Consider the following 72,089-nt stretch of genomic DNA (forward strand, 5'->3'; position numbering starts at 1 on the left):
ACAAAAGACTGGCTGAAGACCTGAATAGCTTTTACTTCTGCTTCCTGGGGACCATCATCACTCAGGACCTCAAGTGGGAGCTGAACATCAGCTCCCTTATCAAAAAAGCTCAGCAGAGGATGTACTTCCTGTAGCAGCTGAAGAAGTTCAGTCTGCCAACAAAGATGATGGTGAACTTCTACAGCTCCATCATCCAGTCCATCCTCTGCTCCTCCATCACCATTTGGTACGCTGCAGCTATGGCCAAGGACAAGGCCAGACTGCAGCGTATCATCCACTCTGCAGAGAAGGTCATCGGCTGCAATCTGCCCTCCCTCCAGGACCTGTACGCCTCCAGGATTTTGAGGCGTGCAGGAAAGATTGTGGCCGACCCCTCCCACCCCGGTCATAAACTGTTTCAATCTCTCCCTTCTGGTAGGAGGTTTCGGTCCATCAGGACCAGAACCTCCAGACACAAAAACAGCTTCTTTCCCTCTGCCACCATCCACATGAACACACCCCAAGTCACCCACTGACCCCCCCCCCCCACCCGATCACCACCTCCACCAGCTTGATATCTGCTGCACTGTATATATATATTTATATTTATCCTATTTATCCTTTATTCTCTATCTATCCTTTATTTATCCCTCATCCTTTATATTTATCATTATTATTATTATTATTGTTGCTGGGTTGTTCGTTGTTCTTTGTTGTTTTGTTTTTATTTCTTTTATTTCTTTTTGTTGCTTGTTTTTGTGCACCAACCACCAAGTCAAATTCCTTGTACTGTCCTCAAAACTGTACATGGCAAATAAAACATTTCTGATTCTGATTCTGATTCTGATTATTTAATGTTACACTACCTGAGAGAGCACAGGTCACCAAAAGAAATTCCTCGTGTGTATTCATTCACCCCTGGCCAATAAAGTTGATTCTGATTCTGATTCTGAACTGCTGTTCGGAGAGTATCCCATGTGGATATTACCGTATTTGACTCATATCTTGGAATATTCGGGGTTCGATTCTTGGGCTTTTTGCGCAGTGTGTCGTCATTAGCAAGACACCTTGGAAAGAAACGTCTTGAATGAAGAATTGCTGCTACCTCCATCTGGTCACAGGCCTCCTCCATGGATTGGATGAGGGGTACCTCAGCCTGGAAACGGAGGTCATATACCTTCCACCGCCATGCTGAGAAAAACTCTTCTATAGGGTTGAGGAAAGGAGAGTATGGTGGAAGACGGTGAAATGTGGATGTTGCTGAAACCAGTTCTGAACCAGAGCAGAGCGGTGGAAAGACACATTGTTCTAGACAACAATGTGTTGCATATGATCCATTTGATGCTGTTATGTTGTGCAATTGGTCCAAAAATGTATGAGTGCTGTGTTATACGGGCCCCTATGGGCATGGTGGTGGAGGACCCCATTCTGTGTAATGGCTGCACAGAGTGTTATATTACCCCCACGTTGCCCTGCGACATTGACTATAGCCCTGTGGCCAAAGATGTTTCTGCCCCTCCTTTGTGTTCTCGTCAGGTTCTCATCAGGTACATGAACTCATGCTGGATCTCCTCTGCATCCATTTGTAGAACTCTCTGAAGAACAGTATCAGGCAAAATTGTGTAGTTCAGTATAGATCTAGTACACATATTACAGTACAGTAAAAGATTATGAGACAGTATACATGATCACACTGGTAAAGTGAATACATTCCTCTACATAATCATGCAGCAGTTGTTTCACCGTTTCAGAATTGCGCTTGAAAGGCACTAAATTTGCTTCATTGAATATGAAGACTGATGAAGTCACCTGCTGCTTTTTATAGGGCTTACACACCTGATTGGTGTGTCTACAATTAAGCAAACGAAGAGTCACAAATGTAACTATGGTTCTATGAATCCCGAATGACGCCAGAGGCGGTGCTTTAAGCACTGAATATTCCCCTTCGCGCATGCGCAGTGCAAGTATGTATACCAACAATGTCACCCGTGACCCCTGGATGACCCAGAGGAAGTTTATATCTTCCGGTATCACTCCAGGGTACTTTCCTACAGAATCTTCTCGCGAGCACACAAGGGTTCTGAGTGACAAAGAGCTCTGGCGGTCATTCGGGATTCATAGAACCATAGTTACATTCGTAACTCTTTTCTATTTCATCCCTGCTGACCGCCAGAGGCGGTGCTTTAAGCACTGAATGACTTATACCAGAAAAGTCATGAAGAATCCTGCTTACCACCCTTCAGTGTGTAGGGTCAGAGGACTCTGGCCGAAGGACCACAGCCAACGGATGGGGTGTGGCTACATTCACCCTGTAGAATCTGGAGAAAGTGCCTGGCGACGCCCATGAGGCCGCAGCACAGATGTACTCCAGGGGCACTACCCTCAGGGCAGCCCATGACGTAGCAACACTCCTGGTAGAGTGGCACCGCACACCAGATGGGATGAGATGGTTACTTGCCCGATATGCATGGGCAATCACATCGACGATCCAGTTGGACAGGCGCTGCTTGGAGACAGCACCACCCCTGTTAGGGCCACCATAACAGAGAAAGAGCTGATCAGACCCCCGAAAACCTACTGTAGCTGCAATGTAGGCTTCCAGGGCGCGCACTGGGCACAACAGGTCAGACTGAACCTCTGGCTCCACGGAAGAAGGGTTGAACCGTGCCAGCCGAATGGGCTGGTTGAGGTCAGCGTGGGACAGCACTTTAGGGAGAAAAGCTGTGTTCGGCAACAGAGTGACTCCCGAGTCATCCGAATTCCACCTCAGACATGTGTCGCTGATTGACAGGGCGTGCAGCTCACTGACACGCTTTGCGGAGGAAATGGCCAGAAGAAACGCAGTTTTAAGGGTAACCCACTTCAGCGCTGCTTGTGCCAAAGGCTCAAACGGTGGAAGGCACAATGCCTCCAGCACCAGGGGAAGATCCCATGCTGGAGTCCTTGTGGCTCTCGGAGGACGCAACCTCCAAGCTCCTCTCAAAAAAAGGGACACCAGCTTGTGGCTACCAATTGTGCCATTGTCGACCATTACATGTCTGCAAGATATTGCTGCGACATAGACTCTCAGCGTTGAATGAGAAAGCCCTTTGTCCAGAAGGGACTGGAGAAAGTCCAGAATAGCTGGCACAGGGCAGTGCACAGGGTCCACCTCCCGCCTTGTACACCAGTCAGAAAACAGTTTCCATCTGTTCTCATACTGGAGAGGAGTAGACGGCGCTCTTGCATTCATTATAGTATATCTTACTGGGTCGGCACAGACGCTCAGGAGCGTCTCGGGCCCCCCAGTGGCCAAACGCACAGTTGAAGGAGTTGCAGATTGGGGTGCCAAATCCGCCCGGCCAGTTGGGACAGAAGATCCCTCCTGTTGGGAAGGCGCCACGGTGCACCGTGACAGAGGCTGTGCAGCAGCGGGAACCAGCTCCTTCCTGGTCAGAAGGGAGCTACAAGCAGGATCCTGTGGCCCTCCTGAAGGACCCTGTGGAGTACCAGCTGAATCAGAGGAAACGGAGGGAAGGCATACAGGAGGCCATCCGGCCAAGGATGAGCCAATGCGTCCTGGCCAAGAGGACTGGTTGTCTCGGCCAAGGAGAACCACAGAGGGCAGTGGGTCGACTGCTACGAAGCAAAGAGGTCCACCTCTGCCCTGCCGAATATGCTCCATATAATGTCCGTTATCGGGTGGTGGTGCCACTCCCCTGACGGAGGTTTCCGACGGGAGAGGAAGTCCGCCAAGTGGTTCTGCTCTCCCGGTATATGCATTGCTCGTATACTGATCAAATGGGGGGCTTCCCATGTGAGGAGCTCCCTTGCCACTTCCAGCAGCCGTGCAGACTTGGTACCGCCCTGATGGTGTATGTGATACACTGTAGACGTGGTGTCTGACCGCACAAGGACATGCTTGTCCCTCAGATGCGGCAAGAAGCGCTTGAGAGCTAGGTGAACCGCACGCAGCTCCAACACATTGATGTGTGCACCTTGGTCTTCCACAGGCTAACGCCCCTGGGCCGTCCTGCTCTGCCACACCGCACCCCATCCTGAAGGAGATGAGTCTGTGGTAACGGCCTCCCTGCGAGATGGAACGGAGCCTATAGGAACGCCTCTGAGCAAGTATGCCCTGTCCCTCCACGGAGCCAGGGCGCAAAGACACTGTTGTGAGACCTTGAGCCTCCTGCTCCTGTGCCGCTTGGCATCCAAGTAAAAACTGTTCAGTGAAAGGGTATGACCTTCAGAAATTTGTTCAACCCTCTGAGGTCTAGGATTGGGCGGAATCCGCCTGTTTTTTGTCACTAAAAAGTACGTTGAGTAGAACCCCCGGTGACCTGACCCAGGGTCTACAGGCTCTATGGCGCCCTTGGCCAGGAGCGCAGACAGCTCCTGGTCTAATGCGAAAACCTTTTGCCGAGTTGCTGATGGATGTCATTCTGACCCGGCCGGATGTGGGGGGCCAACGGCGGAATTGAATTTGTACCCGTAGGTTTGGGTGGCGACCACCCACAGGTCTGAAGCATGAGTAGCCCACTGTTGGAGCTGCTGATCCGCAAAATGTCCGACTGCCGGCCCCAAAGCCTCAATCTCTGCCCCCCCGGCCCCTCGGGGCCCTAGTGGGAGGGCGGAAAGGCTCTGGAACTCAAAATTGTCTGGGGGGCAGGCAAGCAGAGCCCCGAAAATCCCGGACTGGTCTCCGTGCGGGACGCTGGGCATCACGACGACCAGTGGAGTGAGTTGTCGGCAGCATGTGGCTGCGAAAAACTGCCGGGGGGCCTCTCAGCCTGCTGACCGGCTGGCTGCCTCCGTTAAGTTTGACTGGGACAGCCAAACCTGACGACGAGCTTGGACTAAGATGGACATTATTCGCCCAAGCTCTCTGGACATGAGCCCAAAAGCCTCCTTTGAGGCATCACAGAAGGTAACCACATCGGCATGCACACCGCCCTCCTCCAGTGAGGCTGAGAGGGCCAACATGAGGTGTGATAGGGAGTTTCCCATGTGACCATCATGTGCTTCAGCGTCATAAGCCCTCGTGAGAAGGTCATCGGTTATTTGACACTGGGGTTGAGGACACCTAGCATCCCTTCGAAGTGCTTCATCTGGGGACACAATAAGAGAAGCAATGGCAGGCTCGATGGGCGGAGTGCGATCCAGGCCGGCCCCCACTGCATCATGCATGGCTGCCAGGGTCCAACCATCTGCAGAGAGATGGGAGCAAGCCTTACTGTCCCTCCAACAGGACTGCAACTCCCTCAGATAATCCTCTGAATGAGGAAAAGCGAACGCTGTGGGGGAAGGCCTGCGCCTGAAGAAGGCGCTTGCAGATGCTGCCTCTGCCTGCTGTGGGACAACTGTGTGCAGCCGCTGTAGATTCAGGCGCATGACAGCGTGCATGGAGTTCTCTTCCATCTCGGCCCCTGAACTGTGATCTGAGGAGTGGGAGCCCTGCTCAGACACCTGGGATCCGACATCCAAATTCTCCCCATAATCACAGAAATGGCTAGCCGAAGCAACCAAAGAGAGTGTATCCTCCTCGGGCCGCAGCGTTGGCATTGGGGGAGAGAGTGCCGCATCAGCCACCAGGGGAATAACCAGCTGGCTGTCGGCCAGCAGGGATCTCATCTGAGCCAATTCAGCAGACAGCTGCTCGACTTTAGATGATAACCCACTATGGTCAGACTTCGTTCTATTCCTGGAGGGGGTAGCTGCCGCAGCCTCTTGGAGCGTGTCTGACGGGTCGGAGGTGGCTGGCCTGGGGGGAGGTCGACTACGGCTACTGAGCCTTCCACCCCTGCCAACCCGGCGACCCTGGCCGCCCGAGGCAAGTAGCTGCAGTTCATGCAGGGATTGCCTGACAGCACCTCCCCCAGGTGCTAAGGGCCAAGGCATGTGGGGCATAGGTCGTGGCCATCCTCTGGCTGTAAAGAAACCCCACAAGATGTGCAGATATGTGAGCCATCCATCGTAGCTTCACTGAGAAGTCACTGATTTCGACACAGGTATTCAACAAAGGGAGGGGGCGCGCACGCCGCCTGTCTGGTATCACCCTGCACTCCTCGGCTTAGCCTAAGCGCAGACGTCGTAGGTTGGGCGAGTATAGGGACCGTATACTGGGGAAGGGAGCGCGCACGCTGCCTGCACAGTAGAGGCCCAATATACTAAATAAAAAAACAACCACTGTACTGTGGTCCTCACCCAAACTGAGCTCTTTAACAGAAGATGACACTAGCTTAGCCGGTGAAGCTTATGTAAACAAATCCACGCTGGGCTCCGGGCGTGCGCACACAACTCACCAGCAAACAAATAAAGTCGGCTAACTTAAGTTTCGGGAGAAGGCTGCTCAAATGCAGCCTTCAGTGACCATCTCTTTCATTTTTATAAAGACAACCGTTGATCTGCCGAATAAGCGGCTACTTACCTTGTCAGCGTGTGTTGTCGGGACCAAACACAAACCATATGCTGGGGGGAGGCGGCGCTAACGTGGGTTAGAGAGGTTACTAATAGGTGAAGCTACCGCTACCGCTAGGGCGAATGCACGCTGCTCTGACCTACCACGATCACGGAGCTACTAGCGACGGCAGCTGTATACACAGTATTCCAGTAACTGCGCGCGAGAAGAAAAAAAGAAAAGTACCCTGGAGTGATACCGGAAGATATAAACTTCCTCTGGGTCATCCAGGGGTCACGGGTGACATTGTTGGTATACATACTCGCACTGCGCATGCGTGAAGGGGAATATTCAGTGCTTAAAGCACCATCTCTGGCGGTCAGCAGGGATGAAATAGAACGAGTGTTTGCACACCTGATGACTGTGTTGAACCAATTGGTTGAATGGTGTTGTAGGGAATCAAATCCTCCAAGCTGATCTTTGACTTAGGACACTGGTCTCACCAGCCAGTGGAGTCAGGGAGTCTGTCTCCTACTGTGAAGTGCAAACGTGCCCCACAGGGGGGATCTTCTCCCCCTTCCTGTCCGAACAAAGGAACAGGAGAATCCAAGAACAGTTTGTCTCCTGTTATCGTCTCTCTGCTACATTACGATCAAAAGGAAGCAGTCAGTCAATGTTTACATGCTAAGTTTTCAAACTCTGGGCTCCGACCCCCTGCAGATGTTGCCACCTCCCGAACCCACACCAATGGTTACACAGGACGTTGGAATAACCCTAGCTCTCCCGCTCAAATGAGAACAAAGGACATGTGCTTGACTGAAAAGTTACAAATGAAAACATTATTGGAATGATTTCTACAGAAATTGAAATTGCAAATGTTGTCTGCACTCGTTCATGTAATTCAATAACCAACAGAATGCTATTTTAAATGTTTCATCATTTAAAAAGTGCTTAAAAATACCAGAAAACATCACAAAAGTTAGTTTGAGGTATCTACTGCAACAAAATAGTTAAGAAGAGGCATAACATGATTTTTGACATTTATGTTTATGTGTAATTACAGGTAAAATTCATTAACCAGTTCCTAAAGTGTTCCTAAGATGTTTTCCAGTCGTGTTTGGTATCAAACTCTTTCATTATAGATGATATATTAAGATATGATGTTGAAAAGATGTTTTGAAATATGTGGAATTAATTATTAGGCATTCTTTTATGTTTAGGAACTTCCTTTGTTGTCTATGTCCTCTGTCTTACACACCCACACTTGAGACACACCCACAAGCTGAAAGCAGAGACATTGACCAATCACCGATATGATCACAGAATGATCAACCAAGACACCTCCTCCAAAAGGCGTCTCCAAGTTCTTTTTAAAAAAGGACGCGCGGCCAGAAAACGCGTTTCCCTCCCCCACCTTTTCACTTATTTCATTTTATTTTTAGTTGAAACAGTTAGATTTTTGGAAGGCCTGCGACCCACTGTGGAAAGCACGAGCCATTATCTAAGCCAGCTGTGAAGGCCAGAACGCCTGGATCGGCTGAAGGGGCTACACGCTGTTGAACCGCAACAGAACTCAACGGTGGCACGTCCTACTGCATTGCTTCAAACAGCACCTCCAGGTCCAACCCTGACATCATCTTCAAGGTACCTGAATGAACTTTCATCAGCAAACTTCATCCACAATAGATCACATACATACTTCCATAACTACACACTTACACACACTCACAACATGCTCCACACACAGTTCATCTCATTCATGTGTGTTCGTCTTCCCTGTCTGTCTTCCTCTCTTTGTTTTATGAGCTCTTTTTATGATTTTATTCTTTGATTTTATGATCTTATTATTGAATATGTATCCTGCATTTTATTCAATATTTAGTAGACTAGCATTCTCCTAGAATAGTGATTTCACTTTATTACATATAATCCTCACTTTTATTAGCCTAGAAATGCATTTTATCATGATTTAATTATCCCATTTCAATTGATATTTTGACTGTGTTAATTGTTGACTTTTGAATAAAAGGTTAAACATAACATTTGATTCCTCTGATTCATTAAACTGTGACTATGGTGTAGATGTCTGGTAGAATTCACTTTTCCCTGGTTTCACATTGATGAGTTTAGTCTAAAAACTTAGACATATTTCTCCTGTTAAAAGGAGTGGCACCCCGCAAAATTTGAAGTAATATTAATAATCATAATTAATATTCTTAGTTATATAACCCATTAATAATAACTCATCCTCCTACAGTGGTCATTTGACAGTCAGTGCTTTGGTATTGCAAGGAAGTGACTTTGTGATAGATTTTTGTGTGTAATGTATGTTAAGTGTGTGTCGTGTTTTGCAAATCACTGTGTGTAGAGTTTTGCAGCAAATGTGAGGTTGACAATGTGCTTATAGTTGTGCAAATATGGGCTGATGTTTTGCTTCTTCAGTGTAAGGTTTTGCTAATAGTGTACAACTTTTAATTTTAGTGTGGAAGCAATCCAACAAAACTGGAATGAGAGCAACACAGATGGAGAACGAGATGGAAGAGATCCATAAGTCAATAAATCACATTAGTTAAAGTCACTCAACAGCTGATAAAGTTAATGCAACTTGTTCACGAGGTGAAGCAACCCAAGGATATCATTCACTAAAAAGATAAAACAATGAAGGATCTAGAAACGAGGATTAACAACTTGGAGCAAAACACAAGGATGGATGATGTTATTATCAGCGGTCTGAGTGTGAAACCTCACTCCTACACCAGAGCAGTAGCACAAGAAAGAAATGTCAGCGAGGATCCAGAACCAGCTGATCTGCTAACGCTGGAAAGTCAAATCATTTATTTATTTATTTATTTATTTATTCAGTTTATTTCCGACATGGTTGCATTCACAGTTTTCTTTTTCTCTTTTTTTTTTTTTTATTGGAAATGATGAGACGAGAGAAGCAGGTTGCTTATCTGAGTCCTGTCCACTACTTTGAACACAGAAAATTTACATCAGAGCTTGTCTCTCTGGTCAAACATTCTTTGGTTCTGAACACAATTTCATTTTTTTTTTTTGTGTAGGATTTATTCTCATCTGTAGTCAGTGTTGTCTTCTTTTTTTTTTTTATTCTTCCTCTCCATCGTTGTTCGTGTCGTCCTTCTTCCCCGTAGATTTCATTCCCAAACGTTGTTTGTGTTCCTCCAGTTCAAAAGAAAAGTTCATCTTCTTTCTCACTGATGTGTTGATCTCGTATTCTTGCAAAAATGTCTTCCAAGTTTTTTCTTTATATCTAGTCAAGTTTGCAGCTTGTTTTGTCTCTACATCAAGGTTATTCCAGCTGGTAATAGCTCTGTTGACAGTGCTGTATTTTCCAATGTTAGATTTAACCCTTTCTTGTATAAACACATTATTATGCAATTCTTTGCAGGAAAGGACATTCAGCTGGACGCAAAAAACATCACAGCGTGCCACACTCTTCAGAGAAAGGACCAAACCAAGCCAGCAATTATCCTACGTTTTGCAAATAGAAAGTTCAAAACTGAACTTCTGCACCAAGGAAGGAAACTGAAGAGCTCTCTGGTTTATCTAAAGGAACATCTCACAAAAACAGAATGCTGAGATTGTGAGAGAAGTCCAGATCCTAAGCAAGAAAAAACAAGATTAAAGCAACGTGGACAAAGAACTGCAAAGTCTTCATTCAACTCAACGGAACAACAGTTGTACGTGTAAAGGAGCTTACACACCTTGATCAATACAAATAAAAATGACAGTTATTGGACTGGAGATACTGTTGAGAGGACTTATAAACTATATGGACAAAAAGGACATGACAATAGGACTGTGACTGCTGTGTAGGATACACATACTTTTCTATTTTTATATTTATAAATCACTGTGTGTGTGTGTGTGTGTGTGTGTGTGTGTGTGTGTGTGCGTGCGTGCGTGCGTGCGTGCGTGCGTGTGTGTGTGTGTGTATAAGTGGTTATTGTAACAAAATAACAAATGACTCAGTAAGGAGGAATTAATTGAAACATTTAGGATAATAATATAATATTATTGAGGACATGAATTTGATTCTGTAAATTATAATATTAATGATGTACCTTCAGAATATAAGCATACAATACTTAATATATATGATCATTTAAACTACAAAGGAAATGAGTTTTGGACTGACATAAACCCTGATAAACATTTATTTAATAACAATGTAAATGATTGTAAATATTATAGTGATGAGCAGTTTAAAGGTGTTAAAACTGATGATGTACTCACAATAATCCACTTTAATAGTAAGAGTCTGTATAAAAATTATGCAAATACAAAAGACTATTTGAGTCATTTCAACAAATGTAATATTGTTGTGTCTGAGACATGGTTAGAAGATGAGAAGGGTTTGATGTAGAAATTGATTGATTATTGATTGAGTAATTGATTATTGATTAATTGATTGATTATACTTTATTAATCCCTGAAGGGAAATTCAGTTTCACTTCCATCCTGACCAAGAAACATGAAGGACAATAACATATCACATGGGGGACAGGTACGGGAGTACTGGGGAGCAGCCAGCAAGAGCAGCGCTCCGTTTCTTAGATGAGAAATATGAAACAATGGGAAGAAGAGATAAAAAAGGCAACAACCAAACTAGGCCCTTGTAGAGAGGGGCGGAGTTTGGGAACATGTAAAAACTCTGCAGCAAACATTGCAACGAAAACACAACAAACACAACATACAGTTTAATACAACAGTACGTTAGCACAGGGAATGGATCTTTAGAATGGGTAGTTCACATGTCAGCCACAGGGTGGCGCTGCCCTTATGGCACGCCTCCTACTGCCAACTGCTGAGAAGGAGGAGGGGGTGGAGCCAGAAGAGACGGTAAAAAAGTCTTCGGGACAAGTGACTTGTAAATAATATGCAGTTTATTAATACAATCAATGTCCTGGACAAGTAACAAAAGATGAGACCTGCTGAGAGCACGCTGGACAGATCACTGCAAAACTCTGAACTCTTCGGGGAAAGCAAAGGCGTATATATCTTTGTCTTTAACATTAGCTCATCACCATATATGGAATCAGCTCAGTTCTGGGTTGATGTAAAGGAAAAACAGTCTATCAATCAAATGGAAACTTAGGACAGGAATGTGATCCTGTCACCCCCCAACAGGCACAGTGGTACCCAGACCTGTGGAAAACAACCCTTACATCTGGAATCATTCAAGGTTTCCCAAGTCTCAGAATCACAAATATTGGGGTACCTCCAAAGCCTTAGGATTTATTATTCAAGATAAACTTTGCAGACACAGAGTCTGAATGCCTGTTTTTACATCATTACCATAACACCCCCAAATGCATGGAGTTATTGCTTAAAACAGGGGCTCTTGTTTAACCTGTAGTTTTACTCATATGCTTCTTGCCTGCAGTCAATTCTTTATTCAAAAAGACTATAAACCTTTAATATCACATGTTAAATACTTTAATACACATCACGTGTTTCCTGTTTAGGGCACACTAATCTTTACCGTCTACTCTAGTTTAAAGTTGTTCATTCACAGTAACTTCTCTTCAATACGAGTCAATGGAGTGTCTGTGGGCGGAGTTTACCTGCGTCCACAGACACTCTGTGGCTGTGTAGAGTTAAATACAGCCAGAACATTTACACAACACCTCCTCCCACCATGGGAGGGGCTAACGTCACAGTGGTCCATCATAAAGTGGCTTTGACAGGTGAAGCCGTGGAACGTTAGAAGAAGAAGTAAAATGAAATGAAATAATTCTGCTTTCCCTGCCTACCTGCTGACTCAGCATAAATAAAGACAGGACCTTTTAAATCACTTTTTAGAGAAGACAAAGAAACATGAACAAACTAGATACAAACTACATTTGATGAGTTCAGATCTTGATTATGTCCATATTTTGTAAACTAGGTCTTAAATTATATTTTTTCACGTCTTAAATTATGTATATTAATTTACCACTTCATTTTTCACCACGTTTTTATTTAATTACTTGTTAAACTAAAACTGGGAAAAAGGTAACATTTGAAAAACAAAATTAAAAAACAAAATTTCACAAAGTATAATAACCCTGACACACACTCACTCACTCTATTGTATATACCAGAGTTTCTCAAGTTGGGGTACGTGATGGCACTACAGGGGGTACTTAAGAGAGAGAGATGGAAAATTAACAAATGAAAGCATTAAAAATATGGGGTTTTATATTTTTTATTTCTTCAGTTCAAAATGATAATACTAAATATTACCAGCAATTCATAAAACAACAATAAAAACACCAAATAATTAAAAAATATAGTGAATAATAAAAAGAACAAACAAACAACAAAATCTGCAAAATGACACCAAAAACACAAGAGATTAAAATACTTATTATTACCAGGAACACACAAAACAACAACAAAGACATATTACTACAAATTACACAAACATAACAGAGAAACATTCATAATGACATCAGAAACAGACTGAGATGGAATAATTAAATAATACCAACCACACACAAAAACAAAATACACAAAATGAAACCAGAAACACACACATTGACACAGAAAACACACAAAATGATAATAGAAATGATACTGATTAGAACATTATCTATACTATAATTAAAGGGAGGTCTGTGTGTGTGGATGGATGTGTGGATGTGTGGGGAGTGGTCTTGTAATCAGAGGGTTCCTGGTTCAAGCCTCACCTGGGCCATCACTGTGGGATGTTGAGCAAGTCCCTTAACCCCAGTCCCCAGGCACCGCAAAATGGCTGCCAACTGTTCACTAACCATTCCCAGGGATGGTTAGTGAATTTCTCCATTGTGAGATAAAAAAGTATATAAAATTTAAATGCAAATGAGACACTTCATACCCCGCCCCCTCTCCAGGTTCAACTCCACCCTGCTTGGCCATTTTTGTAGTTTGATTGAAGAGATACGGCTATGTAGCGGCGCAGAAAAAGTTCATTCACACGTTATTTACAAAATGTAATGAAGCGTGTGGGTTACTACATCCAACAACCCAACATTTTGACTTATCCTCTCGTAACTTCTGCATCCTGGAGCTTGGACTACAAAATAAAAGCCAGAAATAAAAATGGCGGATTGCTCGAAGTGTTGGACCTGGAGTTGATGAACTAATTTGGCAGTTCTGCTGACGTAATTGTTCAAAAAGCGTATTAGAGAATCGAAAAATCGAAACACAATGAAAAATATGACCAAAACAGAATATAAAGATATCAACAGAGCACCTGAAGAGATTAATTTGAACTTTTATGTACTTCTAAACACTCTAAATATACATCAAAATGCATTTAAGGGCTAAAAAAGTGGATTTAGCATGATATGTCCCCTTTAAATTAAATTGGATGTGTGTGTGTGTGGAGCAAATATCTCCCAGACACGGTGCAAGTTCGACCTGAAACTTAGTCAACGGGTTCCAAATACCCCAAGTGTGTGTATCTGTTATTTTGGAGTAATTTGGTCATTTCAAAATGTTTATTTTAATTTTATTTCACTTCTGGAAAGCCCCGAAATGAAACCTATTCAGCTTTTGACCTCAGGGTGTGGCGGGGGGGGGGGGGGGGGGGGGCGCTAATGCACCATCTATATCTATTTCACAGCACAGCTCACTTCCAGTGCGTGCATGAGCTCCCGTGGACTTCTCTTTTCTCTTTTGAGGAAAAATCCTTTTTTACTGTTCTTTATTTGGTGATGACGTTTCGAAACGTTTATTTTCATGTTAGTTTGACCGTTCGCTATTTAGACCAGACAGACCTCACCCAGAAGTTATTGACGGCAATGGCTGCTGTGTTGAAAGCTGCACATTTATCAGCAGCGTGTGTGTGTGTGAGAACCAACGGAGGAGATGAGAGTCCAAGGTAGAGAGTCACACACACACACACACACACACCTTGATCAAGTGCGCTTCACTATCGATCACCGTCTACGTGTGTAACGGACCACCATTTAGTCCGGTTACAGTCTGTGTCACGACACCCGTCCATTGGGTGGTAGTGACTGTAGTGTTGAGTCAGATCAGTAAACGGTGCTACATAGTGAAGCCTGATAATTACTGCAGCTTCACTCACGACACACCTGCCACTACACCTAACTACTGAAAATAGATACGTTTAGTGAAAGTTAGACAGACACACACACAATAAACAACAACAAAAACATGAAAATGACTCAAAACTAAACTAAATACTTATAATCCCACATGAATGCATACTTCCAACGGGCACTGTACATTACAGAAAAATACACCAAACGAAAAAAATATAAAAATGAGTTTAAAAAAACAACACATTTATCATGCACGTCTCATAGAATTAAACCAGAGAAATTGCACACGCAATTTTACTTTGCACCTGCAAATCTACCCCTTTATTATGCTACAGAGTATGTTGTTATTATTATACCCATAATTGACAACTCTTCTTAAGCTCCCACGATATGGATACATACTTCCGACGGGCACTGTATTCGACTTCAAATAAACATACATTTACAGAAAAATATAACAAGAATATGAAAATGGCTCAAAATACACAAAACTAAAAATTTATACAAAAAAAATACACAAAATTACTCCTGAAAAACACTACAATAGCAACAAAAACAATAATTATACAAAATTACACGACTCCAAAAAAATATACATTACAGAAAAAATTACAATAAAAAAACAGCAAACATTTATGCACAAAAAGACAACAGAAAGATACACAAATACACATGACTCCAAAAAACATACGTTACAGAAAAATATACTATTCAAAAAAATATAAAAGTGATGATGAAGTCATGCACATGACCCATAGAATTAAACCAGGAAAATTGCACTTACATTTTGCACCCGCAAATATACCTCTTACGCTCTCACATGAATACATACTTCCGACGGGCACTGCACTAGTCTGATAAAACAAGGATCATTCTCCTGGTCCCACATCAGGAGGGAGATGATCATAAATGATAAAAACTATAGAAATAAATCTATTCATGAGACACTAAATACTGTTTATTTACACTTATTTACAAAATGAGATTCTTTAACACTAGCATGACCAGAGTGGTGTCATTTGACACCTATACCTATAAAGTCCAAGCTGGTGTCAGATGGCGGGTGTGAACAACTCAGCTTGTGACCATTGTTATGTTACTGAGGCCCCTCAGCTAGGGTGGGGGGGGTGGCTGGGTTGGTTCAGGACACAAAGACCTTTTGTAATCTCCTTTGTGTTTCCCATACAGCAGCTACATAGAGGTTGCAACTTATATTTCAACTTTTGCAACAGAAAGTAGTAAGTAGTAATAGTGAGACGGCAACAGTTTGTTTGCTGCATTCTTGGTGAAATTTATTTAATAGAGATTTTGTGAACAATTCTGGCACTGCCACACCTCCTTTATGCATTTGCCACATGCAAACTTGTCACAATACATACAACGCTTGGTGGCACGGTTTTTCCTGCAGCAACACTTCACCTGGCACAATGCCCTTTTCCCCACATCAGGTGTGGGTGGTTGTTGCTGAAGGTTTTGCTCATTCACCTCCTTGGCTGCCATATGAGACTGGGCAAGCTCATTTGCAAGCTCCAGCAAGAAGTCCACCCTTCTCTCCTTGACCCCAGTGCATGCCTGATAAAGCACATGTGCGTTCAGCGCTGCAATGTCAATCATGTTGTAAAACACAGCGACTGGCCAACGCCGTGTTCCTGAACGCACAGTGTACTTTCGAACCATGTGGTCCATGACGTCCACACCGCATTTCATGCTGTTGTAGTCGGTGACTGTGTTCGGCTTTTTTTTCCGAGTAGCCTCAGTCTCCACCACGCTGTACACGCTACTGAGGAGGCAGACAGTCTTCTTTCATTTGGGCACATAAACAGTCAGTGTGGCACCAGAGGTTGAAAACACTTCTGTGCTGAATTCCTCACGGGCCAAATTCTTTTTAGCTGAATCTGGAAGCTCCCGGCGAATCTTATTGACTGTGCCAAGGAGGGTGGTCTTCTGGCTGTGCAGTCGACGTGCTAGTGACAATGAAGTGAAAAAATTGTCGGTTGTAACAGTTCTTCCTTTGTCCATAAACGGTTCCATAAGCTTCATCACCACATTTTCAGACAATCTCTCCCCAGGTGGACGACTGGGGTCTTTGCCAAGATATGGGATGATTTTGCACACATACTTGGATTTAAGGTCACATGCCACCCAGAACTTGATACCAAACTTGTCCGGCTTTGTACTTCCGCATTGGGTCAAAGGTTAAGAGGGATAATGTCAGCATAACTGATGGTGTAAACAGAGATTTAGATTGTTTTTCCCTGTTGAAGCATTGATTCTTTGTGCATCTTGTGCACTTTCTTCAAATTTGTAAAATAATAGCTTAATAAAATAATCATGGACCTGGTTAGTGAATGGTGGACCTCGTGAATTTACCTTTTTAAAGTGAGAACTCAAACAGTCCTTTTCACACTCGGAAATCTCGCTTTACCATAAATAGCAACAATACATTTGATTTATAAGCACAAAAACAATAAAGGTAAATAGTGAAAATACAGGAGTAGGAAACAGGAGCGTGGTTGCTTTATTACTGTTTTTCTTTTTCTAATTTTATTTATTGTGGTTTATTAATTGATCACAACACACATGGCTCATATTAATTTGGCCATTCTTATCCAATAATTCCATATAATGTTATTTGGATTAACAAACATCTACCTGGGAGAAACTGGTTTCTCAACACTGGCCATCATTTACACCAACCCCCAAAGTTTGTCACTGCCCAGCTGCACATTCCGATCGAATGGCTGCATTTACATAAGAGAGGTGGCCCCACTGAGTTGCAAATGAGTGTCATTTGGCAATCTCTGGACAGGGCAGCAGGAGTAAGAAAACCTTGGGCATGCTAGTGTTAAAAGGTGTGTTATCACAAACGTGTTTTTGTATTAAAATAAAAGCATCACTTAGTCCAGAACATTCCAGAGAAATATAAACTGAACAGTGTAAAATATTTATAATATCTGTAAATATCATGAAATAAACAGAACAACTGATGAAGATGATGAATTTAGTCTGAAATAGTTTTTCTACATAACAGTTGATAAGTTGGGTCAGACGATGCTATCTGTAGCAGCGCTTCTAGCCCCGCCCACATCCTCTACCACAGAGTGGTCGACTGTCACTACAATCATTTATCACTGACTTTGTTCATTTGTCACTCATGGATTTATTATTGGTTCTGAACCCTGTCTGAGTGTCAGTGTGGATTGGAGACACTGTCTGCTCCACTAGGACCATTGTCCCTGCTAGCTGCTACATGTTAGCATTGAGGTGCTAGCTGCTACATGTTAGCATTGAGGTGTTAGCTGCTACATGTTAACATTGAGGTGCTAGCTGTTACATGTTAGCATTGATGTGCTAGCTGCTACATGTTATCATTGAGGTGCTAGCTGCTACTTGTTAGCATTGAGGTGTTAGCTGCTACACGTTAGCATTAAAGTGCTAGCTGCTACATGTTAGCATTGAGGTGCTAGCTGCTACATGTTAACCTTGAAGGGCTAGCTGCTACATATTTAGCATGGCGGTGCTAGGTGCTACATGTTTAGCATTGAGATGCTAGCTGATACATGTTTAGCATTGTGATGCTAGATGTTACATGTTTAGCATTGAGGTGTTCGCTGCTACATGTTGGCATTGAGGTGCTAGCTACTACATGTTAACATTGAGGTGCTAGCTGCTACATATTTAACATGGAGGTGTTAGCTGCTACATGTTTAACATTGAGGTGCTAGCTGATACATGTTTAGCATTGCGATGCTAGATGCTGTATATTTAGCATTGAGGTGTTAGCCGCTACATGGTTAGCATTGCGGTGCTAGCTGTTATTAACATTGAGGTGCTAGCTGCTACATGTTTAACATTGCAGTGCTAGCTACATGTTATGCATTGTGGTGTTAGCTGTTACATGGTTAGCATTGTGGTGTTAGCTGCTACATGTTTAGCAGTGAGGTGCCAGCTGCTACATGTTAAACATTTTGGTGCTCGCTGCTCCGTTTTAAGCTTTGTGGTGCTAGATGCTACATGTTTAGCATTTTGGTGCTAGCTGCTCTATTTTAAGCATTGTGGTGCTAGCTGTTACACGTTAAGCATTGTGGTGCTAGCTGCTCCATTTTAAGCATTGTGGTGCTAGCTGCTACATGTTTAACATTGAGGTGCTAGCTCCTATGTTTAGCATTGTGGTGCTAGCTGCTATATGTTTAGCATTGTGGTGCTAGCTGCTACTCAACTCTCACAAGTCCAACACTTTCCCCGTCCCTGCTGGCGTGCCTCAGGGCTCTGTCCTGGGGCCCCTCCTCTTCATCATCTACATTCTCCCACTTGGTCACATCCTCCATAAACATAATATTCATTTCCACTGCTATGCGGATGACACCCAGCTCTACCTCTCTACCAAACCATCTTCTTCTCTTCCTCCTTCCTCCCTTACCCTCTGTTTACAAGACATTAATTCTTGGTTCTCTTCCAACTTCCTTAAACTCAATAGTTCCAAAACAGAAGTCCTCCTTGTAGGCACCTCATCCACTCTCTCAAAATCCAACAGTTTCCATATTTCCTCTAACAACTCTTCTCTCCTTCCTTCCCCTCAGGTTGAGTCTGGGTGTCATCCTCGACAGTACACTTTCCTTCCACTCACACATTAACAGCATCACCCGGTCCGCCTTTTTCCACCTACGGAACATTTCTCGTCTCAGCCCCCTCTCACCCCCCACACCACCACCATCCTTGTCCACAGCCTCGTCACCTCCCGCATTGATTACTGCAATTCACTTCTCTTCGGCCTCCCCAACAAATCCCTCCAGAGACTGTAGCTCCTCCAGAACTCTGCAGCACGAATCATCACCCCTGTCCTACAACAACTTCACTGGCTTCCCATAAAACAAAGGATCAACTTCAAAATACTCCTCATCACCTTCAAAGCACTTCATAACCTGGCCCTCCGTACATATCTGACCTCCTCCACATCGCCACCCCTGCCCGCACACTCCACTCTTCCTCCACTCTCCAGCTCTCTGTACCGCCAGCCAAACTCATCACCATGGGGCACAGAGGATTCAGCTACTGTGCCCCCCAGCTCTGGAACTCTCTCCCCCCTGACCTCCGTACCATAGACTCCCTCCCACTCTTCAAATAAAAACTCAAAACTCACCTCTTCAGACAATCCTACTCCATCTAGACACACATTCACCACATCAATACTGTACTCTGTTTTATTCTGCTGCACTTGTTTTTATTCTGCTGTTTTTATTGTGTTTATTTTAATGACTGCCCTGTACAGTGTCCTTGGGTGTTTTGAAAGGTGCTTTTAAATAAAATGTATTATTATTATTATTACATGTTTAGGAAATAATAAACACTGACGGGTTGAGTCATGTATCAAAATCAATTTAAATTGACAAACATTGCTTCTTGTGTCATATATTGTGAGGCCATTATTAATTTAGATTAATTAATTAGTCTTTAATTAATTAGATTTTTTTTTAATCGAGTCCCACCACTACTTTTAACGTATTAGTTATTTTTGGTTTTGTCTTTTCTATATATTTTATGTCTTAACACTAGCATGCCCAAGGTTTTCTTACTCCTGTTGCCCTGCCCAGAGGCCGCCAAATGACACTCATTTGCAACTCAGTGGGCCACCTCTCTTATGTAAATAAAGCCTTTCGATCGGAATGTGCAGCTGGGCAGTGACAAACTTTGGGGGTTGGTGTAAATGATGGCCAGTGTTGAGAAACCAGTTTCTCCCAGGTAGATGTTTGTTAATCCAAATAACATTATATGGAATTATTGGATAAGAATGGCCAAATTAATATGAGCCATGTGTGTTGTGATCAATTAATAAACCACAATAAATAAAATTAGAAAAAGAAAAACAGGATTAACAGTATTCACTATTTACCTTTATTGTTTTTGAAAAGTGCTTATAAATAAAATGTATTGTTGCTATTTATGGTAAAGCGAGATTTCCGAGTGTGAAAAGGACTGTTTGAGTTCTCACTTTAAAAAGGTAAATTCACGAGGTCCACCATTCACTAACCAGGTCCATGATTATTTTATTAAGCTATTATTTTACAAATTTGAAGAAAGTGCACAAGATGCACAAAGAATCAATGCTTCAACAGGGAAAAACAAACATCTAAATCTCTGTTTACACCATCAGTTATGCTGACATTATCCCTCTTAACCTTTGACCCAATGCGGAAGTACAAAGCCGGACAAGTTTGGTATCAAGTTATTAAATTAAATCGGGCTTTCGCCTTTAATTGGCCATGTAATGTACATTATTGGAATTTGTCTTCTGCACTTAACCCATCCCTGAGGAGCAGTCGGCAGCCATTTTGCGGCGCCTGGGGAGCAGTTCGGGGTTAAGGGACTTGCTCAACATCCCACAGTGACGGCCCCGGTGAGGCTTGAACCGGCAACCCTCCGATTACAAGCCCAGCGTCCTTAACCACTAGGCCACCACTCCCCTTAGTTCTGGGTGGCATGTGACCTTAAATCCAAGTATGTGTGCAAAATCATCCCATATCTTGGCAAAGACCCAGGTGGACGACTGGGGTCTTGTCTGAAAATGTGGTGATGAAGCTTATGGAACCGTTTATGGACAAAGGAAGAACTGTTACAACCGACAATTTTTTCACTTCATTGTCACTAGCACGTCGACTGCACAGCCGGAAGACCACCCTCCTTGGCACAGTCAATAAGAATCGCCGGGAGCTTCCAGATTCAGCTAAAAAGAATTTGGCCCGTGAGGAATTCAGCACACAAGTCTTTTCAACCTCCGGTGCCACACTGACTGTTTATGTGCCCAAACAAAAGAAGACTGTCTGCCTCCTCAGTAGCGTGCACAGCGTGGTGGAGACTGAGGCTACTCGGAAAAAAAAGCCGAACACAGTCACCGACTACAACAGCATGAAATGCGGTGTGGACGTCATGGACCAGATGGTTCGAAAGTACACTGTGCGTTCAGGAACACGGCGTTGGCCAGTCGCTGTGTTTTACAACATGATTGACATTGCAGCGCTGAACGCACATGTGCTTTATCAGGCATGCACTGGGGTCAAGGAGAGAAGGGTGGACTTCTTGCTGGAGCTTGCAAATGAGCTTGCCCAGTCTCATATGGCAGCCAAGGAGGTGAATTAGCAAAACCTTCAGCAACAACCACCCACACCTGATGTGGGGAAAAGGGCATTGTGCCAGGTGAAGTGTTGCTGCAGGAAAAACCGTGCCACCAAGCGTTGTATGTATTGTGACAAGTTTGCATGTGGCAAATGGATAAAGGAGGTGTGGCAGTGCCAGAAATGTTCACAAAATCTCTAATAAATAAATTTCACCAAGAATGCAAACAAACTGTGTTGACGTCTCACGATTACTACTTACTACTTTCTGCTGCAAAAGTTGAAATAAAAGTTGCAACCTCTATGTAGCTGCTGTATGGGAAACACAAAGGAGAATACAAAAGGTCTTTGTGTCCTGAACCAACCCAGCCACCCCCCCACCCTAGCTGAGGGGGGAGTAGTGGCCTCAGTAACATAACAATGGTCACAAGCTGAGTTGTTCACACCAGCCATCTGACACCAGCTTGGACTTTATAGGTATAGGTGTCAAATGACACCACTCTGGTCATGCTAGTGTTAAATATGGCTACAAGTCTGAAATAAAGTCTATTTATCTATAGGATCTGATTCAGAAATCATTTATTTTATTTTGATAAGGCAGTGCCTTGTTGTGTGGTCATATTTTACAGTTTAAAGGTGACTCAGCAAAACTGATCATAAAATCTATTTTTGTCCATCTTTTGCTTATTTTTACATCACTTTGATATTTCTGGTTGTATCCCACACCTTTACTTCTCCAACTAAATTAGTAATGAGAATACAAAGTTAGATATAAGTTGATTGATGTGTACACATCCGTTTCCACTCATTACCTGTGTGTCCTTCACACCTGTCTGAATGTGAATGTGTGTAAATGATCTTCTGCTCTTTATTTGATCTACTTTATAACTTTTAAACTTCATGAAGCTAGCGCTAGCATGGTAGCGTGAGAAAGGTTGCAGATATTTAGCAGAGGATCAATACCACATGCGGCAGGTCATAGAGTTTCACCTCATCTTTACTGTTTTTAACCAGATTAGCATCAAAGATATTGTTATTGTTTATAACTGCAGACGGGTTGGATACGTGTAAGTAGTGAAATGGATGGATTGACCTTTAGTTTATAGCAGATAAATGGAGAACCTGTACGACCTTAGGAACAAAACAAAGTCCTCTTATTGAAACAGAGCAGATTTCTCTACGTTTGTTGTTTATCTGTTGTTTATTAAAGTTCATGATCAGACACTGGCCTGAAGGGAAACTAAGGCTTTGAGTTTTTTATTGATAATATAAGTGTGTTTACTGGTTAAGAATGGTTATATGTTAAATCTGTTTAAACCTTTGTAGATTCATCTATCAGTGGTGTTTCAGGATTCATATTAAACAATATAAAACTGCAAAATAAAACTCAAAAGTTCACAAAATCAAATCCAGTAAAAAAAGTTTCAAGAACGCAAAGGGGTAAAATGACATTTGTCCATCTTGGTTGCCGTAGCAACATACACGCTGCAGTGTTAACAGATGGACGCTCTGTCAACTCATAAGTAGGTTGTGTGTAACAATGAAACGGTGATCAAACACCACGGTCAGTGTTTGTAAACGTACCAACGTGTCCGTGGAACGTCCATATTCAACACGTGACACTAAAGCTTGTTCTAAGCAGAGGTTGAGACGGAGCATGGAGTGAAAACAGTGATGTGTTCACTCTCAGGTGCTGCTCAAAGCTACACAACAGTTAGAGCCACACCATTGAGACCATGATTGGGAAATGAAAAGCTATGTCAAACACAACACCAGCCATATTTGAATCACACACAGGCCCAAACATTGGTGCAGTACTGAAGGAGGAGCTAATGAATGGAAAGACCCTCAGACTAAACATTTACACACTTTATGTTACACAAATAATAAACACTGTTACATTTGTTTTCATTCTTTATTAGTGAAGCTAAACACTCCTAATAGTCAAATTATTTTTCATCAAACATTTGTTACATATTTGTTATTCTTTATTGGACTTTTTTGTTCATCTTTAGTGTCGTATCATACCATGACTTGACTATTACAGCCTTAGTCAGCACTATATATTCCTAACATCATAATTACTTCTCGTGCTCACACATTGGTCCTGATTTAACGTTTCTCTTTGTTTTCAGGACCGTCCAGGGTCAGTCCTGAAATATCGCTCTAAACTTACTACAGGACCATCCTTTGATGTCAATGCAGAGTCTATTGAAAGAGTCTTTTTTTATTGGAGCATTAGAACAGTAACAGACACAGCTAGTGTTTGATTTGGGAATAGTAGCTGTTACTGTGGATATGTTGATGGTTTTTCTCTGAGTTAAGTCGTCATGGATGGATAAAGAGTTTGAAACATAAAGTAAAGGTGAGATCATGATGACTGTAATGAGATAGATGAAAGATTCAACAGTTAAAATAAATAAGATTAAATCAGCAGTAAAATCATGATAAATCTCCCTCTCAGTCATACGCAGTAGAGAAAAAGAGCCTTTAACTTGGATTTAAAGATGTTTTAAAAATCTGACTTTAGCTTTGCTGCAGTTTGTTCCACTTTGTTTTAAAATAGGGCTCGAGACTGTGACCAATCTGGTCACATATGTGTGTGTGTGTGTATGGTTACGTTATTTTATACAGAGTGACTGAGCGCTTCATCACATCCCAGAGTCTCTCTCTCTGCGCTGCAGGTGAGCAGATGGTGTACGCTAACACATCTTTGCTGCAGGTAATGCAACAGTGAATGTACAGAGTATAAACATCAATGTGCTCCTTTGGAGTGTGTGTGATCTATGAACACAGCCAGACATAACACTCACCAGAATCATCATGGAGGGACCAGAACTGATGGACTATGATACCAGGACAGATATTCAGCTGTGGTTCTCCCAGAGCAGGGGTCTGCAATCTGTGGTTCTGGGGCCTAATGTGGTCCTTTGACTCTTATACAATGTCTCCCTATAGCTTTAAAAAAAAACTATTGAAATAAAGTTGTTTTTTTACAGAAGCTATTTATGATTAATGACAAATAAAATCAAGATATAACAATGTGTTAACCTAAAATAAATCACGTTGTACAATGACTCAGCACATTCCTACTTCACCTCCTACAACATCTACAGACCATCAACTTTCCTGCACCTGTGACTAACCTTAAGTTTTAAATCCCTGGTAAAATACAGACATGCAAACACCAAAGGTGTGAAAAAGTTGACAAAAAAAAGTCCATCGTACGGGATCCTCTCACAGATTTTAACACGAATTAATTAATCTTAAACTCTGAAGAGTACACTAAGACAAAATACACTATTTTCTTTCTACAAAAAACAAAAACAATAAAGAAAACCATAATTAAACAGAAATAAATGTCAAAATAAGTGTAATTTAAAACCATGTGTAAGCTCTAATTGAAAGGTAGCTATAGATTTTACTGACATGGATTGTTCTTACTGCTCCTTTTTAATTATTAATAATCATATGTCATATAGAGATGGATGAATGAGAACAGCATTATTGTCACCATATTTCTCCTCAGGGATCAATGGTTTACTGAATCTGATCAGGTTTAATAAGTTTAGATCAACTTAATTTAAATGATCCTGATGATATTATTCCAGATGTTTAGACAAATATAAACACAAAATGCATCAGTTACTTCACCACTAGGGGGCAGAATATTAGAAGCTATCAACAACTTGTTCCCACAGATCTTCTGTAGCTCTGATGAGATGTTGTTCATATTAAACACTGAGCAGGTGAAGCTGACGGAGGCTGCTAAGCCCCTCCCTCCCTGTTTGTAGCTTCACTAGAAATGGGTGGAGCTTCACAGACACTAAAATTAAGCAGGAACAGCTCAGCTCTGTATTTAGGAGTGTGTGATGAGTTGCTTAGTTTGTTTTTGGTAGTTTAGTCAGTAATGTGGGTGACCTATTCAACTGTTATTAATGAATGACCCCTTCATGATGACAGCGTTTCATTCACATTATGTCACCTTCAGTGGATTCAATTATTATTGGTCTATTAAATGATTATTTAACGTGGTAGATATACTGTAGGGCCCTACATACCTGATAAGTGTCTGTGTTCTCCTGTTCTAGTGGAACCGATCTAGTCCAATCATGTGACCTGTTCCAAATAGGTCTGTACGGAGCGCGAGCACTGAGGGCTATACGCTCACATATTAGTCCGCCTTGGAATAATATGTAGAAATGACATCAGTTTGTGTATGCTAGATATGTGTGAAACAAATCAAACAATATTGTAGATATTATAAATTATTTCAGTTGTAGATATCACAACTGCTCTAAAAACAAATCATTTTTAGTAAACTCCACAATATTAGCAGAGCTCAGTTTCCCCACGATGACATCACATGATGGGAGTCATTTTAAACTCAAATTGTTGCAGAAACTCGATTTTGGAAAGTTATGCAATTTTTCCTAAATTATTCCACAACATTTCAGAAAATTAAATCAAAGTCTCTCATAAACTAAGGCTGGTTTTCCTATAATCTGCAGCCCTTTGGAACACAAACTGGTCTATATTTGAACCATCAACTAAAACTAGTTTAACAGCTCTGATATAGAATCTGTCATTAGTAGGGATGTAACGATTAATCATAAGGCAGTTAAAAATCGATTCATAGGTATCACGATTGATATCGATCTTCTGAAAATTGAATCGCAGTACTTTTTTTAAACCAGCAAGGGGCGCTATCCAGAAGTGTAGGCGGCGGGCGGAGTCTGCTAATACTTTCTTTCTGGCTGCCTTCTACTCTTAAATATGTTAATAAATGATTCATTACCCCTTCAGCACCGAAAGAATATCTGCAATATTACATGAATATCTGTAAAAGTCACGTTATTCTATTAGCTCTGTTTGCTAGCATAGCATCTCTTCTTCACTGCTCGATTAGCTGCATGCCAACAGACCACTGGGTTACCAGCGCCCTCTGCTGGTCCAAACAAATATCTGCCGTAAATACAGGGCAATGGCTTTTTTTTTTTTAAAGTCCAATCGTTAAGGCACAAAATACATTTTCAGTTGCACGTTTAAAAAGAAAAAGAACTATTATGCAGTTTTGCATTGTTTATTATAGAACCAGAATTTAAATTAATAAGCTTCTTCTTCATTTGTATTATCCCTTTATTTATTTAATTCAAGATTTATTTTTAGTTAAATTGCATTATTTTGAATAGTTTATCAAGGGATTCTTTTGACAATGAAAAATAAAAGGGAAATAGTATAGTATTTTCCCCCCAAAAAAATAAAGGAATATTTTTCAATCATCATTTGTCTACAGTCTCATTTTGTAAAATAAATCGTGAGAAAATCGTATCGTGAACCCAGTATCGTGAATCGAATCGTATCGGGAGTTGAGTGAATCGTTACATCCCTAGTCATTAGTGTATAATAATAATAATGTGAATCATTCTTCATATACATCATGTATGAATACAGAAGCTATAGAATGTATATCCTGTATAGAAAGTGAACAAAGGGAAACTTCTTCCTGCTTCCTTTCCAACTGATCATTGTATTGATCTTTTCTTTCAGACCACACCTTCAAAGATCAACAACTTCCTGAACTGTTGGTGTCCATTTTCCAGCTGACAGCAGGTTTATGTTGGAATCCTGTGCAGCCTGATCTCTGGGTTCTTCAGTCCAACACTGGAACCAGAAGGTGTCGTTACCATCCGTGTGTCGCTGGGATCTGAAGATGATTCCTGCTCCATGTCTCCATCCACACAGAGATGTGAGTGGAGAACAGATGAAGTGCTGAAGGTCTTCCCACACTCCTCACATCTGAAAACATTCTTCTCATGAACTCGTTGGTGGTGATTAAGGTTAAATTTCCTCTTGTAAGATTTTCCACATGTGTCACATTTATGAGGTCTTTCTGATGAGTGGCTGATTTGGTGATGTTTTAACTGTTGATATGTTGTAAAAACTTTGTCACACAGGTCACAGGGACACACTTCATGTACAGTGTGAGATCTCAGGTGGATGATGAGGGTATGTTTCTGTTTATATATTTTCCCACAGTGGTCACAGTGATACAACTCTGATCTGGAGTGAGTCTTCATGTGAGTCGTTAGAGTTGATCTTTGTGTAAAAGTCTTTCCACACTGTTCACATCTGTGAGCTTTGGTTCCACGATGAATGAGGACATGTTGACTGAGGATTCCAGATCGACTAAAAGTCTTTCCACATTCATCACACGTGTGAGGTTTCTCTCCACTGTGAATAAGCTGATGGTGTTTCAGGTGTGGCTTTAAAGCAAAAGCTTTTCCACACTCGTCACATTCAAACTTCTTAACTCCAGTATGAATGATTTTGTGACTTTTTAAGGAAGGACTATTAGTAAAAGCCTTCCCACATTGGTCACAGCTGAATGGCTTTGATCCAGAATGGATTCTTTGATGTACAGTGAGGTGTGATTTACTGGTAAAAGCCTTTCCACACTGGTCACAGCTGAATGGCTTTGATCCAGAATGGATTCTTTGATGTATAGTGAGGTGTGATTTCCTAGTAAAAGCCTTTCCACACTGGTCACATGTATGTTTAGCTTTAACTGTGGCTGAAGTTTTTCTCTTAGATTTGTTTCTTTGTTGTGGCTGAGCTTTGTTGTCCTGAGAACGTTGAGGTGTCACTTTGTTCTGGCTTCCAGAGTCCTGTAGAACAGTTAGAGATTAAACACAGAGAAGGAACCAAACAAACATTTGTTTCTAAATGTGTTCCTAGAAAGAACAGTGGCTGTTAAAGATGGATCAGACATAGCATTAGGCTTCAGTAGGAGATCAACTTCAACAGAACATCCACATGGACGTCAGGAACCAAAGTTTACCAGAAGAACATTGACCAAAGCATCACTGCCTCCACAGCTCAGTAGCAGGGATGGACATTAGCACTTGTCTCTGATCAAATGAAGGGATTTGAAGCTTATTTACATCTTATTAAATGATGAGGAGAAAATATGAGGAGAATCTCAGATTGGTTTGTTGAAAAGGATCAAACAGACAAGTTGTGCTTTAAATGGTAACCTGTCTAACTGATGACCTTCTGATTGTGTTGCAAGTTGCTACTTGTAACTGTAGCTGTTCCTTTGATGTCCAAATAAACACCACAGTAGGAAGTCTTTTCACAATAAGAGTCAGACTAGTGTTCTGTATGAGATAAGCTCAGTTAAAGGCAGTAACAGAGGCTAATGCTGCTAAAAAGTCAGATCAATGATGTCACACAGTGAGAACACGTTGATCTGGGGCCTTAGTTATAAACACTGCGTACTTATAAAATAAAGCATACGCCACATATAAGCAACGTTTGGGACTTATTAAAAAAATACCTGGCGAGATAAAGTGCGCACTAGAGCTGAACAATTAATTGCATTTGCGATATTATCGCAATATCATAAAACGCAATTTTTAAATCGCAAAGGTTGTAAAAAAAATTTCTTGTCCTGTTTTGTTAAGTTCAGAGAGTTTAAGACATGCTGTCCACATGAAACATGAAGTTAGATATGCTGAGAGGTAAAGTCACAGATTTTTTTGCTTTATTGTTGTAATCTGTGCTTTAAAATGTATATTTTATATTTATTTAAATAGATCTGAAATAGTTTATTATGAAACAGATTGATTGATTGACAGATTGATTGGCCCTTGAAAATATAATCGCATATTAAATCGCAATAAAAATCAGAATCAGATCATTTTCCAAAATCGTTCAGCCCTAGTGTGCACCTCCACATCAGCTCTGACTCTGCCGTACGCACAAAATCATGAGAAACAGGAAACTCCGCCCCCAACAGGAGGATGAAATTAAAGACAACTCTGTGAAATAGATACTGTATGTGTGAAATAATCCAACATTGCACATTTCACAACACATTTCATATATTAAGGATATATTTACAAAAAGAAAGGAAGAAAAAATTATACTGACGTCCCAGAGAGTGAGTGACATACACACCTACAAATACAGTTTTACATTATAATATTAATATTAATCAAAATCACATGATCATTGTGCAACACTGCTGATCAATTGGCTGCAACACCTGTAGCTGTTATTAAAAGGAGCGCACTTAATGCGTAAAGACGCACATTGGCTTATCAGGCACTGCTGGAGGACAAGGTGCACGTGAAACTCTGGAGGGAGAGGATCTACAGAGACCAGCGAGACCTATAGGCAGGACCCCCCATGAAGACGAGGTGCTGTGGTGGGAGGGAGGACGAGGTGCTGCGGTGCCCCCGGTCTCACTCACCCCAGCACCACCAACCAGTAAACACTGTGGGACTAGGCCTGGGCCGATAATCAATAAATCAATTAACCGGAAGGTAAATGAAAATGGACTCACTAAGTTTGCCAGCCTCGGTATATTGCCTTATGCATGGGTATTTGGTGACGCGCCTGTCGGCTGCAGAGGCTAGCGTTAGCAATGAATATTAAACAGCAGATAACTCAGTCAGTTCTAATAATTTCTCAGTGAACCAGCAGCGTAATTACTCTAAAATAGTATTTCACCTCCAGACAAGATTTAGATTAGATTTAGGTAAATTAAACCATTATAGTCTGGTAGATGTGGCAACTGTGGACCTACTACGTAGCTTGGGATTGCTACGTCGGCTACACCCTACGGCCTGTGGAGCAGCAGAGCCATATACCAGTGGTGTCTGCCAGTGGAGGAGACGTAAGCAGCAGCAAAGATGCTGAGCGGGGCTAGCAACCAAGCTAAGTCTAAGTATTTTAGAGCCTGACCTTTTATGGGCACCGTATGGGCGGAGCCTGACCTTTTATAGGCACCATATGGGTGGAGCCTAAACGTATTATAGGCATCGTATGGGCGGAGCCTGACCTTTTATAGCCACCGTAATATAGGCACCATATGGGCAGAGCCTGACCTTTTATAGGCACCATATGGGCGGAGCCTAAACGTATTATAGGCACCGTATGGGCGGAGCCTGACCTTTTATAGACACCTATGTGTGTAAAAGCTGACATTTCCTATCAGGGCTCATCATGTGACAGCTGACCTGTTGTTGTACTTCCTGTCTGTGTCATTGAGCAGTTGAAGGTCACATGTTCCACCAGAAGTCCAGCTGATGTTCAGCTTTAAAGGTGTCCTTCACTGGTTCAACACTGGTTTTGCTGAAAGACTTTAATTCACTAATTTCTCACCTTTTCTGAGGAGTCCATGTTTGCTGTCATGGCTGAGTGGTTCCACAATCCTCCTTCAGATGCCTCCATTCACCTACAACATCAGCATGGAATCATCTCCACCTGAAGGATGGAAGAGACAGAATGAACATGAAGGATCTAGAAATATTCATCCATCCTTTGCACTGTTATCACTTTGAAATGGACTAAAAGGATCAGTTTGTTCAGAGATCACATGATGTGGAGGAAAATGCTTGGATTTTGTGGCTGAAGAATTTAAATTCCCATGGATTTCTAAATGAAGGTCTTTAGTGGAAACAGTTTGACTTTGAGTTAAATAAATATTAACATAAAACTAACACTATTCATCCATCCTAACATGTAAAACACAATATGTTTTATTATATTTTACGTGTTCACAGACAAAGCTGGTCCCATTAGACTAATGTAAATATTATGATTATTACACCAGAATATGCCATTAGTAATGCTCTCAGTAATTAATGATTAAATCATCTGATCTACTTTAATTATAGGAAATAGTTATTTATCAACCATAACTTTATGTAACTCATTATCAGATATAAAATACAATACATTCAGCAGCAATAAAAACACTATTGTAATTATTTTTGCTTTTTTAAAAAAAAATTTTAGAAAATAGTTGCATTATGAATGGAAATAAATAAATTATATACAGTAACACTAATGCAGTGACCAATATGCACAAACATGTTCCATAAAATATCAGCCCATGACCTCGATGAGTCAGCAGATATTGTAGCTTTTTTTAATGTGTAAATACAGAGCTCCAGACTGAGACCAAATTGGTCAAATATGTGAGTATATTTCAGAGTCTCTCTCTCCTATGCTGCAGGTAAAGCATCGGTGAATGTGCCGACTATAAACACCAACGTGCTCCTTTGGAGTGTGTGTGATCCATGAACAGAGCCAGACATAACAAGCCGTTCACTGAGTACACGTTCACGTGCTGAGCTCAGCAATAGAGCATACACACTCATCAGAATCATCATGGAGGGACCAGAACTGATGGACTATGATACCAGGACAGATGTTCAGCTGTGGTTCTCCGAGAGCAGGGGTCTGCAACCTGTGGTTCTGGGGCCTAATGTGATCCTTTGACTCTTTTGCAATGGCTCCAATTACCTTTAAAAAAAACTATTGAAATAAATGTATTTTTTACAGAGATTATTAATGATTAATGACAAATAAAATGAAGATATAACAATTTATTAACCTAAAATAAATCAGGTTGTACAATGACTCAGCACATTCCTACAACATCTACAGACCATCAACTTTCCTCCACCTGTGACTAACCTTAAGTTTTAAATCCCTGGTAAGAAACTAAACCAACAAAAACACTATTTCTGGAAGAAAATACAGATTTTAATTGTGTGAGAACAGATTCATTTAACCACCAATGTACAGGTTAAATATGTATGTTTTATGTGTGGTAAGAAATGAGTAATTAGCATGTGTTGATCACTTGATCATGTGTTATTATATTCATGTTACTTTTTGTAGACTTTCATATACATTAACTATAAAAATCTACTTTATAAACATTGTGTTCATGTAAACTGAGATGTGTAAGAATTTGAAGATGAAGATACTGTTTTATTTACTTTAAACTATTTTTAAGTTTCTATTTACATGATCAATATTAATCAAATCAAATCAAACATTATTCTATATAATTCTAACTGTATATAATGTAATACACTGTATTGTCTTCATAGAGAAGGTATTTATGGCTCCAGGAGGACTTTAATCCAGGTGAGATGAGGTTCAATGGTTCCTTGTAGAGTAAAGGTTACAGACCCCTGACCAGGGGAAGAGGGTTAGGAGACCCCACTATCAGAGCTGGACCCTCTCAATTTAATTCATGGTGAAACAATGCAGATGATAAGTTGGTTATGTTACTGTTAACTTAATTCAAGTACAGCATTTCTGTAAAATAAAAAAAACAGAAGACATGTAACCTGTTGTTATGATTTAATGTCATTTAAAAAAAAATAATGTTACGTCTTCTTTTAAAATGATATAAAATAAATTACCTACTATTTCAGCCACTGATTGTTGCAGAAAAACTTAATATTGTCACTAAAACCTGAAAACATTTAGCAAATATATGAAGTAATTGTCAATCTTTACTTCATACAGTACGCCAGTTAAGTCAACTATTCATCAGCATGTGTGGCTATGCTGTGCCCCCCACCCCCGTTAAGAAAAAAGGTCAGTGTAGAGCCCTGACATGCAATACAAACTAAAGCCCACAATTGAGGAGTTAACCAAAAAAAATCTCATTAAAATTAAAACTGCAAACGGAACACAAAACAATGAAAAAAACGTTAACTATTAAATATATCGCTTTCGTCTAAATCTCTTTTAGTGAGTGATCTTATAACTGACCATCAATTAGGTCCGAGGTCCCCAGTCCTGGTCCTCAAGGGCCACAATCCAGCATGTTTTAGATGTTTCCAACACACCTGATTAAAATGACCAGGTTCGTTATCAGGCTTCTGCAGAGCTTGATGATGAGTTCATCATTTGAATCAGGTGTGTTGGAAGAGGGAAACATCTAAAACATGCTGGATAGTGGCCCATGAGGACCAGGATTGGCCACCCCTGAATTAGGTGTATTATGCTTCAGAGAGACTTAGCTCAAAAATACACATTCACAGTCAGCTAGCTACTAAGCAATGAAAAATGTAATATTTTTTCTATTTAAAGAGTGCACGGCGTATTAGCCAGAACATTGTTTTGTTTTGTTGTTTTCCTAAAAAAGATGTTTTGTTTTCTTTTGTTTTTTATCCTCAGTGTATTGTATGGTGTTACTTTATTCCTGACTATGGGGGACAAAAGTAACAAAGTGCAACATCTAGTCAACGTCAAATTCCAGATTACACAGAAGATAATTTAAATTAGGTTTATTTAAACTAAGCTGATCAGAACTTAATTAATAACCCTGATCAGATTCAGTAAATCATTGATCCCTGAGAGGAAATCAGGTGACATTAATGCTGTTCTCATACATCTTTATATGACATATAAATAATTAAAAAAGAGAAATCAAAATAATCCATGACACTACAATTTATATCTACCTTTTAATTGTGTGCATTTTATTAGACATTTTTGTTTAATTATGAATTTTTTTCTTTTATTATTATTTATTTTGTTTCATCACAAAAAAAACTGAATTTAAAAAATCAAAGTGGAAAAAACGGATTTTGAAAAAAATAAAAAGGATTTAATAAGGCCCTTTATACGCACTCACACAGATGCGACCAGATAAAAACTTTCACTCGCACACACTGAAAATATACTTGCATATGCGAGCGTGCACAGAGACACACAGAGACACACACACAGACACGGAACAAGCTTTATCAGGGCATTACTAATGCACGATTTATTACTAAAAGTTTTTTTTTTTTCGTCAACCAATGCGCATCGAACCGTGGAGAGAGATCTGTGCTGATCACGGATCAATGATGATCCATTGCACCACTACAGCTGATGTGTGTAAAGGCAAGGCAAATTTATTTGTATAGCGCATTTCATACACAAGGCAACTCAATGTGCTTTACATGATAAAACATTCAATTGTTTAAAATCAATAAGAACATTTAAAATCAGTAAAATTTTGGCATGTACAAAAAAAAAGTCTGTGAATGCAACCATGTCGGAAATAAACTGAATAAATAAATAAAAAAATAAATAAAAATCATTAGTAAAATCAATTCAAATCATCAACAAACACATGACATCATCAACATGACCATAAATCTCTCTCAATCATACACAGTAGAGAAAAAAGTTCCTTTAACTTTGATTTAAAAATGTTCACATGTGATGCTGACTTCAGCTCTGCTACAGTTTGTTCCACTTCTTTGCAGCATAACAACTAAACACAGCATCACCATGGTTACTGTGAGCTCTGGGCTCCACTATCTGACCTGTGTCCATAGATCTCAGAGACCTGCTGGGTTCATACCTGACTAACATCTCACTGATGTATTCTGGACCAAACCCATTCACACATTTATAACCAGCAGCAGAACTTTACAGTCTCCTCTGAGGCTGACTGGGAGCCAGTGTAATGTGTTCTGACCTCTTTGTTCTGGTTCAGACCTGAGCTGCAGCGTTCTGAACCAGCTGTAGATGTTTGATGAAGACCATTACAATAGTCCAGTCTGCTGGAGATAAAAGCATGGACCAGTTTCTCCTGATCTTTCTGAGTCATTAAACCTTTCACTCTGGAGATGTTCTTTAGGTGGTAGAAGATGTTTTTGTGATAGATTTGATCTGATGCTGAATGTCAGATCTGAGTCAATCAGAACACCAAGGTTTTTGACTTGGTCTTTATCTTCTAAAGATCCAGACTCAGATACTTGCTGACAGCAGTCCTCTTTTCCTTGTTACCAAAGACAATCACCTCCATCTTGTCATGGTTTAGTCGAATGTGCTGCATTATTTTTTCATTTAGTCCAACCCATGTTTACAATCTGTGCAACAAAATTGTATGATCTACAGAACTTTTTACACTTTGTTCCTCTGAATGATGTTTATCACTGTAGATAAACCATTAGAAAGTGATTTATTTCATCATACCTCCACTTTAATGCACTTTAGTTTTTTTTGGAATGCATATTTTGTTTTATTTGAAGGGATAATATAAATAAAAAACTTTGTTGTGTTGTTTTTGAAAAGCAAAGGCTACTGGAATATTTAAAAAATGTCATAATATTCAATAAACATTTACTTTGTAAAAAACACATCTAAAAAATTATTCTAGGGTATTCATGCACTATTAAAAAAATAGTGAAAATCTTAACAACCGCATTAAATATTTGGTATTATGCCAAGCGTTTATATTATATTTGGCTTCGGCCACAAATTTTCATTTTGGTGCATCCCTAGTTTTTATGTTGAAGAAATAAATGTTGTAAAAATACAAACCGTATTAAGTAAATAAATTGGTAAATATTTAGATTTTATTATTTACCATTTATTACCATAAAAACACACATTGTAGAGTCTTAAACATTGTAGGTTAATGATAACTATAGCTTCAAATACTGTCAATTATTACATACACTAGTGCATGTAATAGGCTGGTGTCCTGGTGCAGCCAGAACAACCTGGAGCTCAATGCTTTAAAGATAGTGGAGATGATAGCAGACTTCAGGAAGAACCCAGCCCCCCTCACCCCCCTCACCCTGGGAGACTGTACAGTGAGCTCTGTAGAGTACTTCTGCTTCCTGGGGACCATCATCACTCAGGACCTCAAGTGGGAGCTGAACATCAGCTCCCTTATCAAAAAAGCTCAGCAGAGGATGTACTTTCTGCGGCAGCTGAAGAAGTTCAGTCTGCCAACAAAGATGATGGTGAACTTCTACAGCTCCATCATCCAGTCCATCCTCTGCTCCTCCATCACCATCTGGTACCTGCAGCTACGGCCAAGGACAAGGCCAGACTGCAGCGTATCATCCACTCTGCAGAGAAGGTCATCGGCTGCAATCTGCCCTCCCTCCAGGACCTGTACGCCTCCAGGATTTTGAGGCGTGCAGGAAAGATTGTGGCCGACCCCTCCCACCCCGGTCATAAACTGTTTCAATCTCTCCCTTCTGGTAGGAGGTTTAGGTCCATCAGGACCAGAACCTCCAGACACAAAAACAGCTTCTTTCCCTCTGCCACCATCCACATGAACACACCCCAAGTCACCCACTGAACCCCCCCACCCGATCACCACCTCCACCAGCTTGATACCTGCTGCACTGTATATATATATTTATATTTATCCTATTTATCCTTTATTCTCTATCTATCCTTTATTTATCCCTCATCCTTTATATTTATCATTATTATTATTATTATTGTTGCTGGGTTGTTCTTTGTTGTGTTGTTTTTATTTCTTTTATTTCTTTTTGTTGCTTGTTTTGTGCACCAACCACCAAGTCAAATTCCTTGTACTGTCCTCAAAACTGTACATGGCAAATAAAACATTTCTGATTCTGATTCTGATTCTGATTTGTTTTTCTTTAATCATTATGGTCTGGAATGATGTCATCATAGGGCTGGAAAAAAATCCTTTTAATCAAATGTGTAAATAAAAACAATTTTTATTTTGCAAATTTGAGTTAAAGAATAATAAAATATATCATTAATCTACAATGTTTCAGACTCTACAATCCCTGGTATCGATGGTCTAGTCCACAACAACAAACAACTTTATCCACAGATCTTCTGTAGCTCTGATGAGATGTTGACAGGAAGGTGGAGAGCGGTGCACCTAATGAGCGCTCCCCGGAACATTTCCCCATAAAAATGCCTCACGGTGAAGGCGTTTCATGTTGATTCTGTATATTTCTGTTTTCATTGGTCGAATCCGTGATTCTGTACGTGATTCTGTTAAAGCTGATTTTATACACATACCATCACAAATACCACGTGACAACAAAGCCTTGCAACCCCTGCTGCCACCCCAATTTGTACACAGCACTATGTCGTCACTGACCAGTAATGCCCCACTGCCACTTCCTGAATGTGGAGCCAACTATGAAGGTAGATATGTTGTAAAATGTGAGAGCTTGTAGAATGTGATGTGAGCTTGTGTATAAAAAAACCCACACAAGTGAAATAAATTTAATAGAGGTGGGAGAAAAAATCGTTTCTTAGATGCATCGAGATTCGGAGGTGGACGATTCTGAATCGATTCTTTAATTTCCAGTAATCAAAAATCTATATTTTAGAGGCCGTTTAAAAGTCTGAACAAAAAGGCCAAGGATCTGTGGCGTGAAGCGCGTTTCCAGAGGAATACTTTAAAGAGAGCACCACAACAGGAAGCATGGATGTGAAGGAGTTAAGACCAGCCCCGTGCAGCTTAAAATCTGATTTTTCTTCAATGTCCATGGTGGAAATGAACTGGACAAGAGCAACGCTGCATGTAAGCTCTGTTACACTAAAATGAAGTACTTTGGGAACACAACACACATGAGAAGCCCTATAGCACGCTTTCACCCGGAGGAGGAGTCAAAGTCAGCTGCTGCTGTGGCTCACCAGAGAACAATCGAACAAGTCACAACAAAGCTTCCACCCTCTTCAGAAAAGGTAAAGTGGATTAACAAGTCCATTGCAACATTTATTGCTAAGGATTTACGTTCTTACTCGGTCGTGGAAAACCAGGGCTTTCGTTCGTTCGCATACTTTGGAGCCTCGATATACCATCTCTTCTCTACGGTACGTTACTGATACGACCATCCCGAAGCTTTACAACCAACCAAAACAGAAGTCATAGCATCGCTGCAGAAAGTGGGTAGGACATGTGATGCGTGGACATCTTATAACCACGCACTTTATCTCTAACGACTGGAAGCTAATGTCATACGTTATTTTTAGTTATGTTACAAGGAAGGCTGCTACTACCTTTGCTTCAAAAACTTGTACATTTTCAGTTCATACTTCTTCCATTAGTGTAATAAAGGTTAATGAATGGTAATGTATCTCTTTTTTTCTAACTACAAATGATATATATTTTTATACAGTGCGTGGACACAGTGAATACAACAGATATTTTGTGAATAAAAAATGCATCAAAATACATTAATAATCGATTTAGAATCGAATCAAAGCCCCTTGAATCGTAAGCGAATCGTGAGGTGTCTAAAGATTCCCACCCCTAAAATTTAATGTCACAAATTATGGAAAAAATTTAGAGACTGATATTTACACATAAAATTACAGCTGCAAACTTGTAATCCAACATTTATTCACATGTTTTTTTAATTACTTGCATAAATGATGGTTTACAACCACAACTCTCCAGTTATAACTTCTCCAATCTACTGATACACAAACACAAACTACTTTTCTCGTGTGAATCTGAGCTGCTTGAGTTTTGCAACACATTCTGCGAGACGTTGCAAAACTGATTCAGGCTCGTAGAAATGGCCACTCCCCTTCCCGCTCCCCCAGGTGTGTGATTGACCAATCAGAAGAGAGGATTTGGAGACAGAGGGCTGTGTCTTTTTGCACAGCAGCCAGTGATATAACTGAAACAGTCATTTTTCGTCACTGTAAAGGAAGGATGCTGAGTTTACCTCCACAGATTGTTTAAAAACGGTTAAGAGTCATTTATGAACAAAAATAGTCATGGAGAGTGATTCTTCAAGTTTATATTTAGGTTAAAGCTATGTGGAGTAGGAATGTTTTATTGTTTATGATTTATCATCAAAAATATTCTCACCGGTAAGAATATGTCTTCCCACAATATAAACAATAAATTCCCATGGCAGAAATAAGCGAGGGCCACAGACCATTTGTCCCTCAATTTAGGAAATATTAGGGATGTAACGATTAATCGTAAGGCAGTTAAAAATCGATTCACAGGTATCACGGTTGATATCGATTTTCTGACAATTGAATCGCAGTACTTTTTTATCCACAAGTGTAGGCGGTGGGCGGAGTCTGCTAATACTTTCTTTCTGGCTGCCTTCTACTCTTAAATATGTTAATAAATGATTCATTCCACCTTTAGCACCGAAAGAATATCTGTAATATTACTTGAATATCTGTAAAAGTCACGCTTTTCTATTAGCTCTGTCTGCTAGCATAGCTTCTCTTCTTCACTGCAAGATATCTGCATGCCAACCGACCACTGGGTTACCAGCGCCCTCTGCTGGTCCAAACAAATATGACGTAAATCAGTGCAATGACGGTTTTTTTTTTTTTTTAAAGTCCAATTGGTAAGGCACAAAATACATTTTCAGTTGCACTTTTAAAAGAAAAAGAACTATTATGCAGTTCTGCATTGTTTATTATAGAACAAGAATTTAAATTAATAGGCTTCATTTTCATTTGTATTACTCCTTTATTTATTTAATTCAAGATTTATTTTTAGTTAAATTGCATTGTTTTGAATAGTTTATCAAGGAATTCTTTTGACAATGAAAAATAAAAGGAAAATAATACAGTATTTTCTAGTTTTTTTCCCAAAAAAAAATTTGTCTACAGACCCATTTTGTAAATGAAAAAATCGTGAGAGAATCGTATCGTGAAACCAGTATCGTGAATCGAATCGTATCGGGAGTTGAGTGAATCGTTACATCCCTAGGAAAGAATGGCCATAAAACCTTGTTCCACAGAATAAAACTGCTCCTGTTTGTTGTCAACTTATTATTCTCTGGAGCAGAACTCTGTTTACAGGAGCTACGCAGCAAAGCCTCCACGGCCGCGGTGTGCACCACTCCTCCGGCCCCCAGCTCTCACACACACAGACGCGTGATCGTCACGGCTACCTGAAACTGCCGTGCTGTGATACATCATGAACCACTACTTGGTTAAAACCAGATAAACATCAACAAAGTGAACCAATCCTAGTTCCTCCATCAGATCCACCCTAAGTTCTACAAACACAGGGACAGAGATGAACCTGTAGCAACGATTATGAACTGGAAACTCAACTAAAGATAACTATGCTAAGCTAACCTACCGACACATAGACTGGGCTAAAAGCTAATGCTAACCACTCCATATACTGTAAGTAGGGCCCTATAAAATCTGTTTAATTTTTTTCAAAAATTCCTTTTTATTTTTTTCAAAATCCGTTTTATCCACTTTAATTTATAAATTCCGTTTTTTTAGAAATATTTTTCATTTTTTAAAGAAAATATTAGTTTTTAACTCCTGTGAGGAAACAAAATAAATAATAATAAATAAAAAAAACTCACAATTAAACAAAAACGTATGTCAAAAATAAAATACACACAATTATAAGGTAGATATAAGTTATAGTGTCATGTATTATTCTGACTTCCCCTTTTTAATTATTTATATTTCATATAAAGATGAACAGCATTAATGTCACCTGATTTACTCTCAGGGATCAATGGTTTACTGAATCTGATCAGGTTTATTGATTAAGTTCTGATCAGATTAACGTTGACATAAATGTTATCATAATATTAATGTCACTATTAATTTGTCCCTATTTGTGAAACGTAATATTTTTTAATATTTCACGTGTTCACAGACAAAGCTGGTCCCATTAGACTAATGTAACTATTGAGATTATTACAAATAAATATACTGAATGATTACATCATCAGCTTGATCTGGTTTAATTATAGGAAATCAGAGTTATTTATCAATCATAACTTTATGTAACTCGAGATAAATGAAACAAGATTCAGCAGCAGTAAAAACACTGATGAGTTATTTGTGCTTTTTTTTAGAAAATAATTTCATTTTAAGTGAGGAAATAAATGAATTACATAGAATACACTAATAGAGTGATCCACATGCACTAGGGATGTAACGATTAATCGTAAGGCAGTTAAAAATTGATTCATAGGTATCACGGTTGATATCGATTTTCTGAAAATTGAATCGCAGTACTTTTTTTAACCAGCAGAGGGCAAGTGTACAAGTGTAGGCGGCAGGTGGAGTCTGCTAATACTTTCTTTCTGGCCGCCTTCTACTCTTAAATATGTTAATAAATGATTCTTTACCCCTTTAGCACCGAAAGAATATCTGTAATATTACTTGAATATCTGTAAAAGTCACGTTTTTCTATTAGCTCTGTCTGCTAGCATAGCTTCTCTTCTTCACTGCAAGAATTTCTGCATGCCAACCGACCACTGCGTTACCAGCGCCCTCTGCTGGTCCAAACAAATATGATGTAAATCAGTGTAATCATGTTTTTTTTTTTTAAAGTCCAATTGTTAAGGCACAAAATACATTTTCAGTTGCACTTTTAAAAAGAAAAAGAACTATTATGCAGTTTTGCATTTTTTTATTATAGAACCAGAATTTACATTAATAGGCTTCATTTTCATTTCTATTATTCCTTTATTTATTTTATTCAAGATTTATTTTTAGTTAAATTGCATTGTTTTGAATAGTTTATCAAGGGATTCTTTTGACAATGAAATATAAAAGGAAAATAATACAGTATTTTTCCCAAAAGAAAGTTTGTCTACAGTCCCATTTTGTAAAATAAATCGTGAGAGAATCGTATCGGGAGTTGAGTGAATTGTTACATCCCTAACATGCACTGATATATTCCATAAAATATCATCTCATGAGCTCGATGAGTCAGCAGATATTGTATTTGTGTTTGTAAGGAACCTGTTTACACTTTAAGTTGGGAATTGTTTTATTTATTGATAGTTTTTTTATTTATCGTGATGTTTATCATCATCGTGAAAAATACCAGAAATGATTGTGATAATTTTTTTAGTCCATAACGCCCATCCCTATTTGAAAGGCTACAAAAAGTAACTTGAATTTGATAACACGTGACATGTGATCAACACATGATAATTACTAATTTCTTGCCACACAAAGCATTTCAATAGTTTTTTTTAAAGCCATTGCATAAGAGTCAAAGGGCCACATAAGGCTCCAGAACCACAGGTTGCAGACCTCTGCTCTGGGAGAACCACAGCTGAACATCTGTCCTGGTATCATAGTCCATCAGTTCTGGTCCCTCCATGCTGGTTCTGATGAGCGTGTACGCTCTATCGCTGAGCGCGCTCAGTGAACGACTCATTATGTCTGGCTCTGTTCATAGCGGACCACGTGCTCTCCAAAGGAGCACATTGGTGTTTATACTCTACACATTCACCGTTGCATTAGGGATGTAAATATGTGGGTGTCTCACGATTCCATTCAAAAATTGATACAATGCGGGCGCTGACAGGCGAGGTAAGTTACGCGAGGTAAGCCACGCGAGATGTTCTGAGAGTCACGTGACAATCTGTGAAAATTCAACATGGCGGCTCGCCGCCGAGACTAGTTTACCGATCCTGCTTACATGCACATATTAACGATTTTTACTGTTAAATCAACACCACCGACGAGAGCCGACCACGCGCCCCCCAACCAGCCAGAGTGGAGGACCTCGAGGATTTCATCGATAGATATTACGCTGAGTACGTGATGGAGACCGGACAGAAAGCCAGTACATCAGGTAAGTTGGCCAAGCGCCGAAAAAACGATTCGGCTACCGATACGTCAGACCTCGAGGTAGAATCCCACACGGAACTCCTACAAACCATAATTAAGAGGCTGGATGTGCTCGACTTACTGCACCGAGACGTTCAGGAAATGAAAGTCAGCCTGGAATTTGCCTATCAACAAATCCAGGACTTACAAAAAGACAACCATGATATCCATTCGGCTTTATCCGCGGTGAGCTCCGAGGTAAAAGAGCTGAAGAACGAAAACAAGTTTCTTAAAGAGTCAGTCCTGGATATCCAATCTCGCAGTATGAGAGACAACGTAATATTCTCAGGTATTCCAGAAACCCCCAACGATGACCCAGATGCTCTGCTGAAAGACTTCATGTCGTCTGCGCTTAAAATCCCGGCAGAAACCGTGAAAAACATCACATTTCACCGTGTCCATCGCCTCGGACCACGTAGAGGTAACCAGCCACGTCCCATCATTGCCAAATTTGAGCACTTTCAACAGAAAATCCAGGTAAAAAGTAAAGGTCGGGAACTTAAAGGTACGCAATTCGGCATGAACGATCAATTCCCTCGGGAAATAAACGAACGTCGAAAAACCCTGTATCCTATCTTTAAGGAAAACCGACAGAAAGGCAAAAATTCCAAACTGGTCGTAGACAAGCTTTACATAGATGGCCAACTGTTTAGGGACTTAAACATCACCCCCTGGCTCTACTGAGAAAGACAAATCCAAAAATAATAATGAAATAATAATAAATAAATAAATAAAAAATGTAAAAAAAAGAAAAAAAAAAATAGGTGATATGTGAGTTAACATTCAAAGGATAATTCTCCACTTAAGGTGAAGTTAGGGTAGCATTATTTTAAAGTTAAAATAAATATATGTGCTGTACGTGTGTGTATGTATATGTTTGTGTGTGTGTGTATATATATCTATAAATATAATTAAAAAAAAAAAAAGTATGTGTATGTATATATGTCTGTGTGTGTGTGTATGTATGTATATGTATGTAATATATATAAAAATAGAGGAAAAAAATAAAAAATAAAATAATGATAATTCCAAAAAAAAAAAAATAATAACAATTAAAATAAATAAATACATAAAAATAATAACACCAAAATAAAAAAAAAAATAAAAATAAAAAATAAAATGAAAAAAAACACGGATAGGTGTATATATGGACACGTGTGTGTATGTATGTATGTTTGTATGTATGCTACATATTAGCTTAGATTTTGGTAAACACTTTTCGGCACGTACTCTCTCACAGGACACTCTTTACCGTCATGTCAACTCTTTCTTCTCCCACCCCTCACTCTTTTTTTTTCTTTCACATTCACTCAACACCCACAACACCCCCCACCTCCTATAATTACCCCTTGCTCCTTTTACTCTTTTGATACCTGTTGTTGTTGTTGTTATTGTTGTTGTTGTATGTTTGTGCTTTTCACTAACCTTTTTGATCCAGTCATTTACCACGTGGTGTTATCGCATGATAAGTGTGTCTCCTCTTCTTTTTTTCTTGCATCCAAGCCTTTTATAACACAGTTGTGCACAAATGCTCACAGATTCTCAGATATGCTTACACCTGTATGGACTAACATTCACCTCATTCTATGTATCAGTTTACAGTAACTTCTTGGAATGTGCGTGGCATTCGCTCGCAGGCTAAAAAGATTAAGATATTTGACTATGTATCAAGATTAAATGCAGACATTGTTTTCTTTCAAGAAACTCACTTACTTAAATCAGAAGAAAAATCCCTGACAGATTCAAATTTTAATAAGATATATAACTCATGTTTCAATTCCAGACAAAGAGGAGTCTCGGTTCTTCTCAACAAAAGGTTACCCGTTAACATAATCAGCTCCGTCATAGACCCAGAGGGTAGATATATTATTATCAAAGTAGTAATCTATAATAAATGTTTCACAATTCTAAATCTCTATGCCCCCAATAATGATGACCCTGATTTCTTCCATAGAATTTTCTCAGAGCTTTCAGACCTTTCTGCTGACTCATCTTTAATCATCGGAGGTGACTTCAATCTGGCGCTCAACACATCATTGGACAGATCTAGTAAGTGCTCAAATACAAAACCATCTCGATCTGCTAAAGTATTAATGGATTACATGGAAGATCGTGGAATAGGAGATGTATGGAGACTGAATAACCCAACTAAAAAAGAATATACCTTCTTCTCCCCCGTGCATAAATCCTTCTCCAGAATTTATTTTTTTCTTTCAAATAATTCCATCGTACATAAGATGTCCTCTAAAATACATCCTATAATTATTAGCGATCATGCCCCAATATCCCTCACCCTGCAGTGTGACTCTATTCAGAAAGTATCCTCTCTATGGCGCTTTAACACCTCATTACTTAATGACAGTGAATTTGGAAAAATAATAAGAAAAGAATGGGAGGACTTTCTATTGACAAACGACTCCCCGGAAATATCACCGTCCTTACTCTGGGAAACTGGCAAGGCTGTCATTAGAGGGAAGATTATATCATACTCTTCATTTAAGAAAAAACAGGAACAGATAGCAGAAAAAACACTTGAAGAAAAAATTAAGAAACTTACGGAAGAATACGCAGCTAACCCTTCTGAACTTTTATGGGAAAAACTTCAAAATACAAAACTTAATCTGGATATCATCTTATCTAAAAAAAAAACGACTTCATTTTGCAACAATTACGATACCAAAACTTTGACTACAATAATAAATCAGGCAAATACTTAGCAAATCAGCTTAAACACAATAAAGAAAATTCCTTTATAGCAGCAATTTCTGATAACGCAGGTCAAACTTTAAACTTACCTCAGGACATTAATAACATTTTTCGTGATTATTATCAAAACTTATACTCATCAAATTTAAACCCTGACACTGAAGATATTAAAACCTTTCTCAATAAACTAAACCTACCACAGCTCACTATAGATCAGAAAACCACCTTAGACTCACCATTAACCTTACAAGAATTACAAAATGCTTTAGACAGCATGTCAACAGGCAAAGCACCAGGTCCAGATGGGTTCCCTGCTGAATTCCTAAAACATTTCTGGTCAATGCTGGCTCCACTATTTTTCAGAGTAGTAACAGAGATCAAAAATAAAGGTTATGTAGGAGGTCACATGAATACAGCAAACATTAAATTGTTACTTAAACCAGACAAAAACCCCATGTTACCCTCAAGTTACCGTCCCATCTCACTTATTAACACAGACTTAAAAATTATTTCCAAAGCACTCACATCCAGGTTAGAGAAAGTCGTACAGTCAATTATATACCAAGACCAGACAGGATTTATTAAAAATAGACACTCCACAGACAATGTGAGAAGACTGTTTAATGTGATCAACATGGCACAGAACTCTAAAAAGAAAACAATAATCTTGTCACTCGATGCAGAAAAAGCATTTGATAGAGTCAACTGGTCGTTCCTCCTAACTGTCCTTGGCAAATTTGGCTTCGGAGAATCATTCATACAATGGATCTCCACCCTATACTCTAAACCTAAGGCCTCAGTAACCACAAACAAAATAACATCCCAAAGCTTCACACTGCAGAGGGGAACCAGACAAGGCTGCCCACTCTCACCTTTGCTTTTTGCAATATTCGTTGAACCTCTCGCAGCAGCTGTTCATCAGAACTCTGTTATTAAAGGAATCCACTCATCCATCTCAGAACACAAAATTAATCTTTACGCAGATGACATCTTACTCTATTTGGAAGAACCACAATCCTCTTTGGAGGAAGTATTTAATCTAATAAACAGCTTCTCTAAATTATCAGACTATTCCATTAACTGGACAAAATCATCAATCCTCCCTTTGACAAAAAACTCATGGAATCCTGCAAACCAAAATCCACAACACCCCTCCACCACAAATACAATTAAATATCTAGGCTTAAATATATCACCAAACTTAAATGAATTAATTAAACTAAATCATGATCCGATGTTGGACAAAGTCACAGAAGATCTGCGGAGATGGAACAATCTCCCCATCTCACTACTTGGCAGGATAGCCTCAGTTAAAATGAAAATCTTACCAAAAATAAACTACCTGTTCTCAACGATACCACTGAAACCACCAAAACAACGGTTTCAAAGATTAGATTCTGCAACTACAAAATTCTATACTAGAAATAAAAAAAACCTAAAATAAGCCTTTCAACCCTTCAAAAAAACAAAGACGAGGGTGGTTTAGAAGCCCCTAATTTCATGCATTATTACTTAGCAAACCAAATACTATATTTAACAGAATGGCTAAAACCAAAAGAATACTACAACACCTGGCTAGAAATAGAACAGTTAGACTGCAAACACATTAAACTCTCTGATCTCCCTTTTATCACTGCGACCCTCAAACATCACAACTGCTTTAAAAACCCACTAATTGCCTCCACACTGACTGCATGGTGGAAAGCCCTGGACATTACAAATGTTCAATTAAAAACTAGCATGCTGTCTCCAATCTGGCACAACCCCGACTTTAAAAATAAAAAAACACCACTCTATCTGAAGACATGGGAAGAGAGTGGAATCACTCATCTCCAAGACCTTTTTGAAAATGACAAGATCAGGTCATATAACAATCTAACCAAAGCATTCGATATAAATAAAAGTAACTTTCTACAGTACTTACAAGTAACAGAGACAATAAAGAAAACTACTCCACTAGACTTAACTACTTTACAACCTCCAGAACTGGCCATATATATGAAAAAAATCTCAACAAAATCAAAAAAACTCTCAAAAATATACAGAGCTCTCTCGAACACTAACTGTAATTACTTACCAATCGCGAAGTGGGAGGCCGAACTCTCAATCACCCCGAGCACTGATTTCTGGGCAGAAATTTATTGTAATACTTTTAAGATGACAAAAAACACAAACCTTCAGCTAATTCAATACAAGGTCCTCCACAGATCCCACATTACCCAACAGAAAATGCATAAAATGGGCTTCTCAGCAACAGACATCTGCTCTCAGTGCACCCAGAATACAGCAGATTCCTATCTACATACCTTATGGCTTTGCTCCCCAGTGCAACACTTTTGGATTCTAATCACTGAAAAACTGTCCTCCATTTTGGACTGCAGGATTCCTTTATCTCCAAATCTTTGTTTGATTGGAGACCTGACAATGCTTCAACCTCCAGCAAACCAATCACAATCAATCCTTGCGGCACTAGCCATAGCAAAAAAACAATATTACTAAATTGGAAAGACAAAAAATCCTTAAACATAAACCAATGGCAAAATCTCCACACAGAATTTATTTCCATGGAAAAGATGTCTGCTCTCAGAAAACAAAAAAAAATAACGTGCTTTGAGGAGCGTTGGACTCCTTTTTTAATTGCATTAAATCTAAATTTTTAAAAGCCTGATGATCTAGCCTGCAAGCGACTGCCAGCACCACTCTTTACTAACGCACTAGCCCAGCTGTAGGCCTGGGCCGCCTTGGGCCTCTGGGGTGGTCTTGGCCAGGATGGCTGGGGTAGGTTGCCAGGGTGCCTTGTTGCCTCAGCACGGGTGTGCATTCCTTCTGGGTGTTCACGAGGTCCCGGGGCTGTTTGATTTGGCGCTGTTGCCCCTTGCATGCGCATCTGGTTGGTCTCTGGGGCTGGGGCCCTGCGTGCTCCCCTGCCGCTCCTTCCCCTTGCTCCCTGTCCCCCTGTCTCGTCCTCCCCCCTCCTCCTCCTTTGCTCTTGCGCCCGCCATCCTGTTGGGTTGGGTTTGGGGGGCTCTCGTTGGCCTGGGGCACTGGTGGGGGGGCTATGGCTCCCGCCTGGGGGCCGGGCGGTGCTGTGCCGGGTTGGTTGGCTGGGGGGTGGTCTCGTTGGGGGGCCTGGGGGTGGTGGGGTCCTTGGCTCCGGTCCAGGGGGATCCGGGGTGGGAGTGGCTTTGGGGGTGGCTGCTGCCCGGGGGTCGGCGATTGCCTCCTGGGTCGCTGGGTGGCGGGGTGTGGCTGTGGGTTGCTCCGTCGGCCCTTGCGGGTCCTCGGCTTGGCTCCCTGGGGCGCACCTCTGCCATGGATGTCGCTTGCGCGACGAGCCAGACGGGGCACCCTCCGGGGCTTTTTGTATGACCGCAATGGCCGGGGTGTGGCCGTTACGGCTAGAGGGGTGGGGTGGGGGGTGCTATGGGGCCTCCCCGGGGGTCGTATTGGGTGGGTGTGCGGGGGCGCAGCGCGTGGTTCTTGGCCTGGTGGATCCGTGTCGGGATTGGCTGGTCTGCTGGCTGGGTGCACCGGGCGCCGTGGGTGCGATTCCGGGGCGGGGGTGCCCCGGGGGTGGATCCTTGGTCTACGTGTCCGGGGGAGTGCTCTCCTGCCATCTGCCCGGGGACCGGCCGCAGCTCGTGGCGGCGCTGCGCAGCTTTGGGCGGGGCGGGGCTGGTGGCCTCGGGCCCGCTGTCGTCCGGGGGTGTCTCGTGCCGGTGCGTGGGTCGTCGGGGATCGCCTCCGTGGGGGGGGGGGGGGCTCTATTGGCGCCGTTGGTGTGGGGGGGCGGTTCCGGGCTGGGGGTGCTTCGGTACTCTGGCTTGCCGGTCCGTGGCTGGCGGGATGGCCCTGCTTGGCGGTGGATGGCGTCCTCTCTCGTCGGGGGGGCCGGGGCTGCCTCCCGGTGGAGAGTGTTGTATCGTGGCGCCGGGTGGGCACGGGCCTCCCCCCTGCTCGGCCGCTTCCCTTGGCGGCGGGGTGGCGTTGCTCCGGGCCGGCGGGCGGCGGGGGTCGCCCCCTGGGGCACCGGGGGATGGGGCTGGTGCCTGGCTGTGCCCGGGGGTGGGGGGTGTCGCCGTGCTCCGCGGGGCCGGCGCGGTCTGGGGGGTGCCGTGGGGGGGGGGGGCTCCGGCTGTGCTGCTCCGGGGCCTGCAGTGCCACTTGCCCGTCTGCGCCATCTACCCTCTCGCGTGGCCCGCCATGCGGACGGGCCCGGCTCACACCGGACAGGCCTCCTACATGTTCACTTCACCCCACTCCCAGCTGGTCTGGCTCACTCACAAAATGCACCACACACCCATACCCAACCCTTGGGGGGCTGGATGGTGGGGCTGGGAGTGGAGGGGGCCGCCACCTGTGTTACCATGTAGTGGCGTGGGGGCGGCACTCCCACCTCTAGTTGCCCTACTAATCCCTCCAATTTTAATCACATCTCAACATGACACCCCCCGGAGGGTGTATCATCATTTACACCCTCCAGCCTATTACACCACATACACATAAATCCACAGAGGCTGGATGGGGAGCACCGCTCCCCTCCATCCCCCTTCTTTTAATTACACCCCATACATTCACCAAACACACACATTCACACAGGGGATCGGGAAGTGCCTCTCCATTGGGGAATGGAGAGGCACCATAACAGGGTGGTGGGTTGGTACACATATTTGGGCCTCTCCGGTGGGGGCCTGGCCCCTCTGTTGGTGGCTGGGCCACTGCATAGAGTAAAAGTACATCAGGATGGTGCGGTCGGGCGTGGCGGTGGGTCTCGGGGGGGCTTTGCCGGGGTCTCTCCTTGCGGGGTCTTTCCGGGCGGTGTCGGCCTGGTGGGGCGCGGGGGTGCCTCTCCCCCTTGGGTGTGGCTTGGTGCTTGTTTCGTCTCCTGGTGGCCTTGGGGGCGGGCCCGGCGGTGTGCGGGCCCGGGGCGGCCTGCCTCGCCGGTTTGGGGGGTGGGTGTGCTGGGGGGGTGCTGGTGTCCTCACCGGGGTTGGGGCAGGGTTGTTTGGCGCCTCGGGATGATGCTGTTTACTGGGGGGGCGGCGCTAGCTGTTCCGGTGGTTGAGGCTGCATTCGGCCGCCTGGTGGGTATGTCCTGCCATCTGCGGACTGGTGGGTGGGTCCGGGGCATCTTTGGCTGGGGGCTGCTGTCCCGCGCTGGATGTGTGCCGTTGGGGTGCCTCCGTCCCCGCGGTGGGGGTCGCCGGTTGCTCGCGGGCCGGTGGGGGGCGCTGCCCCGTGGCTTGCGCTGTCCGGGGGCAGCGGGCCCTGGGCTGCTGGCCTTGTGCCGTCTGGGGCTGTGCGGTCCTGCTGGGCTGTGGCCGGGTCCTGGGCCGGGGTGGGGGGCGCGTCCCCTGGGGGCTTGGCCCGGGGGCTTGCCCTTGGGGGGTCCTGGTCCCGGGGGGTGCTCCTGGGGCCCGGGGTGCTTGGCTGGCTGGCCGGGCCGGTCCTGGCGGGGGTCTTCCGGGGCGGGTGGCGCGTGCCGCGCCCTTGCACACCTTCTGGTGCGGCCCCTGCTTGGGCAATCCCCCGTGAGGCAGGGTGTCAGGGCCAGAATAGGGGGCCACATCCCGGCGGGGCGGTCTGGCTTGGCCTCTGGAGGGGGCCCTGGCTTTAAAGAACTGAAGCTCGTGGCGCAGGCGGCATCAGCAAAGGGCGATCTGGGGCGCCCGGGGGGGCTAGGTTGGGGCGCCTGGGGACCGGTGGGGGGACTCCCAGCGGCCCCCTGGTGCCTTATGCGGCTTGGGGTGTGGTCGTCCGCCCTGGGCGGGCTGCTCCTGGTGCTGCGTCCATTCCGGGTCCTCCTGGCCTGGGGTCGGGTCCCTGCTGGCTCTGGGCTCGCCGGCGGGTGCCCGCCGGCTGCCCGTTCGGCGTGGCTCTGGTCGTCTGCTGGGCGTGGGCTTCGGCTCCTCCGCTGGGGTCTCGGGCAGGGAGTTCTCTGGGCCCTCCCCTCGGGGGGCTGGGCGCGGGGGTGTGGGTGGTGGTGGGGGGGTGGGGGGCTGGGGGTTGGATCGGTGGCGTGGTGCGCTGGGTCCTTGGCTCCTTGGGGCCTTCTCCGGTGTGTATGGGGGGGCAATGGCTGCCTCTCGGCTTGGGATCTTGGGGGCGTTCGGGGGGCTGCTTGGCCGTGGGGTGGTCGCCGGGGGCCCCTAGATTTCCCGCTCTTTCTGCTGGCCTGACTGCTTCTTCGGGCCCGGGGGCGGCTCATGGGTTTTGCAGTAGCGGTTCTTGGAATTACATTTGTCATGGACACACTGGCCTCGGGCTGTGGGATAACACTCATACTGGGCTCAACCATAGACACGTTGTTCCCAAATACCTGTTTTATGGAATTTCCACTCACTTCCTCCTCTGTTCACAGCCACCACCATTATTCCTAAGCCGCACACTGGTCACCAGACTGGCTTGACAACACAACAATAAGCACAATATACACAACCACAATTTCACATCGCATCACTTGAAACTTATTGACTATTCCCCACCCATTCGTTTTCCTATCTTGTATCCCTCCTCCCTGTTAACTTCCCCCCCCCCCCCCGCCCCCCTCACCCTGGTTTAACACTGCCCTCTCTTTTTTACATCCTCCCTTTAATAAAGTATTTACCCTTCCCTAGGGAGGGCTGGTGATGGTCACAATTATGCAATGAAATAAATTAATTTCTTTAATTGCAATAATAAAATATGCATTGCTGTTAAAAGATTGCACTTCTTGTAGTGTTAACCTTCAACAGCATGTGCAGACAAGGTAAAAAAAAAAAAAAAAAAAAAAAAAATTGATACAATGCATAGTGTGTTAAGACACATGACATCAAAACAATACAGTTTGTATAAGATCATTTTAAATAAACTGATTCCAATGATGTAATCACATACAGTATATATACATATACGATATGATATAAAAGTACCTAAAACTAGCAAAATATTAAGTACAATATTAAAAAAAAATATTTTATTGCCATTTCTGAATTTAAAGTTAATAATTCTGTTGTGATTCTCCAAATACACTCAATCGCTTAATACATTTGACATAATTGTAGGTGCGTTTCCTAATTAATACAACATGTACTAGCACAGACATAGCCAACTGGCAGCTCGGGGGCCAAATGCGGCCCCCGGTCTAATGTAATGCGGCCCCTAAAGTAGGTGTACAAAATGACACAAAACAAGAGCAAGATAACATAAAAAAATTGTAGCGAAAAACAGAAAATGCTCCAAAAACTAGGGATGCACCAAAATGAACATTTGAGGCCGAATCCGAATAAAATAAAAAACGCTTGGCCGAATACCGAATGCGGTTAAGTGCATAAATAGCCTAGAATACATTTTTAGACTTTTTTTTTTTTTTTTAAAGTAAATGTTAATTGAATATTCTGACTTTTTTTTTTTTTAAATATTCCAGTAGCCATTGCTTTTCATAAAAAGCACAACAAAGTTTTTCATTTATATTAGGCCTTCAAATAAAACAAAACATGCATTCCAAAAAAAGCTAAAGTGCATTAAAGGGGAGGTATGATGAAAAAAATCACTTTATAATGGTTTAGCTACAGTGATAAACATCACTTTAGCCTGATTCAGAGGCCGACGGAGAGCGGTAAGTGGAGAGGAGAGAGTCTGGCTGTGGTTGTGTATGGAATGGAGGAGCTGCTGCTCTGGATCTGCAGCAACATTTTTCAGACTCAAAATTAGTGATTGACCGATTCATCAGCCGATTTTTGCATGTTTTACGCATTGGCTGATGCGCGCTGCCGCGTTCGCCAATCTACTGTATTAACAGAGCAGCTGCTCGTGTTGCTGGAGCAGAGGCTGCAGAGAGCAGAGCCCCTCCCCCCACTAGCAGAGCGTGAAGCAAGCTCTTCAATCCCAGGCAGTGTTTAAACTTTCAAAGCATCTTTTAACTGTTTAACTTAGCATTGTTCTGTGGGTCCACGTGTCGTGTTGCAGCTGTAGTTAACGAGCAGCTGCTGGAGGTTTGGTGTGTGTGTGTGTGTTTCTTTCTCTCTCTGCTTCTCCTTCAGCGCTGAGAAGTTTTTAACTTTTAGAAGCAGTTTACTACTTGTTTGAATATGTATTCTTGTTAATGTAATTTAGAAAAGGAACTAGAACAGTTTGTTGCTTAATGCACATCTGACATCACGTTACTTTCCTCTGTTAATTTATGTTCTGAGGTTATGTTGGAATGGACTATTATTCATGGTTTCTTTTTGTGTTTAATACTATAATTATATATATTTATACTCAATAATCCTGTTAATAAAATATATCTTCAGTAGGGATGTAACGATTCACTCAACTCCCGATACGATTCGATTCACGATACTGAGTTCACGATACAATTCTCTCACGATTTATTTTACAAAGTGGGACTGTAGACAAATGATGACTGAAAAATATTCTTTTATTTTTTTTGAGAAAAAAACCTAGAAAATACTGTACTATTTTTCTTTTATTTTTCATTGTCAAATGAATCCCTTGATAAACTATTCAAAACAATGCAATTTAACTAAAAATAAATCTTGAATGAAATAAATAAAGGAATAATACAAATGAAGAAGAAGCTTAATAATTTAAATTCTGGTTCTATAATAAACAATGCAAAACTGCATAACAGTTCTTTTTCTTTTTAAAAGTGCAGCTGAAAATGTATTTTGTGTCTGAATAATTAGACTTTAAAAAAAAAAAAAAAGTCATTGCCCCTATTTAAGTCAGATATTTGTTTGGACCAGCAGAGGGCGCTGGTAACCTAGTGGTTGGCTTGCAGATATTATGTGCAGTGAAGAAGAAATGCTATGCTAGCAGACAGAGCTAATAGAAAAACGTGACTTTTACAGATATTCACGTAGTATTACAGATATTCTTTCTGTGCTAAAGGGGTAATGAATCATTTATGAACATAAGAAAGTAGTAGCAGATTCCGCCCTCCACCTCAGCATTTAGACAAGAGAAGGATGATATATATATATATATCCCTCTGCTGTTTAAAAAAAGTACTGTGATTCAATTTTCAGAAAATCAATATCAACCGTGATACCTATGAATCGATTTTTAACTGCCTTACGATTAATCGTTACATCCCTAATCTTCAGTCAGACCAACTTTTGTCAAAGCTATTTTCAGGATAAGGACACACAGTTCTTTCATAATATTTCATTAAATGTCTCACACTATTTTTACTTGTTCTTGTTCTACATCACCTGTTTTTATTATTTGTTAAATATGTTTTACTTGGTGCCGTTCTACCTCATCTTTATTAAATTCAATAAATGTTCCTTTTTTTTAAAATGAGAGTTGTAGAATTTGTTGTCATGATTGTGTAATTTTTATGATGTAAATTGAGGGAGCCGTATCTGTCATCAGCTAAGGCTGATGGAAAAAAAAAATCAATATCAGCCCTAAAAAAAACCCTTATCGGTTGATCCCACTCTACTATTTGGCCTTGTTTTTAACTCACTAAACCAAAGGCCAAATGTTGCTTTTTTTTGCAATATTCGGCCGAATATTCGGTGCATCTATACAACAGTTTTCATTATGCCCCTTAAAATATGTTTTTATACTTAGTTATAACAGTGTGGCATCATTAACATGTTAAAATAATATTAATAACATGCCAGTGACACTTTTTCCCATCTGGTTACAGTTTAAATCCATATTATTATTATTATTAATAAAGTATTACACCGTAGTAATTTAATAGATACTTTTTTATCACATTTCAAAGTCTATTATTTGTTAAATGTTACAGAATGGTGTTTATACTGTTTATTTAATGCCTTAGAAATAAAATGGTCAAATCATATTTCAGTAGTTTTTATGGAGTTAATAAACATGTAATGATTGTGTGAGATATGAATATAATATCACGTCATATCAATCACAGGCTTGTGAATCGAATAAAAATCGTATCGTGACAGACTTTGTGATATCAGCAAACATCGTATCGTCATCCAAACATATCGACATCGTATCGTGATGTAGCTGGTGATGTACTGCTCTACTAGCTAGCGGGCTAAAGGCTAACCACGTGGCGGTAGTTTCTAGCTCATATTTAATAGTGAATAATGTGATGATCTGCTCCAGCTGCGTATGATAAACTACAGGAACTTTAGCAATGACTGTATCTTCATCATCACAGAGTCTAAACAATAACAGGATGAACACAGACAGGACGCTAACGTTAGCATGAGAGAAAAGTGCTCTGAAAGCTCCACATCAGCCTCAATGCGCTCTAAAACCGGTGTGAAACCATCAGAGGCTTTCAGTAAAACCATGAAAGGAGTGTTTTTACCTTCAGTCCTGACGGAAGGTGAACTTTGACCGTTAAACCAGGCTCAGACTCAGAATGAAGCTCCGTGTTCTTCTTCTTCTCCAGTTACAGAGAAAGAAAAGAAAGAGGGCGGTGCCTTCTCGTCTAGAGGGAGGAGCTTAGACAAATCCACACGAGAGCATACGTGAAACGTCACTCTGACGTCATTATCTTACTACAGAATACCCGTTTTTTATTGCTTTATTGAGAAACAAGTATTTTAACATTCATATACAAACATCACACCAGTGTAGATCTTTAAAAAATAATAATAAAGAAAATCAGGCATTAATAATTAAAATCTAATCTACATATCTAAGCAGCTAAAATAATAATAATAATAATAATAATAATAATAATAATAATAATAATAATAATAATAATAATAATAAACTGGTTTTATAGCACTTCTGTTTTGTAATGTTTTCTCTGAATTCAATACATTTTTAAGATCAATTTTAAAAGCTTTAAAATTGGAAGATTTTTCTAAAAATCTACATTTATGTATAACATTTTTAGCAAATATCATCAAATTGTCACATAAAAATTCCACAAAGTTGTTCTTCAAAATAAAATGAAAAATTAACAAAACTATAATTAAACCCAGGTTTCACATTTTCTTTCCCAAAACCTCTTCACCACAGTACAGTAAAAATAGACATGTTCTTGTGTGTGCGTGCGTGCGTGTGTGTGTGTTAATATTTCCACTCATCCACAGCTTCCTGTTGAGCGTGTGTGTGTGTGTGTGTGTGTGTGTGTGTGTGTGTGTGTGTGTGTGTGTGTGTGTGTGTGTGTGTGTGTGTGTGTGTGTGTGTGTGTGTGTGTGTGTGTGTGTTAATATTTACACTCCTCCACAGCTTCCTGCTGAGCTTCACTCCTAACATCATGCAGTGAATACAGATGTGTGTGTGTGTTCCTTATAACAGAAGGTGTGACAGATGTTTATCAGCTGGAGAAAAACATCATGACTCAGCATGATCAGGTCTGCTGTATTAATACTGGTCCTAAATGTCATCATGTAAAACACACGGTGGACATTAGATCAAACATTATTGTCTACTTCTAATTGTTTGGTGAATTATATTGTGATATATTTGTTAATTCTCTATGTTTCTTTGTGAGAGTGTGTTTACTGTAGTTTACAGATGATGTCGTACTGACAATGTATGATTTTATGATAAAAACCAACAACTAAGTTGCTCCTAGCTTTATCTCAGTATCACAATCTGGAAACGGTGGATTTTCCTTTGTGTCATCCTCTGGATGATGGTCAGAGTCATGGTGGAGACCCATGTTAGAAGCTGTGACTCAGCATGTGGAGATGAATCAATATGAATCTGTATCTAGATATAAACGTACACCATGTGAGTTTATCCATCCACCCATCCATCCATCCATCCATCCATCCTTCATCCATCCATCCTTTCATCCATCCATCCATCCATCCATCCATCCATCATCCATTCATCCATTCATCCATCCATCCATTCATCCATTCATCCATTCATCCATTCATTCATTCATCCATTCTTTCATCCATCCATCCATCCATCCATCCATCCATCCATCCATCCATCTTCTGACCCACTTGTTCCTGTTTTCAGGGTTGTGGGGTGAAATCCACAAAGTGCTCTACCTTACACTCAGTTTCAGATGTCATTATTTATTAAGTGGGCGTGGCCCAACCTTGTAATAATGTGAGTTCTAGTGAGTCCATATCAGATATCAGCAGTAGAACACGCCCCTCAGTGGTTAGCATGTTAATTATCAGCTAATGCTCTTCAGTATGAAGACATGACTTAAACCTGAGACAGTGTGTGAATGAGTGTCAGTGATGTTAGAGGATAAACTTATCCAAACCATACATGACAACTCTACTTACTGTAGTCTATGGTAGAGAAATAAAACTAGTGATGGCAGAGGATAACATTTATTACAGTATTTAGTCCCATTAACAAGAACAGTTACTTTTAAACCTTTAGTTTAAAACTTACAAATATTTGGACAATAAACAGGCAGAAGCAACACTATTATCAATAATCAATAATCAACTATACAAAAAACAAACAATGAATAAATCAGAATGACTGTTTAGCTCAATAATAACATGTTCAGTCATCACATTTGAAATGAACAGTGATGTAGAATGAGAGAAGTGTGGGAAATCCTCCTGTTAGTGAACACAACATAAAGCTTTTACTACTTCATCAAACAAACATGGAATTATTAGCAGGAATTAAACCATCACATTAAAAACACCTGATATAAAACACACACACCTTCAGTTAGCTGAGTTATCTTTACATATATCAGCTATTCTCTGCCCTGGCATCATTACCTAAACAACAGAGAACGCTGCTTCCTTCCATCCTGTGTTCTAATGTCTGTTCCCTGGAGAACAAACTGGACCTGAAGATGGATTTAAATGTCAGACAGGAGATGAGGGCGTCAGTGTTTACATAAACATCAATAACAACTGGTGTAACAATGGTGAGCTCGTCTCATGTCACTGCTCTCCTGATGTAGAACTACTGACTATAAAATACAGACATTATCCCTGATCTGTTAGAACGTTTGACAGTCTATAAAACTCCACGTTTTTCACGTTCTGACTGATTATTACAGCCAACAATTCACACACACACACACACACACACACACACACACACACCTTTTCCTCTCAAAAATCAGGATTTGCTCGTTTGTGTGCTGTTTGTAAACCTGCTGCTTATCTCCAAAATGGAGACTTCTGGGTTGATGACATGGTGGATGATGTGTCATGAAAACCCTCTATAGAAAAAGTTTAAACTTAATTCTGCTCTGAAGTCTGTCTGTCCTCTCCACTGCTGGTTATCCTACTACACTAAGCTAATGCTAATGTGACACGGGCTAGCACCTGCATCCTCAATATTCTAGTAAATCTAATCATGAGAGTTCTGGATTATTGGCACAATATTTAAATCTTACCAGGTATAACTGGAAGTTCTTCTCAAAGAGCAGAAACATTTGCTGTCATCAACCCTAACTTTTATTTCTCCTGTAACCATAGTAACTGAACCTTAATCTCCTGGTTCAGAGCAAATCAAAGAGGGTCAACTATTGTGGACATGAGTCATCTTAGTCCAACCAAAGCCAAATGTTTTCACTGTTTACACTTTAATAAAACTGGATCTTTTCATTCATGTTTAATGGTTAGGGCCAACCTGACATGGAAAGGTCAACATGCACTGCTTTTACAGGACACGACTAATGGTCTCACAGGTTGGACCTGATCCTGGACCTGATCCTGGATCTGATCCTGGATCTGATCCTGGACCTGATCCTGAATTACAGCAGAGACTGAAACTAAAGCCTGTCGTCCAACTCTTCATTCACAGCCAAGTTCACTTTTTCACTGTTAAAACTTGTTCCACATATTTAAAACATGAGATATAATAAGATATATTCACTTCTTACCTGATGTTTACCAAAGCAGGAAGTAAACATTCTGATATTCTGGTTCCTGTTTGGTGTCAAAATGAATATTTTATCTTTTCCTTGCCATCTTTAATTTAAACAATGACTCAAAACATCATGTATTAGTCAGATAAAGTTGTTGGACCATAAACTAAGACTCCACACCTACAGAAAGACAAGGGTAGACACGACACACTCAGAATAAACTCTGAGATGCTTCAGTGGAATGACTTTCTACAGATAAATGGTTCTTTGATGTTCTTCCTCTGCAGGTGTCCACCCCTGTTTAGGTCGTTAGCAGAAAAAGACATTTACCACATGGAACATGCTGCTCTATGTCTTCTTCTGTCCCACTGTGTAAATCATCTGCATTTGAGTATCACTGTGATGACTGACAAACTGAAACGTGACCATGTTTTATTATGTCTCTGGTCTGGTGCTTTACAAGCATTGCTCACAATTCCTTCATGAAGCAAATGGTTCTATATTCATGGAGCAAACTTTAGTTTAAATTACATCTTGTCTATAAAAGCTCTGAGTGCTGGAACCTCTAGAACAACCATTGCTGAACCCCCAACGGTGATTCTAAAGTTATCATGTTGGTGCGTTCAGTATGAGCACCAATCAGTTTGGTGCCAAATACTTTAGTTTTATAGTCTGATCACATAAAAAGTGTTATTTTATCTATGTATGTATGAATTATCCATGCACTACATATATACTGCTATCCAAGCACACACACACACACACACACTTAGGTTCAGGTCATTGTTGATTAGGTTTAGCACTGGATTAGTCACTTAAAAACCATTGATTGTTGATTAGTTCTGCATACTTTATAATTGAACCAACTTTCATTGATGACATCATTAGGTTCTTTAAATGTAACAGCACTAGCTGTTACTAGCTCTGGGCTGTTCTTTAATCAAGTTTACACTAAATGAGTTACTTAAGAACTACTGATCAGTAACATCTAAAGAACAATTGCATCAGTTTTTTTTTATGTACTTGTTAACAATGTTCCTACATAGTTTGATCGCTGTGCTCAACAAGTGATTTAAACTACAAAGTTTAAACTTTTAAACTAGAAAGTAGCGCCACCTTTAGGTTGTTCTTCAGTGGATTTTACACCAAGTGGAACGTTTAACCCTTGTACACGCCTTTAAATTTACAAACACTTCTATTCCTTGTGTACACAAATGGTCTGTCTCATAAACGTGTAATAACTATATACTCCATGAATTATTATTTTTTACTTCCACCTCATCAGATTGTTTCAATAACTTCACACTCATCCATAGATATAAAATGTATTATACTTTTCAATCCCTTTTTATGTTTCTATGGACTTTTTATGATGAGAACCTCCAGCAGGAAAAAAACACTAAATATGCAGTATTTTTTTAAATGAGGGCCAAAGTTTTCTTCTTGCTTCTCTCGACGAGGACAGTCATATTATCTGTTTCTCCCTCCCTTCCGTTCTTATCTCTCCCAGCTGCTGCTTTGTCTGGTCTTGTGAGCCTAACAACAGTCTCTCTCTGCAACTCATCCAAAACCGAAATAATGGAATTAATTAGTTGGTCTCTCAGTGCTATCGATCAGATTTTTCCGACGAAAAGAACCGGGGGTGGAGAACCCGCATATCCAAGCAGGACGTTTGCGGCTGGATACACACTTGACCCTTGGAACAAGTGGCGAGTTGTGTGTCTGCCCATCCTTTCCGTGGAAGACGTGGAGAACATCTACATGATTGGAATAATGATAGTAGGCATGCTGCTGATCGGAGCTGGTGGTTTCCTGATCTATCGATAAGTCCGTACTACGCTGGCGACTGTTTTGAAAAAGCTGCCAGTGATTTCTGAAGGATGTAGCAGGGCTCTGAACACTCAGACTCATGTGTTGATCGATATCAAAAGCAAGCTTTTGGATCGTCTACGCGTTATGGATAACAATTGGGAGAAATTGGAGACCCGGCTTGGAAGTGGAAACTAGGCCATTCATTGGATTACAGCAGAGAGACCCAGGACAGAAGGCTATTGAAAATTAACATAGCCTGTATCAAATCACATTGTTTATTTCCCTTTCGGCTCCCCAGCTAGCCAAGGCTAAAGCCAAGGTTGTCTCATCTCTTATCACCAGGAAGTTTCTGCAGACAGCGGCTCTTACCCCCACTCCCTCCCCCCGCTCCTTCCCTACATTCCTCCTGGAACTGTTGATGCTGAACTTTTCCACACGTCATCTGGTTATCAGTAACGCAGCTACAGGTCTTCAACTTCAAATGCCTCGTTGGCCATCTTTCCCCCCCTCCCATCCACAGCTGCACGGAGGCATGGTTGCAGCGCCCATTGGCAGCACGCCCATGTCCCCAAACGGCTGGAATCCTGCTGTTCTTCCCACCTGACCCCCTCCCCCAGCCAACCTCCCACCCAACCCTTCCCACATGCCTTGTCTCGAGTTGTTTTGACTGTCATGCTTACGTTTATGTTTGCTGAGGCGTTTTTTTTTCCTGGTTTCACACTGTTTTCTCTGTTTAGGGAAATCAGTTTCAAACTGGCAGTTTTTTTTCCCCTCACCCCTCCTCTCCTCCTGTTATTGATCCCTTTTTACCCTAAATATGTGGGCGCCACAAAAGGCTGCTCCGCTGTGTTGATGTGTCTTCTTTCCTTGTATTGTTCTAAACTGTACCTGGTCAATAAAGCTCTTCTGATTCTGATTCTGATTCTGATTCTGATTCTGATTCTGAAGTGAAATAATTGTGATGAAAACATTACAGCCTTGATTGTGTCATTAATTGATGACAGAATAGAATTTATAATTTTTGGCACAAAGACAGTTTTAAAGAAAACAAAATCCACATGTACACCGTGTATAATTTGAAAGATCAGAAATCCAGACGTTCACTGAAATGTCCCTAAAACGTAATGTTATGTTCTTTGGTTGGTTGGGGGTCATTACACCTAAAACATCATTTCCCTTTACTTTGAAGGTAGAGGCTTTGATCTGTTAGGTTTTATTGAAAAAGCATTATGATATGTCATGATTACAGTATATGAAAGATATGTGGTTACAATGGGAGTCAATGGGGCAAATTTGATCACAAGGTTACTAAGTGCTCTATTGTCCCATGCGGCGCTGTTTATGGCAGTATGCTATTCTCCCACTGTACTTAAGTCAGTCTCTGCGCGCCTTCATCCTAGTTACACACTGTGGTGGAGCAGCCCTGAAATGTGGGCATTCCCATTCAAATCTGGCTGTACGTAACTCTTTTCCCTCTTACGTACTGGATTAAGTGCAGCGCCCCCATAAGGTGAAACATTATATTCCACAAAAAAATGGACTTAGTTTCATTTGAAGCCACAACATACGATTGCAACAACACATCATCAGTAGGGTAAAGCTAACCTGTCTCATGACGGTCTAATCCCAGCTCACATCAATGAATTAAAACTGTGATAAACACAGACTTCTGTCCACGTTGGTCACAGTGATTCAACTATTTTCATACTATGTCCAACGTAAAGTCACAGTTTGATCCACTACAGAGTGAAACATGCTGTCATATGCAGATGAGGATGGAACACAAACTGTTCACACACATATTTTAATGAGACTCAGCTCAGGTCACTCTAAACTATTAATATTTAAAACTGTGTATTATAGAAGTTAATAATTCTGTTTCACTGTAAACATCCCTCTGTATTAAAGCAGGACGCTCTGTGGACACGTTATTACATCATATCTACATCATCTAACTCTGTCACGCTTTACAGTGATGATGATGATGATGATGATGATGATGATGATGATGATGATGATGATGATGATGAAGGAGAGAGAGTTTAACTGTGACTCGGACAGAACTTCAATGATATTTACAAGCGTTGATGTTGATGTTCCATGATTTCTAGACAGCTCAAAAAAATGACATCGCCGCCTCCTTTCCTTCAGCCCGCCTTCATTCACAAACTACGCGGTTTTGCTTTACTTAAGCTGGACCGAAGAATACGTGTAGGAGAGAAGTGCGTAACTGCAGGTGCTTAAGTGATGCTTTGTGGTCACTCCATCTCTTCATCGCTATGGTGACGCGATCACCAGGGAACAATGCAGTGTGTGTGTGTGTGTGTTTGAACCAGTGACAGGGTAGAGAGAAAGAGAGAAAGAGTTGATCACTTATTTTCCTTTTTGCTCTGTTTTTACAGTTTAAATGATTAACTTATGGAGATATTAAAGGATGAGTTCACTCAGAATGTGTTATGATCAGTAGTTACTGTGGTTGTCAAGAAGTAAACAGCTTTAATTTTACCCTGATAAATTGAGGAAGTCGTTCAGCTTCCGCTGCAGTCGTCTGCACTGAAGTGGGAGGGAACAGGGAGGGGCTACAGCTTCCGCTCTACAGACAGTGAAGGACGAAGAATTTGTCGCTTTATGTCGATTAAAAAGTTCAGATTTTTCAACTTTGAGCGACGAGGTTGAGTACGACCTCGTCGCTCAAATTACACGTCACGTCGTTTTAGGAGAGATAACTTGAGATTGTGTCATTTACATTGATTTGAATAACTTCACTTGCTTCAGTCGCGTTCGGTGTGAAAACACCTTTAATCAGAGAGTACAACTGAAATGGTTATTGTTTGTTTTTATGAATATTTAATAGTGCAGTATTATTACAGTAGTTGAACATGACTGGTCAGCATAGCTAACATTAATCTGGAGATTTGGAACACTTAATGTTCTCTTACTGAACCTCGTATTGTTTTTTTCTTCAGTTAAAAATGTGTTGAATTAAAATAATTTCCACTATCAGGCTTGAAGTGAATAAAAAGCTTATCTAGCATTTTCCACTGATGGCCCAATAATATAGTTGTGCATTCATCACAGTCAGTGATTGAGCTCAGTGAGAACATTTCCTTTACAGTCATATTGACTGAGTCATAAAGTCACAATAAATGCATAGATTTTAATAATGAGTTATGCATCAGCTGATAGAGGAATATGTTCTCCATAGCTCAGAGGAACCAGACCTGTTTATGTTAAATACCAGTACTACTATCCTATAATACCAGTACTACAATCCTATAATACTAGTACTACTATCCTATAAAACCAGTACTACTATCCTATAATACCAGTACTACTATCCTATAAAACCAGTACTACTATCCTATAAAACCAGTACTACTATCCTATAATACTAGTACTACTATCCTATAAAACCAGTACTACTATCCTATAAAACCAGTACTACTATCCTATAAAACCAGTACTACTATCTTATAATACTAGTACTACTATCCTATAAAACCAGTACTACTATCCTATAAAACCAGTACTACTATCCTATAAAACCAGTACTACTATCTTATAATACTAGTACTACTATCCTATAAAACCAGTACTACTATCCTATGAAACCAGTACTACTATCTTATAATACTAGTACTACTATCCCATAATACCAGTACTACTATCCTATAATACCAGTACTACTATCCTATAAAACCAGTACTACTATCCTATAAAACCAGTACTACTATCTTATAATACCAGTACTACTATCCTATAAAACCAGTACTACTATCCTATAAAACCAGTACTACTATCTTATAATACTAGTACTACTATCCTATAAAACCAGTACTACTATCTTATAATACTAGTACTACTATCCTATAAAACCAGTACTACTATCCTATGAAACCAGTACTACTATCTTATAATACTAGTACTACTATCCCATAATACCAGTACTACTATCCTATGAAACCAGTACTACTATCCTATAAAACCAGTACTACTATCTTATAATACTAGTACTACTATCCTATAAAACCAGTACTACTATCTTATAATACTAGTACTACTATCCCATAAAACCAGTACTACTATCCTATAAAACCAGTACTACTATCCTATAAAACCAGTACTACTATTTTATAATACTAGTACTACTATCCTATAAAACCAGTACTACTATCCTATAATACCAGTACTACTATCTCATAATACCAGTACTACTATCCTCTAATACCAGTACTACTATCCTATAATACCAGTACTACTATCTCATAATACCAGTACTACTATCCTATAATACCAGTACTACTATCCTATAATACCAGTACTACAATCCTATAATACCAGTATTACTATCCTATAATACCAGTACTACTATCTTATAATACTAGTACTACTATCCTATAAAACCAGTACTACTATCTTATAATACTAGTACTACTATCTCATAATACCAGTACTACTATCCTATGAAACCAGTACTACTATCTTATAATACTAGTACTACTATCCCATAATACCAGTACTACTATCCTATGAAACCAGTACTACTATCCTATAAAACCAGTACTACTATCTTATAATACTAGTACTACTATCCCATAATACCAGTACTACTATCCTATAAAACCAGTACTACTATCCTATAAAACCAGTACTACTATTTTATAATACTAGTACTAGTATCCTATAAAACCAGTACTACTATCCTATAATACCAGTACTACAATCCTATAATACCAGTACTACTATCCTATAATACCAGTACTACTATCTTATAATACTAGTACTACTATCCTATAATACCAGTACTACTATCCTATAAAACCAGTACTACTATCCTATAATACCAGTACTACTATCTCATAATACCAGTACTACTATCCTCTAATACCAGTACTACTATCCTATAATACCAGTACTACTATCTCATAATACCAGTACTACTATCCTATAATACCAGTACTACAATCCTATAATACCAGTACTACTATCCTATAATACCAGTACTACTATCTTATAATACTAGTACTACTATCCTATAAAACCAGTACTACTATCTTATAATACTAGTACTACTATCTCATAATACCAGTACTACTATCCTATAAAACCACTACTACTATCTTATAATACTAGTACTACTATCCTATAAAACCAGTACTACTATCTTATAATACTAGTACCACTATCCTATAAAACCAGTACTACTATCTTATAATACTAGTACTACTATCCCATAATACCAGTACTACTATCCTATAAAACCAGTACTACTATCCTATAATACCAGTACTACTATCTCATAATACCAGTACTACTATCCTCTAATACCAGTACTACTATCCTATAATACCAGTACTACTATCTCATAATACCAGTACTACTATCCTATAATACCAGTACTACTATCCTATAAAACCAGTACTACTATCCTATAATACCAGTACTACTATCCTATAATACCAGTACTACTATCTTATAATACTAGTACTACTATCCTATAAAACCAGTACTACTATCCTATAATACCAGTACTACTATCTTTTAATACTAGTACTACTATCCTATAAAACCAGTACTACTATCTTATAATACTAGTACTACTATCCTATAAAACCAGTTCTACTATCTTATAATACTAGTACTACTATCCTATAAAACCAGTACTACTATCTTATAATACTAGTACTACTATCCTATAAAACCAGTACTACTATCTTATAATATTAGTACTACTATCCCATAATACCAGTACTACTATCCTATAAAACCAGTACTACTATCCTATAATACCAGTACTACTATCTCATAATACCAGTACTACTATCCTCTAATACCAGTACTACTATCCTCTAATACCAGTACTACTATCTCATAATACCAGTACTACTATCCTATAATACCAGTACTACTATCCTCTAATACCAGTACTACTATCCTATAATACCATTACTACTATCCTATAATACCAGTACTACTATCCTCTAATACCAGTACTACTATCCTATAATACCAGTACTACAATCCTATAATACCAGTACTACTATCCTATAATACCAGTACTACTATCTCATAATACCAGTACTACTATCCTATAATACCAGTACTACTATTCTCTAATACCAGTACTACTATCCTATAATACCAGTACTACAATCCTATAATACCAGTACTACTATCCTATAATACCAGTACTACTATCCTCTAATACCAGTACTACTATCCTATAATACCAGTACTACTATCTCATAATACCAGTACTACTATCCTATAATACCAGTACTACTATCCTATAATACCAGTACTACAATCCTATAATACCAGTACTACTATCCTATAATACCAGTACTACTATCCTCTAATACCAGTACTACTATCCTATAATACCAGTACTACTATCCTCTAATACCAGTACTACTATCCTATAATACCAGTACTACAATCCTATAATACCAGTACTACTATCCTATAATACCAGTACTACTATCCTCTAATACCAGTACTACTATCCTATAATACCAGTACTACTATCCTATAATACCAGTACTACTATCTTATAATACTAGTACTACTATCCTATAATACCAGTACTACTATCCTATAAAACCAGTACTACTATCCTATAATACCAGTACTACTATCTCATAATACCAGTACTACTATCCTCTAATACCAGTACTACTATCCTATAATACCAGTACTACTATCTCATAATACCAGTACTACTATCCTATAATACCAGTACTACAATCCTATAATACCAGTACTACTATCCTATAATACCAGTACTACTATCTCATAATACCAGTACTACTATCCTATAATACCAGTACTACTATCCTATAATACCAGTACTACTATCTCATAATACCAGTACTACTATCTCATAATACCAGTACTACTATCTCATAATACCAGTACTACTATCTCATAATACCAGTACTACTATCTCATAATACCAGTACTACTATCTCATAATACCAGTACTACTATCTTATAATACCAGTACTACTATCTCATAATACCAGTACTACTATCTCATAATACCAGTACTACTATCTTATAATACCAGTACTACTATCTCATAATACCAGTACTACTATCTCATAATACCAGTACTACTATCTCATAATACCAGTACTACTATCTTATAATACCAGTACTACCATGAGCAGCTTTCCGGCAGCTGAGCTGACAGCAGCTAAAGAGCAGAGCTGAGCTCACAGAGGAATTTATTTACTAAACATGAACTTTTTCTTCTGAGAAATGATACGATACCTCAACATCAAACTCTATCATTTACCATCTGACTCTGGCTCTGAGGTAACCATCTACTGCTTTTTTATTTGCTGGCTCAACTGGAAAGCTAAGTAGCAAGCTAGCTAGCTACAAGTAGCAAGCTAACTAGCAGAAGAATGGCTCTTTCCACAACAGAATACAGCAGTCTTCTCCAAAAGATTACTGAACTGGAGACTACAGTGTGAGGAATACAAGTAAACATTGAGGTTAATGGACACTGTGGATATGATAATGATACGACTGTGCCTCTGTTTCAAAACCGCGGAGTGGATAAAGCTAACTCGCTACCAGCCCGTGCTAACAAAGCTATCAGGCCTAGAGAGGATCCTGTTCCCGTTGATAAGCCAACAGGTGTGAGTCCTCCCTGGAATGCTCTGGGAGCTAAGCCTAAGAAAAAGTCATATCCACTTCAAAGGCTAACGGGCCGAGCAAAGCGCCCTGATATCAATAATGAGACGGACTGGCCTGCACTCCCTTCTCAGACTGTAGCCTCAACATCAACTCCCTTGTCTGCCCAGGCACAAAAGTGGACATCTGCTAAAGGCAGGAGTATCACCAAGTCACAAACCCAGTTTCATGTAGAACTGGGTAATCGATTCACCCCACTGCTGAATGACCAAGGATTTGCTCTAATGAGGTCAACACACAACCTTCTGGAACTGTGAAGACTGAAAGTGCTTCAGGAAAACAAAAGCGACATGGTAGGCCAAAGCAACAACCTCACACACTGATAGTGGGAGATGTTTCTGTTAAAGATGCTCAGAAGATGTTTAGCAGCAACGTGAAAGTGATCTGTTTACCTAATGACACAGTATCAGACCTGGCTGACAAAATCTTGCATATTGTTGCAGATTACCCACATTTGAAAAATGTTGTGATTCATTTTGGGTTAAATGATTTAGCCAAGGAGGAGTCTGAGGTGTTAAAGCTGGATTTCACCCATCTGCTAAAAACTGTGAGCTGTTTACAGCCTAAAGTGTTCATCAGTGGCCAGATACCTCCAGTCCACAAAGGAGATCTGAAATTCTCAAGGATTTACTCTTTGAATAAATTTCTGTCTTCAGCTTGTGCTGCCCTTTCACTAAATTTTATAGAAAATGTTCCTATTTTTTGGGAACGTGGTCATCTTTTTAGAGCAGATGGACTGTGTCTAAACAAGGCTGGAGTAAAACTCTTCACATCCAACTTATTTTACTTCACCAGTCACACTGCTATCAGTTCTGATAAAGACAGAGGACAACATGTACCATCGGAGAACAAAACAACAAGGAAAGAACATGGAGTCCATGAGCTTCCAGCAAGAAATAAAAATCGCCAAAATGAAGAGGTCAACCCAACCCCCGCATCTCAGGACCCTCCTGCTTCACCCCAAAATTCACCTACTTCCACCTCATCCAGCTTCTCTCCTACCCCTGCCTTCTTGGATTTAACTGCCCAGATGAACGAGCTGGTTCTGGCTGGCACAAGACTGACACCCCACCCTTTACCCCACCATGGTCAATCTGCACCACCCATCCCTCCTCGACGATACCAGGCTCAGGATCACTCTTCTCCTCAGGCCAGCTGTGTTCATCTTAGAGCGACACAGGCCTGATGTGTGCTGGGTCCAGACTGCAATAGCTCTATTTTCAGGAACAACCAGAAAAAGTCAGGGCCCTATGGAGTTAATGCAGCTTCTTTAATTCCTGTGGTGACAGGTAACACAGGTAAAACTGTTAAATTAAAGAAAAACAAAAAGCTTAATAGAGATAAAAATGTGACTCCTATAACATGTCATCCAAAAAGTCCACCAGTGTCTCCAGTAAAGTCTTTAAAATTAGCTCTTCTTAATGTTAGATCTCTTGTTAACAAGTCACTAATAATTAATGATTTTATTTTGACACATTACTTGGACTTTTTATTTCTTAATGAAACATGGTTGAATGATGGTATCAGTAATACTATTCTCAATGAAAGTTCACCACAAGACTTTATTTATTTCAATAAGTGTCGTACTTGCAGGAAAGGTGGTGGAGTTGCTGCCATTTTTAAATCAATATTTCAGTGCAAAGAAATAATATTTGGGGATTTTATCTCCTTTGAATATATGTCATTCTTACTGAAGGGTGATTCAAGAGTTCTGTTTTTAGTCGTTTATAGACCCCCAAAATATTCTGGAGAATTCATGGATGAGTTTGCTGAACTGCTGTCAGTTGTATGCACTGAATACAACTTTTTAATAATAACAGGTGACTTAAATATTCATGTAGACAATAACATGGACAATACTGCCAAAGAACTGTATGCTTTAATGGATACTTTTGGTCTTACACAACATGTGACTGGTCCGACACACACTCAAGGTCACACTTTGGATCTGGTTATCTCTAAAGGTGTTGATATCTCTGCTGTTGATGTAAGAGACTTAGCTCTATCTGATCATTTCTGTGTCTTTTTTGACCTAGAGACTGTAACATCTGTTCCCCCTAGTTATGTGTGTTTAAAGAAAAGGTACATAAATGAGAACACAAGTGCACAGTTTATGGAAGCCATAGCAATGACACCAACATTGAGTGCTGAGACAGTTGATGATCTTCTGGATGAGTATAATAGAAACGTCTGTAATGTCATAGATGTGGTGGCTCCAATCAAAACTAAGAGAAAACCAAACACACAGAAAACACCTTGGAGGAGGACTGAGATAATGCAGAATTTGAAATCTGACTGTAGAAGAGCTGAGCGTAAATGGAGATCAACAAAACTCCAAATTCATCTAGAACTGTACAAAATAAGTCTGCGAAAATTCAACGATGGCTTGTTCAAAGCAAGGCAGCAATACTTTTCTGAAATTATTGCCAAAAATGTCAACAACTCTCGCACGTTGTTTTCTGTAATTGAAAAGCTCACAACCCCCCAGATCAGATCAGATAGCCCCTGAATTACTGTCAGCTGGAAAATGCAATGAATTTGCTGTATATTTCAATGAAAAAATACAATCAATAAGGTCAAACATCAGAACAAACCAGCAAAATCACAAAAAGCTTGAATAGCTTCAACCACTGAGGGAGGAGTCAACTACAATGTTAGAGTTTATTACAGTGAACCCAAAAACAATAGAGACTGTTCAGCAGCTGAATCCATCAACGTGTTGCCTTGACACAAAACCCTCAAACTTCTTTAAAACTGTTGTAAAGTCAATTGTCACTGATTTGTGTCAGATAATTAACTGCTCATTCCAATCAGGCACCGTACCAAAATCCCTGAAAGTAGCTGCTGTTAAACCTCTGTTAAAAAGAGAACACTGGATGCCTCTATACTGGCTAACTATAGACCAATCAGAACCTTCCATTCATGGCCAAGATCATTGAGAAGGTGGTCTTCAACCAACTGAGTCAATTCTTAACATTCAACAAAATATTTGATAAATTTCAGTCAGGTTTTGGTTCTCATCACAGCACAGAAACTGATCTGATCAAAGTGATCAATGACATAAGGTTGAACACTGATTCAGGAAAAGTATCTGTTCTCATTCTGTTGGATCTAAGTCTACATTTGACACTGTAGATCATACAATTTTGTTGCACAGATTGTAAACATGGGTTGGACTAAATGGAAAAGTAATGCAATGGTTTAAGTCATACTTGGAGGAGCGAAGCTATTTTGTAAGCATTGGAAACTTTGAATCTGACAGATTACCAATGTCCTGTGGGGTTCCTCAGGGATCTGTTCTTGGACCTCTTCTGTTTAACCTTTATATGCTTCCTTTAGGACACATTTTACAGAACTGTAAGGTTGATTATCAGAGCTATGCAGATGACACACAACTATATCTATCACTG

At 40.5% G+C, this 72,089-nt stretch overlaps 1 long non-coding RNA gene across 1 annotated transcript; it reads right to left on the reverse strand.

The window, feature by feature from the left end:
• Window positions 1–28,143: 28,143 nt before the first annotated feature.
• On the reverse strand, window positions 28,144–55,787 carry LOC114471147 (uncharacterized). Its single transcript, XR_003674947.1, has 3 exons — window positions 55,705–55,787; window positions 30,696–30,797; window positions 28,144–28,192 (listed from the first exon to the last, which is right to left on the reverse strand). It is a non-coding gene; the product is annotated as an uncharacterized LOC114471147 (long non-coding RNA).
• Window positions 55,788–72,089: the final 16,302 nt, after the last annotated feature.

The sequence above is a fragment of the Gouania willdenowi genome, chromosome 10 (assembly GCF_900634775.1).
Source record: "Gouania willdenowi chromosome 10, fGouWil2.1, whole genome shotgun sequence".
NCBI classification, from domain to species: domain Eukaryota; kingdom Metazoa; phylum Chordata; class Actinopteri; order Blenniiformes; family Gobiesocidae; genus Gouania; species Gouania willdenowi.